Source organism: Gouania willdenowi, chromosome 7 (assembly GCF_900634775.1).
Source record: "Gouania willdenowi chromosome 7, fGouWil2.1, whole genome shotgun sequence".
Classification (NCBI taxonomy): domain Eukaryota; kingdom Metazoa; phylum Chordata; class Actinopteri; order Blenniiformes; family Gobiesocidae; genus Gouania; species Gouania willdenowi.
Genome location: NC_041050.1, coordinates 11,350,204 through 11,421,371, shown reverse-complemented (window position 1 = coordinate 11,421,371; position 71,168 = coordinate 11,350,204). Strand labels below are relative to the sequence as shown.

The following is a 71,168-nucleotide window of genomic DNA, read 5'->3' as shown; positions in this document are numbered from 1 at the left end:
GAAAGTTGAAAAATTAGTCCAAGTCAGGCATTCTTTCTGTCAGACAATGTTTTCCCATCAGAAATAAACTGTACTCCTTCCTGTTTGACAAATACTGACTGCTAAACAGAGCCTCCCATGAATTACCTCGCTGGATGAAAACCTGCCACCCCAGTCACCATAGAAAGGTTCAAATCTATCTGGCTCTTGTGCTACCTTCAAATTACGCAAGGCTGCTCTGACAAATTACCCAGATGTAAATGAAGCGTTCCTTGATGCTTGAAAATATGCCCTCTCCAAAGCATAACACTCCATCAGGCTTCAATTAAAGCATGCACTTCCTTTTCCAGATTAATTGTTTTTCCTTGTTTGGCTCTCCTCCCAGGGGTTTGAAATCATCTTAGTCAAGAATCTAATTACGACGAAAGAGGAGTTTTTCTCTGAATAGCACAAGCTCAATAGCTTTCGCTGGGAGACTTCTGCATTGACTGTCAACACAGGCTATTACCACACTGTCAAAACAGCTATCAGGCAGGAGCGGGGGCACCCAGCTCTGGCAAATACAAGCACGCAGTGACACCCACATGCATGTGAAGGCCCGGTGTCACTGAAAACGTTTATTTTGCTCTAAATGGATGCTTCACTTGGAAAAGTGGTTGAAGAACACACAAGGTTATGTTATGCTCGATATCAGTTTTATAGTGTGTGTGTGGGCGAGGGGGGGGAGATATTAAAAAGGCTAATGGAAATGTCGATTGTAGCGGCATTAGCAGGCTGTTTATCAAATCTTTGCGCTCAATATGAATGCAAAAAAAAAACAACTAAAAGGACTAAATCAAGTCGCTTTGGGTAATATAGCAAAACAAAGTTTTATTAATGGGCCGACTGTGGCTAAGGTGGTAGAGGGGTCGTCTTCTAATTGAGAAGTTGGAAGTTCGATCCCAGTCTAGACCTGTCTATGCAGCAAAGTGTCCTTGGGCAAGACACTGAACCCTAAGTTGCTCCCAGTGGTTGACTGGCACCTTGCATGTCAGCTCAGTCCCATTGGTATGTTAATGAGTGAATGAGTTGATAATGTAAAACTCTGAGACTACTTCGGTGTAGGCATGAAAGCGCTATATCAATCAAGTTCATTCACCATTTAATTCATATTTAATGTTTAACTGTTAGAAAATTGAAACAAATAAAGTGATAACTGTATGTATTGATCCATGCTGACCTGAAACCAGAGGTGAAGTTTTAGAGTTCATGAATTTAGCTATACTTAGAGCCTGATAGAGCCTTATTTTGAAGTGAATTAATGGTGTTATTTTATTTTTAAAAATCTTTTATTTTATACAGATGTCTTAAATTACATTCCAATTGTGCAAGATCGTTTTTATACATTAGATGTTTACTGTATGCAAGGGAACCGTGGCAAGATTTATTACCAAGAATAAAAGTGGGGGGTAAAAGTAATTAGTAACTTTTACTTTGAGTACTATTTAATTGAGCAACTTTTTACTTGTACTTAAGTATTTTATGTATAACTTACTTGTACTTGAGTACAATTTCAATAAAGTAACAGTACTTCTACTTATTTAGGATATATCAGTACTCTTTACACCTCTGCCTGAAACACTCAGCACTTTGTAAAGCGTCTTCTGGCTCTCTGAGGCCGTTATGTGCTTTGGTAATGTGAATTTAGTTGGGTTTTATTGGATATGACAAGCACAATGAGTCCAAGCCTTTTATCCTGTTTTATCAGTTTTATCTTGTGACCCATCACCACTTTTTTTTCTTTACTTACAGAATTTTGTAGTTACTTTATTCTTCCTCTGTGTTCAGTTGTTGTAATTTCGTCTTGTACTTTTTATTGTATGTTTGTTCTAGTGCTCCCTTGCTATTATGTCTCACTTGTCTACTTGATGACAGCCACAAACTTTTAATGGTTTCTCCCTTTATTATTTCAGGAAAACCACTTCCACGACAACAGTGAAAGAAGTTTTCTATCACCAATATCTCACGATGTCAGTGATGGCAGACACTCCATAATGCATTTTACGGTATCATTTTTTATCACGGGCTCTAGGGAGGGTGGCGCTTCACAGCCATTGCATGCTCTGCCACTTTCAGGACAGCTTCATAATGGAATACTGTCCAAATGTAATATTCCTGCTCGCACAACAGGTAGATTGTTTTATTCTCTGGCGTATAGTAAGTTAACCTTTGCAAAATGCTAAATAAATAAATGCAAAATAAATAAATAAATAAATGCAAAACAAATACATTATTATTATTGTAAATGCCAAATCATTAATATATTCATGACAATTGAAATGAATATATATAACAAGAGCACTAAATATCCTCTTTACCAGATGTTCAGATTTTAGAAAAAACGGCGATGAAATGCACGATCCAGATAAAACTCAGTGGGGTAATTGATGAACCAACCTGACGTAACTAATGAAACTCCATAAAGATCGGTCAATTACATACCGAGATCTTAATTTCTGAAATTTCACCAATGAGGAAAGTTATAGGGATTTTTAAATCTTTCAAACTGATATGGAATCAGTATATTAATCCAAATACCCTCCAAGATTTCATGGAATCTTCCATGGCGTAAGATCTATTTTTGGATAAAATCTTGTCAAAATCAAAGTACTTTTGACATAATCCTGCTAACAGGCAAACAAACAAACAAATAAACACCAGTGAAAATATTACCTCCTTGGTGGAGGTAAAATGCTATCATCTTGCAAAATATAAAGTTTTACTTTAATACCTGGTATAATTAGAAAACCAATAATTAGGTTGAAAAACAAGATCTTAGCATTTGATTTGCTTCTTAATTTTTTTCTGGCATTATATTTTGCTTCCATTACTCTTCCTATCCTTACATTTGAAATGTTGTTGAAAAGACTGGGATGTCTTCTCTAAGGCCCATAGGGCATTAATATGGCAGCTCATATGAGTTAAAAGATATAAACCAAAACGAATGTCCACTACAGTGGAAGAAACTGAATCAGCTGGGTCTCAGGAGGATATTACTCAATTTTTATTTATTTTTTTTCAAGAAAAGAAGATGTGATTTTAAAGCACACACGCGTGCACGCACACACACACACTTTGACTAACTTAATATAAACCTTTGGTAATAATCTAATTTTCCCCCCAACTTCCTCCAAACATGTTTTAATCAAAAATGCAGGAGGAAACAAGAGTATTTTAAGGGTAAATGGATGACAGTCCAAAAGGTAAATTCAAACTTGTGATCCTCCATCGGAAAGAAAGCTTTAATCACTTAAGATTTATCAAGCAGCCCTCGAATGAATACCTTTAAACTGTAACCCATTTGCATGAATAATAAAATTAATTCCTTGATTCCCATTGCATAGTATAGTAGAAAGTTAATAGGGTAAAAAATGTAATCTGTCCAACATCAGTACTCATTATAAAGAAATCATGCAGGTAAACCATCTGCTGCGTTTCCTGCATTGTATATACTGTATGAATTACCTTACCAATGTTTGCATAGTTAGATATGTCAGTGATGTATCCACATTAAACATTATAAAGCAAGTTTTTCTGTTCCAATTCAAAAGGTTTTCTGAGACATTTTTTATGTTGTTTTGACATTCAGTCACAAAAGCTTTGTGCCATAAAAGCAGTGTTTAAGCTGCTTTATTTCTCCTCTGTGACGCTTGGTACTGATGTAACAATGCCTCTCAGGCTGCAAACTTTACCCGTTTAAGTTCACAGTGAAAAAAGGAGGATTTTCATGATCTGAAGTGATGGCACACACAAGAAACATGTGACTTGGATGTGGTTTAGCTTTGAAGGCAGCAGAGTTGGCTCACGGCCCTGCATGCCGACTCCCGAGGAAACACTTCAGGCAACACCAAACCAGAGGGAACTCCTCAGAAAGCCAATTCCATCTGAGCAGCCTTACTTCAGCACAGAAACCATTTGCCTTGACCTGGTTCTATTGCTTCTTCATCTCCTTCATACACAGGGGTTTGGGTTAAAATGGTGCTTTATATGCACACTGCACCCGTTTTCTGTAGCCTAAAAAGGAATTCAGTAGCAGTAGTTTCCCATTGTAACTGGATGCTTGAGTCTTTGCAATGATAAATGTGTAAGCTATATTTAGCTTTTTAATCATACGTAGTCTGTGGAGATGACAAATTAGAGTGTTGGGTATTATATGTTATATCCCACCTAGTATTATCTAAAATGTTGGTGAATCAACAATTTGATATTATTTATGATGTAGGTATTATCCAGTATAGAAATATTGGTGGTTTCTGATGAAGACAATTTTACATTACCCTTGCCTTTTTCTCATGGGCCTCATCCATCCTGTCCTCCCAAGGCACAGTAAAATCCAGGAGAACTATCTGCTTGGAGACTGCTGAGGTGAGCGCCATGTCTGGACTTAAAGTTGTCTTAGCGACCACTTTGGGGAACTTTAGCTGCTTCCTCAGGTCATTGTTGAGCTCCCAATCGCACGTCGTTGCCAACAGGCCAAGGGAGGCGTTTCAGGCGGCCGCTTCAGCTTTCTCTCCAACTCTGATGTGATGATGTTTTTCACTGGGTGAAGGCTCTTGCTGTGGCTAATTTCACCGCAGATGGAATTTGTTATGACCTTCAGGACCTAGTCATGTCGCCAGTGGTAGCACCCTTCTCTCAGTGCTTTTGGATGTAGCTGAGGGATGTACTCCAAGGTTCTCCTCCTCTGGCAGAGGGGACAAGCTGGTGTCTACGGCCCAGGTGAAGAAGATAGATGGGCAGCACAGCGATGACAGTCTGGATCAAGAATTTCATCCGGTGGGGCTCAGCTTTCCACAGCTTGGTCCATGTGACCTTGCGCTCCAGCGCTTGCTCCTATCTCATCCAGGCTTCCTGCTGCCGCATTCCCACCATCTGGCTGGCCTGCGTCCCCTCTTCTCCTTCCCACACCTCCTCACCGATCAGCGACCTCTTCTCTCTTCTCTTTGCCTTGTCATAGATGTTCTACCGCTACCTAGGTCAGCTCTTCCCTGTGCCACAAGTACCCTTTGCCGTAGCCTTAACTTTGAGATGTCCACAGCCACCTTCATCCCAGCCAAGGCGAGCTTTGGGTCACTGGACTCCCGGTACTGGAAAAACTCCCTGAACCAAGCAACCATAAACTCCTCACTCAGCCTGCTGATGGGGAGCTTCAGGCCTACTCAAATTTGGTTTACTAGCATTTCTACAGGTTTTTCCATGCAGGCAGACCTGCTAATACTGTATCATGTTTTTCTGCAGTCTGTGCCTTCTCCTCTGCCTTCTCTCTCTTTTCTGTTTCAGGTGTCTTGACGCTGAAGCTGGCAGTTCCTGATCTATGGTTTACGGCTCAACTAGTCTGGGACACTCTGATGTTCCATATCTCTATCCTGTTCTGTTCGTCCTCCAGTCCACTAACCCCAACCAGTCGCAGCAGATGGCTGCCACCTCTGAACCTGGTTCTGCTGGAGATTTCTTCCAGTTAAAAGAAAAACGGTTAGAAAGGGATTTTTTCTTCCCACTGTCGCTTACGCTTGTTCATGTGGATTTATTGTACAACACAACTTGTGTTTACTAGTACTACTAGTATAACTAGTGTTTAGCTGTACAGAAATGAAACAAATTGCCACCAGAGCAGAAGTCAGCATCCAATGTGAACATTTTTAAAGCCAAGTTAAAGGCATTCCCTTTCTCAGTCTACTGCTTATGACTGAGAGGGAGATTTATTGTTGATTTAATAAAGGTTCAAGGTTTTTCTAACGTTTCTATGAAAAACAAGACTTGTTCCTCGGGCCCAGCAGCATATAAGAGAAATAGTAACGGTATATAACATAATATAACAGAAATACTGTAAATAATAGAAATAAATAAGAAGGAAAATACACACAAGTACAGTAAAAAAAAAAAAAAAAGGTACCAAAGAGGACATTTGCAGCAACAGAGCTTAGGCCATTAGTTCCCAACTATTTTTGGGTTGTGACCCCATTTTGATATCAAAAATTTCTGGCAAACCCAAAGAAACTTTTTTCTTCTAAGATTAGTTTTTGATCATCTTTGGTTTTCTGTGTTAGAAAATACAGAGTAGCAAGGATGCATGTATAGTACATGCATATATGTGTTCATTTTGTATTTCACGTATTTCCATAAATGAAAAAAAATGAAATTAGTGACAAGTTGTGCCAGCCCAGTTATGTTTTATAATGCATGTGTTGTTTTCAATTTAAACAATGTATTTTTAATCAGTAATTATTATTTTTTTAATTAAATACCACACATTTCAGATGACCCCATTTAAAATTCCGGCGACCACACATGGGGTCACGACCCCGAGATTGAAAAACCCGTATTACAGCTTTCAAAAAAGAGCCTCGTTGTTGTCTTTTTATTGTTGATTTTAAATCCTGTTTAATGTTTTCGTGTTTTTATTGATTTTTAAACTGTGTGATGTTCTCTTTAGCACTTTTTATTAAAGTCAAGACATTGAACTGACTATCATTGATTGGTAGGGGAAGCACTGAAAATACGATAAGATTTAATTTGATTCAATTATTTCAATATATCAACAGTTATTTATTTATTTTCACATTTCAGTTGCAAAAAAGTGAGAATTTCCTGGATACACTTTGTGTTTTGAGGCTTTACAGGTTCAAATCCTTCTGAATTAAATACAGATTAAGGTTTTGTTTTTTGTTTTTTAATTTATCTCCCAAATAATTGATTAATTTATCACAGCTGTTTATATGAGCAGAGCTTGCTAAATGTTTCTCTGCATTGAGTAGTTTACTAAAACAACAGTGAAATGTAAAATAGTTTATAATAATGTAAAATAATAATTTTCTTCAGAAATATGAGCTACTATGGGGAGAAAAGTGAGCTAGCTTAGAAAGTATGTAGCCTACAAAGCTAGGGAAGAGATAACAGGCTAATGTTCCTGAGAATACATGTCTGTACTAATCAAAGACAAGATATTAAATGAATACTTTGAATATTACATCACAAGATATATTGATTTCAAAAGAAACACTCACCCAGCATGAGCTCAGATGGAAAATGAATGTGGGTCGTTTTTTGACCCATGTTGTGCATTTTGGAGGAGCACGTGTACACGGTGTGTGTTGTGCATTGAAGGGTTAAAACCACAGCACTGGATTCAAGCACACAGGTTACCGCGACCTCTAGTGGAAACTATACGGACTGCAGCGTTATAGAAAAAAATGAAAGCACTGGTACATGAAAATCTCAAGAAGGATGTGTACTGTTACTGTATGATGTTGACAATGAAATGAAAAGGGGAAAAAAAAAAACATGGTTCTCACAATGAAAGAGTCAGCAAATCCTTACCAGGGAAATAAAGATTTGGAGTTTACGAAAGTTTATTGCATTCACAGAAGAAAAAAAAAAGTTTCTGTTTTTTCTGAATTGATGAGATCAAAAATAATTAAATAAAAAAAAAAAAAAATGGCCCTGTTTTTCTGTTTTTATAGGTAATAGTTTTCGGTTTTTCTGAGTTGATGAGAAACATTTTTATAGAAAAAAAAATTGTTTTGTTTTGCCCCTTGTAAAATGATCTCATCGACTATTTCCTATAGAAATGATCTCATCAAATCAGAAAAATCGAATCATGTTTGTTATAAAAAATGATCTCATCAACTCGGGAAAAAAAAACGAAAAATGTTTGCTATAAAAACTAGCTTGTCAACTCAGAAAAAAGGGGTGAATTTTTTTAATATGCTTATTTTTATCTCATCAATTCAGAAAAAACAAAATTTCTTTTTCTTCTCTGAATGCAATAAGCTTCCATGTGTCATGCCTTTACTTTGGTAAGTGCAGCAACAAGAGCAACTAAAGGACTCCCATGTTGCTCAGATGAAGGAAATGGAAAATCAGATGCGTGAAAAGTCTCAAAAAAAAACAGAAAAAAAAATCCTCAAAATGAAATAGTGGAAAAAACCAATCCCTTAATTTCCTCCTGAGAATGACATGGAAGAACCCGAAAATGAGTCTCTGAGTCTTTACCAGAAAATAAATGAGCTTGGGGATGAAAAAACTGAGCTGCTGATTCGCGTGAAACCACGGAAACATATTGAAACATACTGGAGACAGAGTAAATGAGGCCACGTACTGCATGCACAGGCGCTAATATCACCAAGTTTATCATTATACCAGTTGTTAGAGATACTATCTTAACTTGGAGCAAATATTTATGAAAATGTCTGTTTGTACGGTTGATGTACGTTATTGGTACGGTTACCGAAGTAGCGTAGCGTTTTAGAGTTAGGGTTAGGGTTAGGGTTAGGAATACGGTTAGGTTATAACCTAATATCGCAACAATTTTTAGGGTTAGGTTTAGGGTAAGATTAGGTTTTAGTCACGTGACCTAAACTGGACAAATAGGGGCGCTGCGTATGGATAGAATGTCGGTATATTGATATAGCAACTGTACGGATAGCTAGTGACAATATTTATTCCTGGTTATTGTTTTCCATAGTTTTATTGGGTTTTATTTATCGACGATTAGTTCCTACTGCATTCCACCAGATGGCAACACTGCTCGGAAACCCTTGAAAACCAGTTACACAGCTTTGTGCCAGGAATAAATATAACATTTTAATATGAAATATTTCATTGTAAAGATAGTAGCTCTACTGACTAGTACAATGATAAACATGGTGATATTATCGTATGTGCATGCAGTATGTTTCCGGGGTTTAGTCTCAGAGCGGCTCGCTATCGTGTTGGGGCTAAGGCAGGAGGCTTTCGGTCTCGCTGTGCACGAACCATATTTAGACCAAGTTTTGGAATTGAACAACAGTAGCATTCATAGTGGCAAACGATCGGACTCCATCATCCATCCATTTTGTGACCTGCTTGTTCTATTTTTCAAAGTATGGGGGTTTGCTGGTGCCTATCTCCAGCTCTATAGTCAGACTCCTTATGATGATAATAATGTCATGCAGTTACGTGTGAGATACTGTTGTGTAATCCCTGGGTTCCCAAAATGGGGTACAGGTATCCCTAGGGATGCGCAAATTGTTAGTAAAAAAAACAATGACAATATTGGAAACTAGAATATAAATAGAGCAGTTAATGTTAACGTTAGGTTAATGCTAATGCTTGGTGAATGTTAATGCTAGGCTAATGCTAGGTTATTGTGTTTGCTAGGCGAATGCTAGGTTAATGCAAATGCTATTGCTAGGCTAATTCTAGGTCAATGTTAATGTTAATCCTTGTCTAATGCTATTTTTAGGTTAATGCTATTGCTAGGCTAATGATAATGCTATGTTAAAGCTAATGCTATGTCAATATTACTGTTTGGCTAATGTTAATGCTAGGCTAATGATATTGTTATGCTAATGTTAATGTTGATGCTAGGCTAATGCTAATGCCAATGATAAGCTAATGTAGTGCGATGCAGGCCAGCACCTGCATCCTCATATGCATTTTTTTTCAGGAAATGCAAATATTCTAGTTATTATTATTATATATTATTCCTCAACACGATAAGTAAAATTCACTGTCGGGCTACATTGTATATGACATTACATTATTATGTTTTTTAAGTGTGCAGGAGTAGGGGGTACATGGTTTCAGGTTAAATGCCTGAAGGGGTACGGGACCGTGAAAAGTTTCGGAACCACTGGTCTCATCTTTTCTAAATTCCTCTCTCACTGTGCCAGCATTCAATGCACTTTAGTGAAATGTAAATGACTTTAATAATTTTGCCACTTTTTGTGGCAAAAGTGTGCATTATTATCTATTTTAGGTTAGTTAACTTTTGTTTTTGTTTTATTATGTTCATTGTTGATTTGCATAATCAACATCTGCTTTTTTGCTTTCCGACTCTAAAAAAAAAAATGCAATGCATGTCAGGGGCCTGCGCTCCCATCTAAAGAAGCTGCAAGTTACTAAAAAAAATAATGTATTACTTCTGTAAATTCTAGTGGGATTACTTTACTCGTTGCTGCATTTGAAAAGTAACTTCACTATACTTATTACTTTACTTTTGTTTCTTCATTTACCGTGTACAGTAGATACATGAGCAGACATAACATCGCTTAGCCTGTCTGTGGATTGATTATACTTTATCAATCGCATCCATTCATCATCCCTTCATTTTCTAACGCTTATCGTGGCAGTTTTATACCTGTTATTCAAAATAAGGATGCTTTGACAGGAGAAAAAAAATCCATCATTGATTGTGATTTTATTATTGACGATTACGAGTTGATTCCTAAATTTTCAAAGATCAATTGTTTACATTGTAATAGAGGTGAACAGTGGGTGTATGATTGTATTTGTGATGTAAAAATTAAACACTAACTATTCCTTCTTATGACAGTAAATTAGATACTGATTAAAAAGTTAAAAGGCAATTCTATTCTGTTTTGGATTTGAATCTTTTCCCGTTACCTTCATGCCAATTTAAAAAGGGAGAAGTTTTCTGATGTGCGTCTTCCATTACAGTGGACCCATTAAAAGTTATTCTTTAAAACTCACTCCAGGCGAGCAGTAACATTTGATGTTAAGCTATCTTATTAACTCATTTTTCATGTCTAGTTTTGCTATTAAAGATTTAGGTGTGTAGGAGTATTTTTTTACTTCTAAGGGCATCTTAAGTCAGAAGAAACAGCGCCATCTGGTGCCCTGAACATTCAACCTGAACAAATGGTAAAACCAACATGCAAAGGTCAAAGCAAATTTTGGTTCCTTTAAAATACGAGAAAGTAGACGACAACACAAAGTCTCAAAGGGTTCCAAGTGTTGTATGTCCTTCCATAATAACTTGAAGTACAAATATCATGGTGCAAGTACTTGAGCGTTCTTACCTTACTTTCTGTAACCTTACGAAAAGTAAAGCTTGAGTAAAAGGACAGTAAGACAGTTGGGATTGATCACTTTAATGGTCTATGTGACACTGCCATAAAATCCATCACATTGTTTTAATAGAATTCGGGACAAACTGATTTAAATAATAAAAAAAAGAAAACCAACAGCATTGGTGAACCGTCAATTTTTTTCCTATGAAACAAAAACAACCTCAATCCTGTGTTCACATACCATCTAAAAAAACCCAGATGAAACAGAAATGACGTGATCCAATGTGAGAAACTGGAAAACCTTAAACATTTGTTGTCAGATATAAATATAGTGGCTTGAACAGGGTTTCAAACACCTTACATGAAAATAATGTACAGACGGTTTAATATGACAGTAGGACACTCGGCACTGCCTGTATCAATTTTTTATTAATGTAGAAAACCAGCAGTATTATTTATTGAATTGGATCCATTTATTTATGACAAAGAGATATATACATTCAGCCATCGTGAACACTGTATGGGGTTCAGGTTGACCCTCAGGGTTCCTTGATTGTCTATTCCGGGCTGTAATTGTGAGAGTAAGAGTAGTTCGTGTAGTAATTGGGGGGCCCTCCTCTGCCAGGTGGGTAGCCCCATGAGCAGGGCCCCCCTCTACCACCCCGTTCATGTCCTCGTCCAGGGGGCCGAGGCCTATGTCCAACAGGTGGAGCTCCTCTTCCCCTGAAATTACCTAAAGAACCCGGACCCATCCCACCCTGCATGGGCCCACGATGCATCTGTCCATGGGTGGCACCAAAACTATGGAAGCCCGTACCACTCACTGGATGTGGAGGTAACTTGGGTCTGTGTACAGAGCCCCCTCTAGTGGCCATTTTGGGAACTCCCACAGAGGCTTTGTGCGTGTCGACGCTGTTCACCTGAGTTCTATCCCCCGTGTTGCCAGGAGCGCTGCTTAAAAGGGCCTCTCCAGAACTGCTGAGGTTCCCTGTGCCTGTCGTGACAGTCACTGTGGGGGGGGTCCCTTGCCCCCATACACCCTCTCCCGTTCCACCAAGTGTCTGTTCCTGCCGTGTGGGGGTCTCAGCTGTAAAACCTGGCTGAGCTGAGTCACTGGGGTCTGTCTGAGGGTGGGTAGGGGTGCTCATGCTGTTGAACGAAGAGGCCCCTGTAGCCCCGGCCCCTCCGGTATCTGACCCGTATTTGTGGCCTAGAACCATGAGATGAGGGGGAGGGGGAGGTTTGACTTCCAAAGGGAGTGAAGCCAAGTTGGCGAGAGGTCCTGCAGAGGGTAAGATGGGCGTGGCTGGGGCAGCGGACACCGGGCCTGGGGGTCGATACTCAGGTTCCTGCGTGGCGCTGCAGGGTGAGGCAGGGTATGCGGGTGAAACCGTGTAGCTGGAGGAGCCCGTGTAGGACGACCACGTTGCAGACGGGCAAAGAAAACTCTGATGGGGGTTCACGGGGAAACCTCCTGGTGACAAGCTGCCGATGTCTGAGGAGCCCACGTGATTGGCTGCTTTGAACTGTGAGATGGCTGATTTGAGAGCACTGAGGTCAGACAGCGTTGGTGTTCTATCCGGAGTCGTCTGGTGCTCTGGTAGCGGTGGGCGAAACTCCTCCCTTTTAGGTGGCGGCGGCTGCGGATTCTTTTCTTTCTCCAGAGGCTGGTTCTGCTCTGCTGTGTCTGAAATGTTCGCTGGCTCACCATCATCGGAGTCTAATGACATGTCCTCCGCTTCCACACACTCATCATTCACTGCTGAGCGAAAATAAAAAGGGCAGGAAGAGAGAGGAAGGAGAAAAACACATCACCAAACGTGTTACATTCATCTTTATCTGCTGTGAGGCTGTAGAATAGGAAATCACTGAACAAATACATTAGAGCACAATGAAGGTCTAAGTGCTTTCAGGTTAATGTTACACATTAAGGCTACGCACCAGTAGAAGGCGGAGTCGGAAGCTCGTTCTGATTAATGGATCCAATCAGGCTGTGAAAGCCGCTCATCACATCATCAATGCTTGCGATCACTATTCCATTTCTGGAGAATTGCAGAAACATCTCAAAAGGTCTCTCTGTTTAAAATGAGGGGGAAGAAAAAAAGCAACACAGACGATCAACAGAGTTTTCATTGTTGTGACACCAACATTAGCTTTTGATGTAGAGAGCATTAAAAAAAAAAAACAGACTAGAAGGCTGAGGAGGTGATTAGGAAAGATACCTGTGAGGAAGATAAGGTGTCTCTGCTGCGTGTGCTGGGCCTGGAGCTTTATCAGGCACTCCAGATCTGGAGCCTGACGTGACTGTGTGTCACACTCGTGATACGGGAGAAACTCCACTAAGTGCTTCTTCTGATACAGTGTCAAAAGGTTCAGCAGTCCCATGGCGTTTGGGTTTAACCTTTGAGAAAGAAGAGCAGAATAGGTGTGGCTGAAAATGTAGATGTTAAAATGTTAAAAGCGCTCAAATCGGGCCGAATGTGTTATCAACGGAAAGGTCTGGTCGGTGTTTTCCTCTGCCAGGGGTTACCTCGGTCAATGGATGGAATTACGATGCACCTTGAACACGGAGTATTTTATTTTGAAAATAATCAGGATATTTTATTCTGCGTCTAAGCATTACTACCTGTCCCGCACAGGTTGGTTTTTGTTAAACTAATGCAGCACAGCTCCAGCAGTTACGCAGCTGTGCTGGAGCAGATTCAGAAGCGGTGGAAATCGGCACATTGACTTTAATGGAAACTTATCAGCTGCGTTGCAGTTTCGGATTCGGTGGAAATTGGGGGTGAGCTTCTCCTCTGATACTAACCTCCCCAGTTCTTTGAGTTTTTTATGGGACTTGCAGTGGACCTTCCACTGCCAGGGGTGTTCAGGGCTGCTCTGCTCCTCCAGGAACTTGAGAAGGGCCTGCAAACGATCTGAGTAAAGAAACAAAAGCTTTAAAACAACGTCTTCATAAACCTCCACAAGTCCCTGGATGTTGAGTAAAAACTCACCCTGTGTGATGAAATCGGGGTTGAGGACAAACTCGTCGGACACCATGAAGCCACCGGACACAAACAGCTCATTGTAGGTGTGGTTTTTCACATCATCCAGAGTGTCCACACCAGCAAAGCTTACTGCAGGCAACTTCTTCAACGACACCAGAGCTGGAATCTGCAAGAGTTTCACATAAACATTTCCTTGGTAAAACAAGAAATAAAGTTCAACCAAGTTGACCACTTTACATTCAGAGACTATCAGGGCATCATCAACGTGGATTTGTTGGTTTTTTTTCTCAAGAATTTTATATTTTTATCCTATTTTTGTAATTTGTACTATATAAATAAAGTTGAATTGAATTGATTAGAAGCAGTAGGATTCCTATAGCACACTTGTCAAACTCAAGGCCCGGGGGCCAAATCCGGCCCATTGGAGTATCCAATTCGGTCCGCGGGAGAAAGTAAAAATGACAGAGAAAACATGAGTCATTGTGTGAATGAAACTCAACAATATTCTCAAGGTTTTCCTAGTGCACATATCACATTATTGCAGTTCATATCAAACTGTGGAAAAACTCAAAATTCTTACAAAATGCATCAATGTTCCTCAATTTTTTACATAAAATGTCCCTTAATTAAATAGTTTAGGAAATTTAAAGTGAAGATCCTGTTGGGACTGATATCTGTCACTTATTGCTTTAATATTGTGGGTTTTTATACATATTTTGTATTTTATGTATACATGAAAGCATAAACCAGGGCATAAACATGTTGAAATTACTCATTTCCAAATTCAAATCTGTGGCCTACTTGAGATTAACCTGCTCTGTATTTGGCCCCTAAACTACAATGAGTTTGACACCCTTGCTGTAGCAGGTGGTGAAAATCCAGGCAGGAATACATACAAGTAATCCAAAAGCAAAGCTGTAGAAAATGTAGATAAATCAGGGGTTCTGAACTGGTCTCACCCCGGGACCCACATTTTACCACGGTCATTAAATTGTGACCCAGTTTTTTTTTTAGAATTCAACCAAGCAAATTTATTTTTTCTAAAATCGCTGTTGAAAACACACATATATAATATTTTTTTAAAACACAAATCTATATATTTTCCTGTGCATTTCACAGCATGACTGTCAAAAGAAAAGTTTCTTTCAAAATAAAAGACAAGAGAGATATTAAGCATTAATTTATTTTTGACCAACTGTCCGCGACCCACCCAGTACAGGTCCGCGACCCACCAGTTGAGAATCACTGCGATAAAGAGATCCCCCAGAGGAACCTACGCTGCTTTAGAGACAAAAAACGGTCAAAGGTTTTTCTTTGGCTTATTCTTAAAGTTAATACATTTCTTTAAGTTGTAAAATAAAGCTCAACACAAAGCCTCCTAAAATTTTATGGTTTTTTTTCAACTTTTTACACTCAAGAACATGACCTAATAAAATGCACAAGTAAGCACAGAGATTGAGAATCACTAGTGCAGTGGGCTCATCTCGTCAGTACCTGACTCAGCAGTTGCTGAATCATTATCAAACACAAAGGAGGGAGGTGTGTCCATCGTATACCTTGTGCACATGTGCAGCAATGTCCTCGTTCTGAATGATGATCAGAAGCTTATCCAAACTGCCGCTGTTCTCCAGAAATGTGTGCGGGCTGCACTCGCTGTTACCGAGGCTTTTCAAGTATCCCTTTGATTGACAGAAAGCAGAGGCAATTATTAGCAACAAATCACAAAACAGCTGTGTTCAAAATTTGCAATTTGCATCCTGAACATCTTATTTTTTATTAGAGTCATATTGTGTATTTATGCTATTTTGCTTTTTTTGGAGTCATTTTTGTGTATTTCTGTTTTGTTTTGCTTGTTTGTTAGTACTGTGGGTTTGATGTCATTTTCTGTCATTTTGAATATTTTGAGTAATTTAGTGTATTTTGTTGTTATTTGGTGTTGTTTGGAGTAATTTTGTGCATTACTGTTGTCGTTTTTCTTGTCTTTTACTGTATTTTCCTGCAATGTTGTAATTCTTTGTCTTTTCTTTAATGTATTCTTGCTTTTGTTTTGTATATTTTTCTGTCATTTCGTATGTTTACTTTGGGGGTTGCATTAAATTAGACCGAGAGCCACCAGTTGCCCATGTCTGCTTTGGAGTTTTAGATTTTGCTTTTGATAGTTTTCTTGAAGAGATTTCTTTCTTCAGTTACAAAATGTTATTGAAAGTTATGGGTGAAGATAAACAATAATTCACAGTTAAAATGTATAGATTAAGTGCAATTAAGTACAAGTTAACGATAGCACCTACACATTAAAATCAACATTACTGTTTAGGTCCACACTTTGGAAAGTACCTTAATCTCTTTGCAGACAGTGCTCTCCTCTCCTTCATCGCCAGAATAAATGTAGAATTTCACTGTGTTTTTGGTGACGTCTTTGAAAATCTCCACTAAGCTGCTGAAGACTTCGGGCTTTAATTGGCTGATCAGGCTGCCGGCCAGCAGGCTGGGCCCGCCCTCGCTGGATGTTTCTGTGTTTTTTGGGTCTTGCTCTGGAGAATCTGGAGTGACGTGCGAGGGAGAATAAACGTCTCGTGCATCTTCTGCTGACGAGGTTTCTGTTTTACATGGTGGCGTCTCTTTGATGAAGCCGGTTCTGCTGCTGTGTGTGAAGGCGGGGCTCTGTGACTGAGGGGGCTCTGCTTCTGCTTTAAGAGTGTGGACGGTGGTGTGAGGTGGTGATATCAGACAGGATGTTGTCACTGCGGGTTGTGTTTCATTCTTGGAGGGAGCAGGTGGCGCTGGGATTAAACCTTCCATCTTCTCACACAGCACTTGGACGTGGCCCTGGACGGGCACGGTGGAGACGTAGGGTACCACGTAATGTGAGAAGCAGCTGTTGGGTCGCCAGCAGCGGCGTGGTGGCAACCGCGGGGGCAGCTGTGAGCTGTAGCAGATGCGTTGGGTCTGCATCATGTTCCTAATGTCAGAGGTGAGGCTGTGAACTTCCTGGTTGAGAATGGTGTCCAGGCTGATGGCGGACCTGAAGGAAGACTCCTCAGCTGCCGGTAACATGAGCACAGGGGCCTTCTTTCCATCTACCACAGCAGACAGCTCTGGTTCACACTCTGTCACAGTCGCTTCCATCGGCTCAGGTTTAAGATGCAGCTGTGCTTTATCTGAAGGAGAAAAGAATGACAGGCCCATTTGTAAACCACATTTTGATGCCAATCCACCCATGGGTCTCAGACTCAAACTGCCTAAGGCTAATGGCAGAACTGGCAAAACAACTGGGTATTTTTGTTAAAGATGTATGTTTTTGTTCCATTTCTGTTCTTTTTTTGGCAAAAACAAAACAGAAATAGAATAAAATGAGAAGACTGATTGTAGTAGTAGAGATGGGGTAAGTCTAAATAAGCTTATGCTTCATCGTTTTTGGACATATTGGGTTCATATTAGTATTGTTGTTTTGATTATTGTTTTGTCGTTTTGATATTCTCATTAGTTTTCTTTGTTTTTTTCTTTTCAGTTCACTTTCTTGTGTTACTCGCACATGTTTGAAATAAAGCAAAGCAAGGCAAAATGGTCTCTTACAAAACACAATTACAGTAAAAAGTCGAAGTAAAAACATTTCTTTGTTAATATTAAAGGGATCCTCCACTGTTTTTACAAATGTGGCCTAAAGTCTTTGAAACGCCATTATTAGAAGATCTACGCCTCACAAAACACATTATTTTGCACCATATTTGTTTTATTCACTTTTTAAAATGGGACTACTTCACCGTTTTCAAGGCACCGCCATGTTGAAATGACGCCATTGGTGACGTGATTAGCCCCTTCAGTCCATTGAGTTCTATAGGAGGTGAAGCATTAAGGATCATTTAGCAGCTTTTTCAGTCAAAATGACAACTTGTGCTGCTTTGGAGTGTTCTTAAAATCAGTAAAAGTAAAAAAAAAAAAAAAAAAAAAAAAAAAAAGTTGATGTAAACCTCTTGTTTACCGAAACAAAATCTGTGACCCAAAAAAATCTGTGACCGCAGGGGGCGACAGTTCCAACTCGGATGTTTCATAGAAACAGGATCAAACTGTTGCTCAGAGCAGCAGTATAAGTGATCACACCCCAAGAGCTCTGAGCAGCAGTCGATCCTGGTTGCCTGTATATAGAGCTCTTCTTCTTTTCTCCATGCCGTCTACAAAACAGCAGATTATCAAATTTCTGTAAACAAGAGAAGGTTTACGTCGACTTTTTTTTTTTTAAACTTACTAATTTGTAGAGCAACCCAAAGCAGCACAAGTTGTCATTTTGACTGGAAAAGATGCTAAATGATCCTGAATGCCTTCACTCCAATAGAACTCAATGGACTAAAAGGGGCGATTCGTGTCACACAGACTCAAAAATGGTAAACTAATCCCATTTTAAAAAGTTAAAAAGAATATGGTGTAAAATAATGCGTGTTATTAGGCATAAATCTTCTCATAAGGACATTTCAAAGGCTTTAGGCTACATTTAAAAAAACAGTGAAGGATCCTTTTAAATGAATAAAATTGGAATTGATTAATCTAAAATTAATTAATTCAAAAAACATGTTCTACATAACATAATATGGTAAATTAGAAGATTTAATTATTTAAATTTTTAATTAATTCTTCTAATTTTCAAGATGCTTTAAAAGTGAGTGAATATCATTGACTTCCAGCTTAAGACAAACTACACAACAATAACATCTATGTTTTAATGGATACTTTACAAATATTTATTTAAACGCACATTTCTGTTTGTGAACACTGAAGGACTGGAATACCACGGATGGAGGGCGAGAAGTAGTGATGCACCGAAATTCTGGCCACTGAAAATGGCCCCAAAGTCACAGAGCTCTGAGACTTAAATGCACTTTGTGTTTAATGAGAGAACATATTTAATTTGACTCTCTTCTAGCAACTCTATCAGTTATAGGCATGTACAACATTATTTAATGTATGAGTGGAGTCAAGTTAAACATTTTATTTTCTTATTTTATATTTTGCATTGTTGGAACGTCACTGCGAAATCAATATTTTAATATTTTCAATTGATTTATTGTTTGAAGCATTAACAATAATTAATACAATTGCAATGTTTTGATTTTAGTGAGGTTAGTACAAATTCAGAGCCATAAATGCAATGGGACTAATAATTAGAATAATTCATTCCAGCGTTTTGGTTTTCGGCCTTGGTTTTTTCATTTTCAGTTTTGACCACGAATATTAATTTCAGTGCATCTCTAGCCAGAAGTGCATGTAAGTACCTTCACAGACGGAGTTATCCTTTAATAAACTGTCTGAAGGCTGTGGCAGCTCTGTAGTGGACCCCGGGCTGAATGGGCTACCAGGGCTACAGTCCATGTCCTCCTAAAGACACATCAGTTAGTGTCACTAAAGTCACATAACTTTAAAACTCTAAACACTTCAATTCATTGTGTAAATCTCACCTCTACATAGTTTGTGTGTAATGCTTCACTGGCTTTCCTAAGCTCTGGATCAGAAAAGTTCTGGTCGGTGCTCCCTGACCCTGTGGAAGATTCGCCGTAGTTTGTCAACCCTGATAAGGAGCCCTGAGCTACGGCTTTGTTCAGCGTGCTCAGGAGGATCTTGAGGAGGCGCTGGGTGTCGTTGGCTGTTGTAGCATTGGCGTTGCTGCAGGCCCTCAGGTCAGTGTCGTAAAAGCCCATGCTCTCCATCACGGCGGTCAGATTATCATTCTGTGCAGCCTCGTCTCCAAAGTCGTCTCCTAACGCTCCTCCTGAGACAGACACAAGGCATCCAGTTAGCAGGGTTACTCCAGCTTCAGTCAAATTAAATTCAGGACTTTTTAATGCAATTTGAAATTAAATGTAAGACATAACTTCACAGTAAACACAATTGGGGAAAAAATGTCACATCAATTACATCCAGTGTCTAGTGCAGACATGCAACTGGCGGCACCTAAAATAAATGATGGTAAAATACATTAAAAAAAAAAAAAAAAAAAAAAAAAAAACAGACTAAACAGCCAGAAATTTATGTAACAACAAAATATAAACAATAAAAACAATTAAAAAAATCTTCGTTGGACAGACAATTTTCTTTAAATTTACATTTCCCTATGTTGTTAAAAGTTACTACAAGCATGAAGCACATCTGCACAGAGTCCTGCTACGTCACTGTTTAGTTGTTGGTTCCACTGTTGATTGCGCAATGTTATGGTAAATCATCAATATATATTTTAAAAATGAATGTTACCATTTATTTTGAAAAGTGAGACTAATTACGATCATGAAATCATGCTTAAAATGTAAGACTTGAAAGATCGACTTAAGACATTTTAATGACATTTAAGGCCCTATTTTTAGATTCATGAATTTAAAGCCTTTTAAGACTTTTTGAGGATCCGCGGGAACCCTGAGTTGAAGCTAAATAAGAACTATTAATGTATAGAAACTTTTAAATAAAGTTGATGAGGAGTGCCGTCGGATTAATTAAAGTAGTGCTTTTTAACCTTGGGGTTGTGACCCCATGTGGGGTCTCCTGAAATTTAAATGGGGTCTCCTGAAATGTCTAGTAATCGATAAGAAATCATTACTGATTAAAAATATGTTTTATAATGTTTTAATTATTATTCATTTTCAAGTTAAAACACAACACAATCTCAAACAACTATATTCTATACTTTCACTATCTCAAATATAAATCTAGGTCAAATAAAACAAAGACAAAAAAAGAAGACAAAAAAATGCAGTATAAAAAAATATTGTGATTTGTGATTATAAAATTGCGATTTATGATATTGCAATAATATAGCAAATGCAATTAATCATTCAGCCCTAGTCACAAGACAAAAAAAGGTAGGGAACCACTAAATTAAAGGATCTTTTTTCCTTCTCTCTCTGCTAATGTGTACCCAACTAGGCCTAAAATGATTCGTCGATTAAATCCATTAAGAAAATGAGTCGATGCATCATTAAATAAGTGTAACCAGATCTGCTGGGTCTCATTTCTATTGTTCTGGGCTAGATTCACTTGGACTGTTCTCATCTTGACGCACTGCTGCCTTTACTGCTGCTACTGAACTGTTGCCATGGTTACCAAAAAAAGCATAGAGCAGTCAGCAGAGTGTGGCGAAACTATCTGGCGACAATTTCCTGAAAAGGAAGAGAGCGCGAGTCTTCAACGTGTGGGACCAGGACACAATGTAATAAATACAGCAGTGTGAGGTGTGCTCATTGCCATGCAGCGCTAGCTTTTCAAAGCAGCACCTCAACAGGAAGCGTCCATTAAAAGCAGTGGACTGAACCCACACGTCATGTTTATTTCCCTGCAAACTAAGCATGTTAAAGCAGAGATGTGTATACGTGTAACCTGTGTCGAAATTTGTCAATGTCATTCCAGTAAATGGATGTGTTGCGATGATGAGTGCATCTAACCAGAGACAATTCAGCTGATTTTGGCTCAGAGGCACAACATCACATGTCAATTTTAATGTTTCAAAACATAATGTTTAATATGTTGACATATTAAAAACATAAACACTTGTAAAACAATGTTTTGTTATTTTTGCTTAATGTTTCAGAAAAACTGCATTTGCTATTGAATTATTTTGCAGTTGGACACATCCAACAGATATTAGAAACATCATCGCAACAAGCTTTGCAAATTATCACAGCAAAAGAAATGTCAAATTTAAGCTCTTGTGTTTTCCTTTTTAAGCTAAATGTCAAATTAACAATTTTTTAGTGTTGAACTTGGGGACTTGAACTATTTAAAACTTAAAGTTCATGTGAAATTATTGGTTTAAGATTCTTGTATGTTAATTTGTTTTGTGCAATCTGCTTGTTATGAAGTAAAATGAAGAAGCATAAAGTGCGAACAGTGGGTCCGATTTCTCTTATATTATCTAGTCAATTAATCGATTTAAAAAAATTAGATAGATTAATCGATTACTAAAATAATCATTTACTGCAGCTTTAAACCAAACTACACCAAAACATAAAAAAGACATCTCCAAGCCTATTTAAACACAAATATAAGAGATTAAATGTAATTGTAAGATTTACTAACCAGAGCCGACTTAAATGAAAATACAGTTATAGTCATTTATAGGTAAGCCATTGCTTTTGAATGGATTTTATAAGTGACTATTTACCACCTAGTGACTTTAAGTTCATTAATATTATATTATGAATAACATCTCTGATATCGATATGGTATTTTTGATAAATATGGTCAATTTAAAGGCAAACAAAGAAAAGCCATTGAAATATAAAGTATCTAACAACCACTTGGACTGTTGGACTGCTTATGGTTAATAATAATAAAGAAATTCCTAAGGCAAGTTTTGAAAAAAAAAAAAAAAAAAAAAAAAAAAAAAAAGCATTTGTCATGATTTTTAACGGAACAAAAAAGATAAACTATTAAAAATTACTGCAATTTTTTTATTTCCTACTGTGGTATGCCTAAACTGCCCCCCACAGGAACTGTTGTGCATTACTATGTTTAAGCAACATAAATGTTGGTTTAGTTTCTTGGTCATAAAAAACATTATTTTAGCTTTAGCTGCTTCTCTTTCAGGATTGTCGTTATTAGAATTCAGCGCAGAATAAAGGGAGACAAGCGCCCTGGTGATATGCATGCAGGCAGCGTTGTTAGCATCAGGTCTGAAGCGTCTCTCCCAGGTCAGAGGGTTTCTATCAGGAATGTTCAGAGCTCGTCTAACACTAACATTTGCTGTCTGAGGCCAGAGCGGCGTTAAAACATGAGGAACAGAGCTGTTGGTCAAGTTCAGGTCTCTCAATTCAGCGACAAATTCCTCCACAATTGTCTCAAGAATAAGTCACTCTAGTTAAATTGCCATGTCTGAAATCTATGTGGGATTTCTTTTTTTTTTCCAGAAATTCTAATGTGATGACTGAAGTGCTCAAAGGCCCATGCTATCATATCTTTATCATCTAGAACAAGGATGTCATACAGACCAGTTTGATCTCAATTGGGCCACAGATTTAAGGCAGCATTAATGTGCCCTAGTTTGCACTTTCAGGTATAAACTACATGTAAAGTATATGAGACCGGAAATATCCAAGCATTAAATGACGTTAGGCTTAAATTCACTTACATTTCCTTTATTTTGTGAGGATAATTTTTTAATTCAGGGAATTGTTGTTTTATTGATTTGAGGATTTTTTTTACAATTAAAAAATGACTCGTGAAATAAGAAATAAGTAAATTTGCATCCACATGTATTTTGGAGGGGATGAGATATCTACAACTGAATTATTTTGTAATTTACACAATAATACATGTTTTTCTGTCATTTTTACTGTCTCCCGAGTGCCGATTTAGATGGTTAAAATGGCCAAAATTGGCTCCCGGACCTTGAGTTTGACACATATGATCAAGAGCCTACAGTTGGGAGGGATTACATCTTCCGAAAATGTCATTTTGTTTCATTCCTGACTCTCGTCTGTGGTGATTTACAATCACAAAATAAACACCTTTACTGGAATAATGCCAAAAGCAGAACTGATTTGAAACTGCTTATTTTGGTTATTCAAATACAGAAAACTAATCAGTTTAATTCTTCTTATTATAAATGAAGTGCCATAAATCATGTATAGTATAGTGTTTTCACCTCTGCTGGGCTCCCCGTTGCTCTGCTGATCTGCGCATTGCCGTTTGCTCATTCCTCCTTTTTCATAGCCCTCAAACTTCCTCTTCAGACTGTTAAGGTCCCAGGCCCCGTCTTCTCCCTGCTCCTTCCCAGGGTCCTTGACCAGGGCTTTCTTATGAAGCTGGATCAGCTTCAGAAGCTGTTTCATCTTGTCTTTATCGTATTCGTTCTGGGAGAGCTGTGACCTGGAGGGCTCAGCGGGCGACTCAATGTGAGCCTTGTGTTGCAGCTGTGCACCGTTTGAATGTGCTGGACTAGGCCTCAGCCTGCCGTCCTTTGGTAGGTTCTCCAGAACCGACATCGTGGTAGGAGGCCTCTCCTGCAGTGGCTTCTCTGGAGGTTTTTCTACTCGGTCTGAGCCTCTATCGGAGCCCCCCCAGTCAGAGACGGGACTGTACTCCACTGGGGCTGCAGCACTGGCAGCAGGCATTGGTGCAGCCACAGGAACGGGGCTTCGTATCCGCTCTATGATGTCCTTGGCCTTGTTAACAGGCAACAAATAATTGAGAGGGCTGTGAATGTAGGAGCGTAGAACTGCCTCCATGTTAAATTTGTGCCGTGGCACTGGCTGAGGATTCGTCCTTTCATCTACGTTATATTTGTAGTCGGGAAGAATGAACGGTCGCACCATGCCCGAGTCCATGCGAGTTAGGTAATCAGTGGCCTGACGCCCCACGCCTAAGCTTAGGTCCTTGCCTGGGTGGGGGCGGAGCTTGAATAGAGCATAGTGCAATGCGGGAAGGAAGGGCTCCACAGCTGGCTGGATGGCTGTCTGTGGCTCCACCAGCAGCGGCTCAGGCTCAAACAGACGAGATGCTGAAATATGAGTATAGAAAACCAAAATCAGAGTTGATTTATATTTAGAGAAAAATGGCAAACAAGGATTTTTTCAAATGTTTTTGAGGGGATGTATGCTTGCATTGGTAAACACAGAAATCATCATCATTTATGTATGTTACTCTTTGCTACTTAATGAAAGCTGCCGTACCTAATCAAACAACAGAACCAGGGTCAATTAAATTTTTCAATTACATCTTTAATTATCCATGTTCAATTACATCTCAATTATAGTGATTGGCATTTTTTCCAATTACAGATATTATTTTCCTTTTGAAATCTAATTACAATTATGTTCTCAATTACAAAAGTTCAAATTTCATTAATCACAATTACTGAGCCTGAAATAAATAACCACATAAAACATTGTTATGCCTTGTGATAGCTTCATCTCAAAAAACAAAACAAAACAGCAGTCAATAGTAACGCTTAAAACAGCTCACGGGCTGACCCTGTTGGTAGAAAGATCTCTGATTGGCTGAACTTCAGCGTCACGCTACTGGATTTCCAAAGCTCATTTACAGAGCCAGGAGAAGGAGCAGAGATTCTCGCTCTACTCAACACTTTGGATTACACAATATGCTCAAAGATGATTATGGATTTTTGACCAAATAACACCCCAAAAAATGACATATTGCAGCTTTAAGTGTGCTCATCATATTTAACCAGTTTTTAAGTACTTATGATAGCCTTATCTCAGAAAAACATTTTTTTTCCCATTTTCATGCCTTGGCACTGACAGTTTTTGTTTTTTTTCCCCATGACAATTACAAATACAAAGTCATTTAACTCAACTCAATTACAAATTAACTATGATTAAAACAGCAACAGATTTTGTCAAAAACAATTACAATTATAATTACATCATAATGGTAATTAATTATCAATTACAATTATAATTGAACCCAACCCTGAACCCAACTCAGGGTTTTCCAACCTTGGGGTTGTGGAACCACTGACATAACTGCATGTGCTACATACAGTATATGCTGCCTCATAGAGCAGTTCATAGAGCTGTGGACAGTTGATAAGAAAATACTTACCGTATTTGACAACCGTCCGAGATTCCTGAAAGATGAACAATGCCTTCAAACTCTTCTCGGCCCACCCCCGGCGCTCTGGGAGACAAAACAACAACCCTTCTACGTCAAAATCATAACCTTTCATTCAGCAAAGTAGGTTTTCCCACCGACACCCAGGAGAAATATGAGGTTTGTGTAGCGTGTGTGAACTCACCCATTTGAGTGGATGTCAGCAGGAAAAGAAATCCTTTGTCAAACCACGGCTTCACCAACACCTGAATAACAGAGCAAGATTAAATAGTGATGCTAGTGTGTTGTACCAGTGCTGTGTTTCAAGTGTTTGACTAGTATTGAGGAGACAATTTGTCCTTAATTACACCAAGTGATGACAAAATGAAGCCAAACCTGGCCCTTTGGAGCAGTCAATTCTACCAGCAGGAGAAAGTAAAAATAACAAACTCAATATTTGCAGTGGCTCACAGTTTTTCCGGTGCTTATATCGCATGATGGCAGTCATTTTTAAAGATAAACTGTTAAAAAAAAAACTGCAAATTCTTACAATATGCTTTAATTTTCTTCAAATTATTACATAACATTTTCCTTAAACAGAAATGTGTTCACAAATCTAGGAAATTTAAAGTGAAGACGTGTTCCTACATATTTTGTATTTTATGTATACGTACAAGTGAAAACTAGAGCACAATAATGTTGAAATTACTCGTTTTCCAGCATAAAATCTGTGGCCCTCTTCAGATCAAACTGCTCTGTATTTGGCCCCTGAACTAAAATGAGTTTGACATCCCTGATCTAAGAACAAATGATCCATTTCAGAGGCAAAAACACTTCTTCACACAGGACCATGTAGCTTTGGATTTTTTTCTTCCTCATTAATAAAAACCCTTCATTTATAAATTGCATTTTGTGTTTACTTGTGTTATCTTTGACTAATGCTTACATTTGTTTGATGATCTGAAACATTTAAGTATGGAAAACGTAAGAAATCAGGAAGGGGGCAAACACTTTTTACACACCACTGTGTATAGCAGTAACCCTTACATTCTATTACTATGAACTTCAGTACCTGCAGTGTTAGTATAGCCTAATGTCATGTGTTTGCTCTCAGCAGGAACTATGTTATATGGATTCTTCAACAATTGAAAATGGTTTAAAAGGCACACGACTCACCATTCGATCCTTTTCCAGTTTGTTGATCAGTGCTGCTAAGCTGCCACTTGTTGGTTTACCTTTTCCTGCCACCAACTCAAACAGGCTGCAAGACATCTGAAACTTCATCACTGCAGAAAAAAGTAACAAGTGGTATGTTTATCAAGGTGTCAAATTACATGTTTTCAAAAAGTTTAACTTTTGCTTCGACAACAGATTCTGATTCTGTTAAGTTCTTACATTTTTTTAAAGTTAAAACATACGTCTATAAAAGTGCCCCGTATGTTTTATGAAAATAAAGTGCAACTAACTTCCAAGCTAAAATGCATTGAGGAGTGAGGTAGTTCATCAAGGTCTGATGTGGTTCACTGACACCTAGTGACCCGGGATTTAAGTGCTATTATGTTAGCACAATTAAATGTTTTTTTCTTTATTAAAAAAATCAATTTGGACATTTTCTTTGGATTGATACGATAATGGCAAGGTGAAATATTGCAATGTATTGCTGAATTGATTTTTCCTTACACCCTTTGTACAGACCTTCTCGTGATATGCTGTAGGTGTCCCAGGAAAAGACGACAGGGGGAAACTTTCTCTTCACCTGCTCCAATGGCATGGCTTGACTCACCTCCAACTTCTCCGGCCTTTTTAGGAGATTCAGAGAGCAATGAATGTAATCATACTGTACTTAAACGCTAAGTAAAGCTACTGAATTATTTAAAGACATGCTTACAAGCACTGTGAATAATAAGTACAAAAATAAATAATAAAAGACGGACTCACAGTTTCAAAGGAAGGTAAGGACGTGACGAGGATTCTAAACAGATTGGGAACAACTCCTGGCCTTTGTTCACTAGTAGACCACTCCACACTGTGTAGCTGCTTTTCCCTACAACACCATCAGACACTAAAGTTAGAGTTTTTTTGGACGGCAGGGTTGGGGTCAATTACATTTTTCAGTTACAATTACATTTTCAATCATCCATGTTCAAGACCATCATTTTCTACAATAAAATTACAATTATTTTCTCAATTACTAAAGTTCAATTGCAATTTTACTAACTTAATTTAATAGTGCTTATAAACAGTGCACAGGGGATCAAAGTGCTTTACTAATGATCTCATGTCTCTGCAGTAAGTATTTTAGTGTACAGTGTATGTTGTCATTTAAAGGCCTGTTGTGATGAGTGCATGTGCTTTTATTTGTGTGTGGTGTTGTTTTGGCATCTTTACATTTATATTTAAGTGCATTAATTATAATATGCAATTAAAGCAATAGCTATAAACTCTTTGTACAAAACATCAGTTATATTCACAGTATTCTTACTGTATAAAATTGCATTGTCTCTATTTAAATAAAATCCTATTAAATCCTAACTCTAACCCTTAACACCTGTATGGGTGTGAAGATTTACTGACAAGTAGTGGGAAAAGTTGATATGAAACATGTTATAATAATTATTTACTACGTATGTGCAAGTCATAAAACTGTAACATGGTTCACCAGATTTGCATTTGATTATCCTTGTGTAATATGTATGTATACATGTGTATATGTACATGTTTTAAGTTTGTATTTCTTTCTTTTTCAATATTTGAATTTTAACTTTTTATGTACTTTGTTTATATATATATAAATACATGAAAAAGAAATTAATGAAATTGTAACTGACAATTTTATAGATTGTCCATGCCAATTGCAAAGGCAGTTATCTGAACTCAATTACAATTAAATTATGATTACAACAACAACATGATTGTTCAGTTATAATTAGGGATGTCGCGATACAACTTTTTCATTTCCGATATGATACCGATATTGCAGCCTTGCGTATCGGCCAATACCGATATTGATCCGATATCAGCATGAATCATACATAGTTTCACACTTTTTTTTCTTTTTAATAAAAAAATAATTACTTATTTTGTAGTGTGGAATGTTAGAAAAGGTTTGACCAAGTGATGTCACTCAAACAGAGAACAATAGTCAGCAACAGTACGTATGAGAAAAACTGACTAATTTATTATTAACCAATTGGCTACATACATTTTTTCCTACAACATAATAACTACTGTATTCGACAATTGAATAAAATAAATAAATAATTAGTTGCAAAAAAAAATTTATCAAAAATTTGAATCCGATATTCGTTTTTAGGCTGATATCCCATATCGATATTGGATCGGGACACCCCTAATTATAGTTACAAATATGCTATAATTGTAATTAATTATCAATTACAATTAGAATTGACCCCAACCCTGATGGACAGTATGAAAACCATAGCAGAAGTATTACTTTTGCCTAATAAACTGACTCCATACAACACACAGTGTGACCTCTTACCTCTTCTTCCTTCTGGGGAAATAGTGTTAAACCTATTTGGAAGAGAAACAAGTTATTTTTTTTTTTACAATCAAACCGCATGGTGAACAAATGTGGAACATAAACCCAAGTTGTCTTCTGATTCTGTACCTGTGTGCAGTCAAAGGAGTCCCAGCAGTCTCCTTCCCTTTGTAGTGGAAGGAAACCACAGCGTAGGGGCACACGTGCCGAGGCCGGGCCTTAATCTCGTTGAACACAAACTCAAAAAAATATTGCTGCAAGACAGAATAAAACAAAATATTTAAGACCGAAATAAGGGAAGTTGATTGAAAGTGAAAGCACAGGAAAGCAGGCGGTTTACCTGCGTGAGCTCAAAAGCTCTGTATGAGAGCAAAGACGAGACCCGCGTGGCACTTCTGGACAAGTGACAGTCGAACTTCGGGGTCGCCTCCATTGCATTCTTAGGCATGTTTTCATTAATGTGCTTTATTCGACCCTATGAAATAAACCATGATGGTTGGTTTAATGTCCATTAAAAAAAAGACAGGGAGGGGCTTCAGAGTCAAAACAGAAGCAGAAATTGCCAAACATACCCTCATAACTTTAAAAATGATGATGTCTCCTGATGAGCCAACTTCAAAAGGGTTGATTTGTAACAAATCAGAATGTTTGGAAAGATAAACACCTGTGATGAAAAGAAAAGCAACACCACATTAGACAAAGACAAGTACAGTACATCTGATAGTGAAACTCTTTAATAATGTCACTGCCACGACCCCGATACATTTTTATTAGAAAAAATCATATTATATACCTCATAGATCAATGAATTTAAAATCAATAATGACAAAGAGAAAGAGAAAAAGGTTTAAATTTATGCTTCAACATTTGCTTTCATCTTTACCCTGAACACAGTTTGTTGACATATTTGCACATTGCATTGTGGGATGTTTTTCCTTGATTATTAACGTGATTTCTTCTTTTTCTTCACCAAACAAGGATGACAGTGATTCACTTGACACCATTTTGATCCCAGTATTCGTCACTAGGCCTGGGCAATATATCGAGATTCAAGATACACTGAGTTTTCCAAATCGGCGATGTATAAAACTAAATTTATTTTATATCTTATTTTGGATTAAAACACTCTTTTTAGTAGTCACAGCTTTTGCTACTCCTCAGAACAGCATGTAAAGCGCAGTTAGATAGATCACTGAGTGCGTCCTAACCCAGACCACACTACAGAAATCACTCACACGTGCTGTCCCTTAAAAAGCCTAAAGTGGCACATATTGTAATGGGCAATTGTTAATAAATGTGTTTTTCATTAGCAAATGACCTAGAACTGTATTTCTGGTCAAACTTTTTTGAGGTTAAAACATCAAGATTTATATCGTATATCGTTATTTTGATAGAAAAATATTGCGAAATGATTTTTTGTCCAAATCGCCCAGCCCTATTCCTCTCCATACCAGACTGAAATAAAAACACTTCTCTGCACCCGTCTCTCTCTCCACAACCCACAATGCAATGCGCAACTATTTCAAAAAATAGGGTGCTTATGGTAGAGATAAAAACATACTTTCAAGCAGAAATCTCAACCTATTTCTTTCTTTTCTGAGAATTCAATTTTGGATTAATTGATGTATGAGGCATAAAATATAATAAAGATTTTATCTACTAAAAATATCGTGGTAGCAGCTTTATTAAGCACAGTTCTCTAATAACACAGCCCTAACTGTCACTATATTCCTAGTAACTCACCCTGTGATGGATTTCCTAATGTGGTAATTTTACACTGCCCGACCGACAGACCCTTCTCACAGATCCACTGGAGCTAGAAAAAAAAACATTTTAAGAATGAATGCCAATAAAGTCAAACGTGAGAACGTCGTTTGCAAAGGCACCAACCTTGGATTTATCTGGAAAAAGGAAACAGTACGACTCAATCAGCTCTTGATCTGTTCGTCCCTCCTGCTTCATTGCCCTCCTCTTCTCAATAAACTGGTACAGGTTTAAAAAAAAAAAAAAAAAATCAATGAGACACTGTGCTGCATCAGCTATTCTCCTTGTGTTAGCCGGTACAAACCTCCTTCTCCAGCAGCTCGTTGTGAATGAGCCGAGCTTTGCAGTAGGTGAAGGTTCCTCGTGATGACTGGTCCAAAAAAAAGGACGAGATGATCTTCACAAGGTCCTCAAACTCCCGACTGTCAGGGGGCAGAAACTGGAACAGGCCTGGTGGACACACAGGAGGAGCAGCAGCCAATTACAATCCAGCCTCTGCACAGGAAAGTTATTCATATTTCAGCATGTCTGTTTTTAGTAGCATAAAAGAAAACATGTATTTACTGATCCCTTACAGCACTTGTAAAACTCAAGGCCCGGGGGCCAAATCCAGTCCACTTGAGAAAGTAAAAACAATACTAGAAACATGAAACATTTTGTAAATTACAAACTAATTCAGTTGTAGATATCTCACCCCTCCAAAATAAAAAAAATCAATTAAAAGCCACAATATTTGAAGTCATTTTGAATCACAAATTGTTGAAAAAACTAAAAAAGAAATCGCAAAATCTGGCAAATTTTCATCAAAGTATTCCACAAAAAGTCCCCAAAATCAGGAAAATTGAAGTGAAGATCCTGCAGGGATTGATATACTTTATCTTTCATACATGGAAGTGCAAACCAGGGTAATCATTTCAAATTGTTGAAAAACTAATCCTGCAATTTTCCTCAAATTGTTCCACAAAATGAAATACAAATTGGTCAGAAAATCAAGGACATTTAAAGTGAAGATCCTGCAGGGACTGAAATCTTTCACTCATTGCTAAATCGTGTTGGTGTCGTACATACTTTACTCACAGCTTAAGTGTGGAAGTGCAAACCAGAGCACATTAATGTTGAATTTGCTCTTTCTCCACCTAAAATCTGCAGGCTACTTGAGCTCAAAACTGGTCTGTATTTGGCCACTGAACTACAATGAGTTTGACACCCCTGCCTTTTAGAATGAATAATAACTACTGCTGTTTGTTGAGGGATGAATGTCATCATGTAGAACGAGCAGAGTTCACAAGCCTCTAGTTACATGGACTTCATCTTGGTCACTGAATCAGACTATATGACCACAATAAAGTGTAATCAGTCTCAGAATAAAAGTAACAGTCAGTCAATTAAGTCATGGGTGTTTGCACTAAACAGTGCATTTAATGCAGTAATGCTTGATTGTGGGACTGTGTTGATCATTACATTTGGAAACAATGTTTGACACAAATGCTAACACCTACCTCACGTGGTGTAGGGGGATGTGGGGGGGCTGTATGGAGTAGTGAGTTAATGAGTGCTAGGGGCTATGAGGTGACCTCAGAAAGCGCGCTTGTGCTGTGTAAACAGTAAGGATGGACAGATAAATGCCCTTCACTGAGGTCAAAGGACACCAATATCTATCATGCATCATTTAAGTACATTTTACAGGGAGAGGAAACCCAAAACATGAGGGGATTCGGGGCTTCGAAGTGGGATAGCATAGTTAGCATTAAGGCTGCTAACCAGGCTGCTAACAAGTGCACGTTTAGCTGGCAACACGGAGCCAGCTATCGTAGGCTACCATAACTTATTCAGCTGGCAACACAGGAAGCTAGAAGGCTAACATGCTAACAACATGCAGTAGCTGAATGGTGAACGACAGGGACGGGCTGAGTGTAACAGTAGCAACATGGCACCACCACCTTTCCGCTCTCGCATCTTCTTCTTCGGGATTTGAAACTTCCCCCGTGACAGCTCCTCGCTCGACCTCTTGGAAGCCCCGGGAGCACTGCTGGAGCTCCGGGGGACAGCCTGGGCACTCCTGCGCCGCTCAGAGGCTTCATGTTCGGGCATTACACCGTCTCCACGTACAGGCTGGTCGCCATTTTGGTTGGCTATGGCCGAGGAGTTCTTCTGAGGCTCGCCGTCCTCCGAGAAGGGATCGTCCGTCCCGGTGCATCCTTGGTCCCTTTTTCCCACCGCACCGGGGTTAAGGGCCATCTTCGGGCACCGTGCACGCACTAAGGCCGATGTAGCTCTGACGATTAAGGTGCCGCTTCACATAGACCCTCTTCTTACCCAGCCTCCGCCATTGTGAAAATGACGTACACGTTCTTCCCGATCACTGCAAAACGCTGCCGTCACTGTTTACATCCGCGCCCCCTAACGGCTGAGAAAGTTACCGCAGTGCCCAAACTAGCAGCCCGTTTCCCCGCCCACCGCACCGTCAACATCGGACTGCAATTATTTGACTTCCGTTAAACCAGTGTTTTTCACCCCAGGGGTCGTGACCCCATGTGGGGTCACCTGAAATTTAGCTGGGGTCACCTGAAATGTCCAGTGAGTTATTAAAAATGAAATTACTGATTAAAAATGTGTTGTTTTTTTTTTTTTTTTTAAATTATTATTTCTTTTCAAGTTAAAACACAGCACACAATCTTAAACAAACTTTGTTACATTGTAGACCAAACATGATGAAAACTAATTATAGAAGGAAAAAAAAAAGTTACAAATTTGTGATATCAAAATGGGGTCATGATCCAAAAAAGGTTGGGAACCACTGTGCAAAACTGAAAATAGTTGACCGAGAACGATTTATGAAAATAAAATTGTTTTCTTTTATTTGGGAATATTGCCACTTTAAAAGATTAATTTTTTTTTTTTGGTTTTGGTTGGCTCTTGGATTTTTTTATAAAAGAAAATAAGTCTATTTAAAACACGTTTTCAGTCCTTTCAGATATGTGTGTTCATGGCTCATGGGTGTCCAAGCTTAGATGTCGCCCTCCTATTATACACCCAAATCCCATTACATGGACCCCTCGTTTTTATTGTGTATAATCAAATTTATCTTTCAGCGGATTCTTCTAAATTTCTCAAGGGCATACATTCGAGGGCTAATAAAATGAGAGAGGAATTATCCAGTTATTTTTTATATTTTGGTAGTTAGGTGAAGTGAACAAAAATAAATGAATTTTTCCTTCTGCCGCCTGCAATTACCTTATTTACCACTAGGAGCGCGCATTACTTTGGTTGGGTCAGTGTCAGCCAGTTGTTTTTAGTTTCCAAGAAGTGGGTGTGTCCTGGGGGGTATTTCCATCAAACCCAGCTCAGGTTTATTTCCAGGTTTCACCTGAAAGTCCAGCTCAGTTAATCCAGGATCAAAAACACTTTAGTGCAAAACCTGGTCCTGACCAGGTTTAAAGCTGCAGTATGTAAAATTGTGGACTGTAATGGAAACAACCATGCAGCAGCAGATACCCTGATATGATGAAACTGCGTCATCATTTTTGAAAGATGTCATTTTGTGAAGCTTTAAAACACTCAACAAAGATCTAGAAAAGGAAAAAGGAGTCAAAAAGACTTGTTGTACATTTTCTCACCATCTACGCTTTAATACGGTCTTTTAAAAGGAAATTAAACAGCAAATCATGGTAAATGTTTAATTGTGATTTTAAATCAATACATATGACAACAAAATCATTGTCTTCTTACGTGTTTAATGTGTACCATATTTTTTAATAACATAATCAAGGTCTCCTATGTGTTATAAACCATCAGTATTATGCCTTTATAATATGTGCGTATTCATCGCTTCCCATTTACCACGGCGTGTCCATACATTGAAGATCCAGAGATTCATAATGATAAAACTCTGAATATACAGAGGGAAAGGGTGTTCAGGAGCAGGGCAGACCTGTCTGATCAAACATGCTGCAGTTGTTCACTATGATAAATTAACTAAATAACCTTTTGCTACTTTTAAAATGTTGAAATCACAAGAAACTTCTTTTTTTCTTCTCTTTTTCCTCTTTTCGATCACTGCACAGTAACATTATGTCACTTCCTGTTCGTCTCAGCGTTGATTTCTATTGGCTGTTTACTCAGAGTAAAAGCTGCGGCGCATGCGTCATCCGTCAGTGTATGTTTTGGTTATTGGATTTTCCGTTCAGAAAAGGAAAACAAAAAATGTGTGGTTATTTGACTTTCGTTTTTAAATGTCAAAGTTTCAATTGAAACTCAATGCATTTTGTCTTCATCATAACCAAAACATACACTGACCGAAGTTGCCGTTTTCAAAGTAAGGCAAGACAAGGCAAGGCAAATGTATTTGTATAGTGCATTTCATACACAAGGCAACTCAATGTGCTTTACATGATCAAAAAGTGCAACAGAAAACATTCAATAGTTTAAAATCTATAAGAACATTAAAGTCAGCAAAAAAAAACATTGAAAATCATTTAAAGTCATCAACAAACACATTACATCAACAACGTGACCAAAAATCTCCCTCTCAATCTTACTCAGTAGTAAGTAAGAGCTCATAGGAAGATGTTGCTGTGTTTCTGGCAAGAGTGCCAAAATATGACTTGTACCTGTAGTTTCTCTAGCCCAGGCTAAAATATATTTGGAACTTTACTCTGACGGGAATTTTGACATGACAAAACAAGGCTTGTCATCTGCAGAAATCTCTGCACGCATACTAGCCAAAGAGGAGGGTGAAGAGGTTTTTCTGTAATCATGTCCTGAAAGCAGCTGAAAGTCCTACACAGCTCTTAATGTGAACGGCAATCTCCAATCATACAACATGAAAAAAAATAAACAGGCACTTTTTTTGTCTTCTAACATTTCTTCTTCTTCTTCTTTTTTTTTTTTTAATCATTTTTTAAAAAGTTTTTATCATCCATTTTTTACCTTTGTAAAGAAAAGTGCCTTGAATTTCAATCTTAATTTTTTAATTTAAAATTAAAATTTAAAAAATTCCTTTTTTTTTTTCAAAATCCAATGACCTAAACATGCACTGACCCCATGACCGCTCAGGAGAGGACCACTGATAATCAGTGTTGGGTAAGTTACTCTAAACTTGTAATATATTACTACTTACTGGGATAAAAATGTAACATATTTGTATTACTGTTTTTAAAATGTAACTGAGTTACATTACTTTGAGTTACTTTGAGTTAGTTTTGGTCCAGAACACTAATTATATCACATTGATAGTGTTCGAATAACATCGGTCTAAGTTTTGTTTCAAATACTTCTGCTGTTTCAGAGCAGAAAGCTCTTTTTTTTGTTCCCCATAAGCTATATTTAACTATAATGATCATCTTTTTTTCCTCAAATAATTGCAAACAGTGAGAAAACAAAGCAAATATGCACTTAAATTAAATATAATATATGTAACTTGAGTTACTTTAATTGTAACTTAGTAATATATTACCACTTTTCCCATTTGTAATGAGTTACACTACTGAGTTACTTCAAAAAGGACTATATTACTGTAATATATTACTAAAATAATTTGTTACTCCCAACACTGTTGATAATGCTTTGCAGCAAGCTTAAGAAAAAGTAAACAATGAAAAACCAATCATCTACTTTTGCTGCTATTCTTCAATCTCCATCCCATTGACAGAAAGTGTTTGGATGAGGCAACATTGGTCAAGTTGTCCAAAAATGACATCTAAAAAAACTATTTACTTTAAATCTACTATATTTTTTGGTTAAATGTTTTATTGAAATTTTTTTTTTTTTTTTTTTTACGAGATTGCATAAGCTCCACCAAGGAACAGCTTCATGAGGACAATCCTGAACTTGAAATCGACTGTAGGAATGCTTGAACGTATTGTGACACCTTTTTACAGTGGCTGAAAACTGCAAAACTCATTTACAAATTCCACAACAAATTTACAATTTTGAAAAAAAAAAAAAAAAAAAAAAATATATATATATATATATATATATATATATATATATATATATATATATATATATATATATTTTTTTTTACATATTTAAAAATAAATACAAATAGCAAAACACTTTTACAAATGTTGAAACAGATTTACAAACGCACATTGTAATTGTAAAAGTGTTTCCATTTTTGCTCATTTGTTTTGACCTTTTGTAAAAGTGTTGCGGTCATTTGTTAATGTGTTGTGGTTGTTAATGTGTGAAAGTGTCTATTTGTACGGTTGCCGTACGGACAACCCCCTGTGCTATTGGTACGGTTACCGAAGTACATGTACGTAGCATCTTAGGGTTAGGGTTAGGATTAGGGCTGGTTATAAACCTATATCGCAACAATATTTAGGGTTTGGTTTAGTCTTTGTCACGTGACCTAAACTGGCTAATGACTGACCTATCGCGTGACCAAAACTGGCCAATAAGGAGCGCTGCATACGGACAGAATGTCGGTATATTGATACAGCAACCGTACGGATAGCCACTGCCAAATGTGTAAATGTGTTGTGGTATTTGTAAATGTGTTTTGGACTTCTCAGCCATCGTATTACGGTCTAATAGTTGAGGATGTCTTGGTATTCCACATCCTCCACAAATGTTTTCAAAAATAAATATGCAGAATATATGTTCATGAGTCAAGCGTGCTGCCTCTGCTGTACACATCATATTCTTTATAACGGATGTAATCTTTCAGCCTGGGAGGAAGAGGAAGATAATTAATGAAAACTGGAGCTCTCAATCGCAGGCGACGGAGATGCTCTCTTATTTGCAGCCGACAAAGGTGTTTCAGGTTTCGTGGATTCCCTGAGATGTAAGTAAAAAAAGAAACAGTCAAGTTAATTGTTCCAGATTAAGCGTATGACTATTTCTTACTGACCGAGGGAAAGAAACAGACTCTTACTTTGAATGTCACAGATTTCTGGCCATTGCTTCTGCTCCTGCAAAGTGTCTTTGAGTTTTGTGCAGAAGGAAATGTGATCGGTGTAGTCAAGCATGATCCGAACAACCTGGGCAGATAAGTGCTTCAGCCAAGCCACAGTTATCACCTCGCAGAACTGCACAGAGTGAAAGAAAGAAAGAAAGAAAGAAAGAAAGAAAGAAAGAAAGAAAGAAAGAAAGAAAGAAAGAAAGAAAGAAAGAAAGAATGAAAGAAAAAGCAAACAAACAAAAAGGGATTTGACACAAATGGACTTAACTTGAGTTCATGATTCCAAGCAGTGTTCATTTTGACAGGAAATTTAGATTTTAGTCGACTAAATCTGTTACAGAAATAGTCGACTAAAATATACAGTGTATGAATTCCAGCAAGTTCATTTTATCTTCTTTTTTGACAACTTTTGTTAGGAAAATTACATTGAAATTTACTTTAGTCTCCTGATATAGTTCTACTGCCAACTGTCAGTCTTCCTCAGGGGCGTCTGCTGATCGCTTTGATCTGTCTTTATGAGTTCTTTCTGGGCGTGGCCATGCATTTTAGATATAGTTTTCATTCACATTTATTTTCTGTAATTAGTTATAGGTCGTGTTCAAAATGGCATACGAACGTACTACTCCTACAAGATTAGTGTGTAGAGCGTTAATATTAGATGCCACATGGGTGTCTGGCTTTGATGCTATTGACCAATGCCTGATTTTCAATGCTTTTGACAGCTCTAATGTATGTATGGAATGTATGTGGGTATGTAGGTATAGATACTGTAGGTAGATGTCTTTATAAGTATGTGAACCGGTAGATGTGTATGTGGGCATTTATGTATGCATGTAGGTATATTATGCTCACATGTCATATACCTTTTGCTGTTGCAGCAGTAAATAAACTGAACTGAATGAGCAATAAAATTATTAAATAAAATAAAAGCTAGAATTCTGAAAAAAAAACAAAAAAAAAACAAGATTAAGTATGCGAGAAACAACCAGATGCTATACTATATCGGGACATTTTTTGAGCACGGTGGACACACGAGCCATACTCAACCGCCCCATGATGCATTGTGAGCGGAACGTAAAATCATCCTGGGACCGGCTTCAAGCTAAAAATTAAACATCTCCTTTTCAAAACAAAAGCTTCTCTTCTTGTCTTCCATTAGTTTTTTAACGCTTTTATAAATACCTGTAGGGCTTTTGTTTTGAAGTTAACCGTAAGTTTTGTCTGTAGCACAATGGCGAGTGTCCGAAAACTATCTGAAATGGAATGAAATGAGCACAAGTTGATATTCTACTTGGTCACTTTCTTGGTTAACATGCTTTCGGAACTTTCAAAGGTGGTGAATCAATGGAGATATTTAGCCTAAGTGTGCTCAAGGTTTTTGTCATTGTAGGTTTGAAATGCATCTTGGGAAACTTGGAAGTATACTTCAGTGGGAACGGTCATCATCCTAATCCTACTTATAGTATATATAGACAGTATATACAGTATATACAGTATAGTACTTTAGTATGCCATTTCGAACACGGTCATAGTCTCCTAATTGTCACTTAAAAAAACATAGTAAACGAAAACTACGACGAATATTTTTAGTCAGCAAAAATAACACTGACTCCAGGAAGGGCTGGGTCTCACCACCATGTCTTTGATGACAGAGGTCGTCCAGGGAGCGTAGTCATGGGAACTATCACCATAGGGACAATCAAAGCAGCGCTTAACATCATACCCATGGTTCAGAATCATTCTCATCATAACCTCGTCTTTCAGGGCGTACTGCAGCGCTGATGGGAAGTGTGTGGTGTTGACACGAGAGTAGTAGTTCACGTTTGCCCCAAATCTCAATAGGCTGTTGATCATCTCATAGTTGCCTTGTCTAAGAGCCACCTGCAGGCAGTTGATAGGGTCCTGGTTCACCATCGCCCCTCCTTCTAAAAGCAAGCGTGTGCATTGTAGATCATTGTTGGACACTGCGAAAAAGAGGGCCGACCTGCGCTCATCGTCGTAGTTGCGGCGCACCCTTGGGTGCAACATGAAGTTTGGATCATAGCCAGCTTGGAGCAAAATTTCTAAACAACTAGGATGTCCACCCGCTGCTGCAGAGTGAAGAGGACTCATCCCACTTTCCTTAACGGCCTCCAGCTTTGTCACGGGGATGAGTCGCTCCAGTGCCCTGCCAAAGAGTGGAACGGACAACAATTAAGAACACATTAGCTGAAGCCACATGAGAAAGTAGAGATGTTTCTCACAGTCTGTGTCCATGATAAGCCACTCGATGAATCGGCAGGTGTCCGCTGTGAAGAGGTATGTTGGGATCTGCTCCGTAGTCCAGCAGCAAGGAGATGATATCAGGGTTACCTGATGCAGCTGCATCAAATAAAACAGTGCCTGACCCTGATTCACTCCACACATGGGCCCCTAATGAGAACACAAGGCACTCTTTAATGCCTGATTTTGAATTTCATTTTGCTGTTTTTGTGCTTTTTCATTTTGCATACAACCCTCCCTTATGTATATTTGTGTACCTTTCTCCAACAGGACCTCCACCACATTGAGATGTCCATTCTGGGCTGCCAAAGACAATGGCGTTTTCCTTTTGATGTCACATGCATTTACGTTGGCACCTGATGCAATCAGCAGGTAGACAAAGTTCTCCAAACCTAAAAAGGCCGACTCATGTAGCGCTGTCCTGTTCAACGCTCCTGTTTGGTTTATGTCGGCATTGTAGCGAAGCAAAAGTGTAGCCAAGTCATACTGATCATTCAGGATAGCTAGGAATACAAAAAGAGTAGAAAGCACACTCAGAAACACTCCATTGTTGTTCTTTTTCCAAGATAGATCAGATGGGATACCCGCCACCAATGGAGAATCCTGCTCATCATTCTGGAGATCTGCGCTGCAACCGTTCTGTAACAGAAATGTTGCGTTTTCCCTGAGGCCGTGAAGCACAGCCAGGAACAAAGATGTCTCCCCTTTCAGAGTACGACAGTGGACTGCACCAGGCGGTGAAGCTGCAAATCCAAACGCCCAAATGCATCAAGGTCACGTCATAGAAAAGTGAACCACTTTAGCTCACATCTACCTGAGAAAGTCATCTCGAGGATTTTTCTGCTCCCCTGCACTGCAGCTTCGTGCAGGGGAATCCATCCTCGTTCATCCACACGGGACAAGGTCTCAGGTTGTATTACCAGTCGGTTCAAAGCTTCCTCATCACCTACACTCATAGAATAGTGACACAACAAAAAAAAGCAACATTCAGCACCTTTCTAGATCTGATCTGGAAGGTTAAACTTTATTCACCCACCTTCTTTTATCGCTTTGAATATCTCATCTGGGTCTTCACTTCGTTTCAAGTCACTGAATCAAATCATTTGACAATTAAAGATTTTAAAAGCCAGAGTAAAGCAAATGATATATGGTGCTACACAGGGTTGGGGTCAATTACATTTTTTTAATTAAAATGACGTCTTCAATTATCCATGTTAAATTACAACTAAATTATGATTAAGGTGACTGACGTTTTTTCCAAATTACAATTACAATTATTATTTTTTTCCCCCTGAAAGTCAATTACAATTACATTCACAGTTACAAAAGTTAAATTACAATTGGTCATAATCACTGAACTGAAATAAATAACTCCATAAAACCAAACCTTCCTCTTGTGTTAGCTTTCTGTTAGCATCTCTATAACAGTTCAGTTTTGACCCATGTCTTAAATCAGCTGTAAAATACACCAAAACATATTTTTTATCATCCAATTCGTTTTTTATCGCTTGGTACCTTGGTAGGCTTCTGATCCATGAAAATATAGGTTTTAATATTATTGGTATGGGCGTCTGAGCCTGTTTTTTTTGTCAGAATACCCCTGGATTTAAACATTTTTAAATGGTAAAATGAACTGTAAGGTCGGTAGTGATATTAAACATATTTTAATAATCATAAATTACATATGTGTAAGTAAACCATAGAACTTTAACGTGCATGGTTCCCCAGGTTTGTGTTTAATTCAATTGTAATCAACAGTTTTTTTTATTGAATTTACATGCCAGTTACACTTACAAAATCAATTATCTGAACTCAATTACAATTCAATTACGATTTCAACAGCAACATATATTTGCCAATTACAATTTTAGTGACAACTACGTCAAAATTGTAACTAATGATCAATTATGCGATTACAATTACAATTGACGCCAACCCTGGTGCTCCACCGGTGGATATACTCACCTTAGGTTTAATCCCTTGAGTTTCCTATATTGAATAAGACTCTGTTCTATAATAAATTGAGTTGCTTCGTCCTCATCCAGATCGTCTTCTGAATGATAAAAGTCATCCTCTATTTCCTCACTCATCTGTCAGCCCCAAAACACGACAACAATATAAAGAGGATTTGCTCTGGGAGCACACACACAGCCACACACACAGTAAACAAAACTCCAGAACACCCAAGCCTGAACCTCTGTCATTGCAGGGTGATTAGTAGAGGCAGTAACAGCCAAAAAATACATGAAGCATATTGAGTGAAAAGATATCAGCATGTCAAAACAAAAGCATTATGGATTTAAACTGCAAAGCAGCATCAGTAAGCAAGACCTTTGAGTTGTGGGATATTTTAAAATCTAATCAAATGACTGTAAATCCTGTTTTTACAGTGTAGAGTTTACCTTCAGTCAAATGAATATGCTGCTCCTGTCATGTAGCTGGGGGTCTCGTTTCTACCAGAACGCTCTGCAGCTATTTATATTACTCCAGCTATATATACATCAGATCACGAGGTCTAAACTTAATAGGCCTACCTGCCTGTCAAACGTAAGAGTGTGTTTTACATTGTAAAGTAGAAATCTCATTACTGTATGAGGTAAACGTAATAAATCATTGAAGAAATATCCTTTTGAATCTGTGAAATGCTGGTGATCAGCAAAGACGGGAAGCATAACTGTTACAAACTGCACCATGCACTATTACAAGCCTGCAAAGTAAATGTATTAAGTACTGTACTTGTGAAGTAATTTCAGGTATCTGTATTTTACTGGAGTATTATTTTTGAGGAATACGTACTTTCACGCCACTCCATTTGAAAGCAGTGTTACAGGTAAATATTTCGACTAAAAGTCTTTGTCACAGTTTTTGTCATCTGCATTTTATTACTAGACTATGAATATTTCTTTAAAAAAAAAATGTTTTAAACTAAATCGTGAATGTGGTTGAATTGGCAAAAAATAAGCATGATATATGATTACAAGAGGTTAAAAGTGACAATAATTGGTCAACATCTGTGATATTTGGTGGGAAAAGTGGTGGAAAGGGTTAATAAGTTTAAAAAATGTCTTGAAAGTAGAAAAAATGTGCAGAGAAGGCTTTGAAATTTGATGGAAAACTCCTAGAAATGGCATTAATGTAGCAAAAATGCACTAAGAAGAGCAAAAATATGTAAAAAGACGAGATGAAAATATGGCAAGTTTGGTGTAGTTGAAGAAAAATAGTAAAAATAAGAAAAAATGGGTTGAAAATGTAAATATATATTTATATTTTTAGTTTCTTAAAAAAATTAGGTCCTGACCCAAAGGTTGAACACCTGATTTATTATGCAATTCCCTTATTATTATTATATCACAACAATTGTAAATTTAGTATGAAACAATTTGCAGGAAAATGGGGTATAAAACCCCTTAAAAAATAAACATGTCTTGTACATCTTTTGTCTAGTGCTGCAACTCTGGTATTAAAATGATATATTTCACTAATAATAATAATAATAATAATAATTCATTTTAAATAGAAATCGCCTTTCGGGCCACCCAAGGACACTTTACAATAAAAAACAGAATAATAAAAACAGTGCACTACATTAAAAACAGTTTAATCCAAAGAAGAAGAGAAAATCAAATCAATGTAGCTAGGTCTGCTAGCTGCTAGCAGAGCAACCCTATTCCTCCATTCTGTATTTATTTTAAACTACAACCTGCTCACTCCACATTATTCCTCACTTTACCTGTGAAAGGTGATTCCACAGGATCTACTTTGTGAGGAACGATGTCATGCTATGCTTTCAATGTGCGATAGGGGGCAGCACAGTATATGGTAAGTATTGTTTCCGGAAGTGGAATGTGAGCGAAGAAGAAGAAGATCCCCCCCTCTGTTAGCTACCTAGCTATCGCTGGGAAGCAACGACATAAATCTTTAGGTATTGTAAACAAAAGCATATTAGGCTGGTGAGTGTTTGTCGTATTGTTGCAATAAGGTGTAGAATTACAAACAGTTTGTTGTTTAGGGTGTGAATGCTTGTACAAAACGAACGTAAGGATGGCAGATGTTATTGTTTTGGATCGTGTGAACGACATTGTCGTTCTGGCTTCACTGTTGTGGTTTTATCAGGAGGCCCAAAATGCATTCACCGACATTTTAATGTGTTTTAGTGAAACAACTGGATCGCTTTATGTGGAATTGGCGGGTTTATACTTATTTTGTCTGCATATTACGTGTTTTGTAAACAGCGCTACCTTTCCGTTTTCCGAGGTTAGTATCACAATGAGTTATGCTGAGAAGCCTGAGGACATAACGAAAGAAGAGTGGATGGATAAACTCAACAACGTTCACATTCAGAGAGCTGATATGAATAGACTCATTATGAACTACCTGGTGACAGGTAATGTATTTTTATCAGTGAAATGTGACCATTGCTGCTATAGCTAAATGTGTAGAATTTGAACTTGTTGTCTTCCCAACAGAGGGTTTCAAGGAGGCAGCAGAGAAGTTCAGGATGGAGTCTGGAATTGAGCCTAGTGTGGATCTGGACTCACTAGATGAAAGAATTAAGATCCGGGAGATGATCCTGAAGGGACAGATTCAGGATGCCATTGCACTGATCAACAGTCTGCATCCTGAGCTGCTGGACACGAACCGTTATCTCTACTTTCACTTACAGGTGAAGTCTCACACTGTGCACACATTTCAGCTTTGTTTAAATTAGAATATCACCAATTTTTTCTATCACCGAGGAATTAACAGTGATTACTAGCCCAGCCAATCCATCAGTCGGGCTCTAATTAGGGCTCGGCGATATCGACCAAGATTCACATCTCAATATTTTTTCCCAAATTGGAGATATACCATATAAATCTCAATTTCTTTTTTTTAACTCAATAAAGTTTTATCAGAAAGACAATCCTGGTTTAAATTTGCTGATGCAAAATGCCACACAGGCACATTTATTAACAAAGAGCTGTGCAATATGTTATTTTTGTTCCGATACGATACCGATATTGCAGCCTTGAGTATTGGTCGATACCAATATTGATTTAATAAGATATCAACACAAATCATACATACTTTTATTACTTATTTTGTAGTGTGGAATGTTAGAAAAGACTTGATCAAGTGATGTTACTCAAACAGTGAACAATAGTCAGCAACAGTAGGTATGAGAAAAACTGACCCATTTATCATTAACCAATTGGTTACATACATTTTAACCTTCAACATAATATCTACAGTAATCTACAATTGAATAAATATAATATATATCGGAGATTTTAGATGCAGTCTGATCAAATCCGATATTTGTTTTCTGGCTGATATCGGACCGATATTGATATCGAACCTGGACATCCCTAATATGTGTCACTTTTGGCTTTTTCTTTTATAAGGGACAGCATATGTGAGTGAGTTCTGCAATGTGGCTTGTTTAGGGGAAGGTCTGGGTTAGGACGCACTCAGAAATTCATCTAACTGTGTTTTATGCTGTTCTGAAAAGTAGACAAAGCAGCAACTCCTAAAATTAGTATTTTAATATAAAATAAGCTCTAAAATACATGTATATATCAATGTAGGCAATATTGTAATTTTCTATATCGCCATAATAGAAAACTTGACATTAATTGAATATCGATGTATTACCCAGGCCTAGCTTTAATACACATGTGTCGAACTCAAGGCCCGGGTCCAAATTGGACCCTTCTGAGCATCTGATTTGGCCCACAGGAGAAAGTGAAATAGAGAGAGAAAACATGAATCATTGTGTAAATTACCAAATCATTCAGTTGTAAATTGTTGTTGAAAGAACTTAATTTTTTTTTCAAATATCCTGCAATTTTTTTCAAATTACTCTATAAAATATACCTGAATTAAATAAGAATTGGTCACTTATTACTTAAATATTGTTGATGTCTTCCATACTTTGTCTAATTAATAACTGTAAGTGCAAACTTGGACACATTAATGTGCTGCTTTAATATGTAACAGATGTGTTCACTTTTTGCTGCAAGGAGATTCTGTGCTTTCTGCATTAAAAGCTGCCATATTTGAATCAGCAGTAATGATTCTAAACTAAGTTAGAACACTGGGAGAAGTGCACTAGTTCATTGTTTACATTTAGCCTTTTTTTAATTTATCCATACATTCTCTTTCAGCTGTTTTTAAAAAATTGTATTTAATTTTATTGAAAACAACAACAAAAAACCTTCAATATCAAAAGTGGCACTGGCCCCAAAAATCCCATATTGGTCGTTCTGTGGTGTAAATGTTCCCGTCATGTCGGCACGAACTGACTGTTATGGCTTTTTGCAGCAACAACATCTGATCGAGCTGATACGTTTAAGGGAAACGGAGGCTGCCCTTGAGTTTGCCCAGTCCCAGTTAGCAGAGCAGGGCGAGGAGAGCCGAGAATGCCTGACTGAGATGGAGAGGACCCTGGCTCTGCTCGCCTTTGACAACCCGGAGGAGTCGCCCTTTGGAGATCTGCTCAATATGATGCAGCGGCAAAAGGTAGTGCTCTGAATGAGTGAAATTGAATAGTTTATTGTGCTGCATTTTTTTGTTTTCCTCAGTGTGTGTTGTACAATTGTTTTGTCCATTTTTCATTGACCACAGGTCCACACAGAATCACATGACTGCTGCCAGCCAAAGAGTTATTCAGAAATTAGTACGATGCATTTGTTTTTACCATTTTCAGAGGAATTCGTCAAGATATTATACTAAGACAGGGTTTTTCAACCTTGAGTTTGGGGTTATGTGGGGTTGCTTGGAATTCAAATTGTGGTCGCCTCAAATATTTAGTAATTTAATTTTTTTATACTGATTATATTCTAAATGTTATCATTCTTTGTCAAATTAAAACACCACACTAATTTAAACGACTGTATTCTACACAAATAAAATAAAACATAATAGAACAGACCTTTATTGATCCCCAGAGGGGATATTTGCTTTTGCAGCAACACAAAACCAAGAGCAGTAAGAAACGAAAAAAAATACCAAGATAAGATGATAGTGCAAAATGTAAGAACTGTAGGGCAGACATAAATTAGAACAAAACAAAATGTAAAAATATATACTGTATATAGAGAAATATAAATCTAGTAATTTGTGCACTAATTCTGGCTACTTTGTATTTGTAACATAGTATAACAAACATGATCTAAAACTAATTCTAGAGAGAAAATGTCTCTGGGGTCACCAGAAATGTGATCAGAATGGGGTCACGTCAAGAAAAAGGTTGAGAACCACTGCACTAAGACATGAGGAAAAAAGCTTTTAGTTTGTTCTTTTTTTCTGATTTGTTTGTTTTCTTTGCTTTAAATTTGCTTTTGTGTTTTATGGATTGCAGAGTGATGTTTGGTTATGTTGGCTTGAAAGTATTGAGGCTATCTATCTTTATTTTTGCAACAATGAAAAATGAAAGTGTGAAAAAGTGAACGTAGAACATGCTAGCACATGTAAAATAGTGTTTACTCAAATGATGGTAACCAACCAGTTTAACATGTTACAGTTTCATTTATTCAGACAAACTTTTTTCATGAAATTTACATAGATCTCTTGACATGTTTTGACTGCCAACTGTCAGTCTTCTTCAGAGGCATCTACTGATGGCATTGATGTATCCTTACAAGTTATTTAATAAGGAAAGCATCAAAGCATCTACCGATTGCTTTGATGTACCCTTACAAGTTCTTCAATAAGAAAAAGCATTAAAGCATCTACTGATTGATTTGATGTATCCTTACAAGTTCTTTCAATAAGGAAAAACATCAAAGTATCTACTGATTGCTTTGATGTACCCTTACAAGTTATTTCAATAAGAAAAAGCATTAAAGCATCTTCTGATTGCTTTGATGTGAACAAGACAAAAAAATGCAAAATAATATATGAAATCATAATTTACTAATATTTATAAAGGAGATTATTTTTACTGGCCAACCAAGATTATTTCAAGAAAAGATCAAATACTCTCATCATATCCATTTGTGCAATAGTCGACTTGCTTCAAACTCCAATTTAGTCACCAATTGTCCTAATACCAACTATTTACAAATGTCTGTCTTTTTTTTAGCGCTTTTCACTTATGTAATAAATTGCCAAGGGACCTGAAAGACATGTCAACTTTATGTATATTTAAAAACTCTTTAAAATAATATTTTTACCAATCTTAATGTGTATATTATGTATTTTTAATGTATTTGTTGGTGTAATGAAAATGTGTCTTGATGTACATTTTTATGTAAAGTTTCTGTATATTTTAAGTGTCTTTAATTTTTTTTTTCTGGGGGGATCTAATGAACAAATGGAACCTTAACATTTTTTTTCAAAGAAGAAAATGTGCTGTCCAACTGTTGTCAGTCTTGATGCCCGTCTTTGTCAATCTGAGAGAACATCTAATAGATTAGAGTAAACAAGCATCTGCTTTGTGAGTCAACACTGACTTGATTGTGGGTTTGTCTTGCAGGTGTGGAGTGAAGTGAATCAGTGTGTGTTAGATTATGAAAACCGAGAGTCGACCCCTAAGCTGGCCAAACTCCTGAAGCTTCTGCTGTGGGCTCAGAATGAACTGGACCAGAAGAAAGTGAAGTATCCTAAAATGACTGACCTCAGCAAGGGAACCATTGAGGACCCCAAATAAAATAGAAAAAGCACCACATTATTGAAAAAAAAAAATGGACACAATTTCCTTTTATCTATTTATACCCTCTACAGAATGACTCGTATAGATTACAACCTTTTCTTTTTGTAAGGGTTGCTTTTTGATACTTAAATTATCCTGAATGTGCATAAAACTGGATTGATGGCATTCATTTTACAATCACTTTTCACACTAAAAAGTACATGCTGAGCTTAAATTGCCTTTTTGTTCATGTGATATTAGTTTTTATTTTTCTCAGTCTATTTTTTCTGTCTGTTGGCAGGGAAAGTTGTGGGCTTTAGGAGGTGTGAATAAAGCCTAAATTAGGCTGTGTGAGAGCGAGGGATTCCACTTCAAGGGGACATTGTTTGAATGAGAAAGGTTAGCACAGTGTGCGCTGCTTTGGATAAACATAAATGGCTTTCTGACTAAAAAAATGTACACATTTCATCTTGTTGTATTGTAGCTGGCGCTGTTTTGTAATTCCAAACAAACATGAAGCTTTGAGTGTTTCACAAGCAACTGTGACTTCCTTTATTCTGTGTTTCTGTAAAGCTACCCGTGAAGATTGTTGGTAAAACGGTAGGAAAGCTCTTCAAAATGCTTTTTGACTGCAACATACTGTGACTATACAAGTTACTGACCTGTGTTTCAAAGTGTCAAAACGATGTCACCGAATTAATAGCTTGTGTTTGCGGACATTTAAATGCTTTCAGAGACTATGACTTTGCATTCAAGCAACAATTTGATGTTTTGCAATAATTGTTCTGCTTTTTCTTTTTTTTTTCTTTTGCAATAAAAGTTGACATTTTAAAGTGGCTATTCAATGGAGTATTATAAATTATATACAATGACTGCATGCGTATGGTTTCTAGCATTTTGTTTGATGTACATCAACCTAAGCAAACATACAACATACAGGCTTGCCTGGGGATGGAAATACCCAGCTTTTTAAAAAAGAAATAAAACTTTGTTTGGGAACAAAATCTACAAAAAATGACATTTTATCTTTATTTTTCTCAGAGAGAAAACTTATTCCGATAACTGTTCAATCCTGGCGAGGATATCAGCTCATTAAATAGAACCTGGTACTTCCACTTTAGAAATATACATTCATAATAGAATCCATTTTTTATTTTTCATATAGACCTAGGGTCCCCACGGCCATGAGATTCTTGGAAAAGTTGTAAAATTTGAAAAAACTATTTTTGTCTTGAAAAGTCATTGGATAATTTAACTGTTTTGGAAATATAGCATATTTTATTTTAATGTATAAAAAATATATTGCAAAGTACTTGTCAAAGGTGCTCTGATGGTCTTAAATAGATCTTAGTGGTTCATAACTAAGTCAATTTGGTAAAATATTTTGTAAAAGTTTCCAAAGACGTGTGGGAGCCCTGGAGACTTATTAGATTATAGTAAATCTATTCATACGCTAGTAAAGGTGAGCTGGATATTAAAAATGTTTTAAATGTGTTTCGAAAAAGGTTTTAAAATTCAGACTAAAAATAGACAAGAATTCCCTGCAAAATGTAGCACTTTGATGGATTTCAATGTGGTCTTTCCATTTTTCCCTCCAACCGTCAAAGTTTGGCTATTGTCATTTACTCATAGCTTCATCCTCGTGGTCATATAAAGAAGTTTGATCAAACTTGTGCATTAATCTCAGTGTGTTACATTTTAATCCATTAAACTGCACTGGACAGTTTCCAGTCCTCGACACAATGCTTTTCTGAATAGAATGATCAAACGTTCTGCTTTAAATCATGGGTATTATTTTTTTTTATCTGTTGAAGTGAATCAGGTCAATGGTTGATACAAGTTTTAATTTGTGAAATCAAAAGTATACTTTAATAAATGGATATTTGCACAAATGGAACAGTCCCTTTTATATTTGGTTGTTAAACCCTTGCAGCTAATGACAGCCTTTGCTTCTTTTTCTTTAAAACAGGTTTTGTCTCTAGAAAGTTCAATAAATGCTCCTTTGGATTCAAGTGATATGACCGACTCGGCTGTTTAGGACAATTTCCGTTCTTCGCCTTATTAATCTTTTTGATTGCTTTTGCAGTATGCTTCCTTTCATTGTACATCTACACTGTTCATTTTTTAATGCATTTCACTGAGTATAAGCAGATCATTGTTTACGTCAGTACTCATGTCATCATTTGTTAATTTTGGAAAACCAGGTTCACTGGTAATCAATGCTGCCTTCAGCATACTGCTACCACCACCATGCTTTACCATTAGGAAGCAGTGTACAAAGCATCAAGTGACAAATGTGACAAATTGCCACTGTTCAAATATTTAAGGACCTGAGTGTGCACACAGTAGTACATATATACTCTAACAGATGCACACAGAGACAAACATCCTGAGTAAATGTTGTTAAAGGAAGTTTTTACTACTACCTATGAATGAGGATTAGTACACAACAGTACCAATTTTTGGTACTTGTGTGGTACTAAATGGGAAATAACAAAATCAAAAAATGTTCCAATTTAGCATATTTATTTCTCACAATATTAACAATAAACCATAGCAAATATATCAAACAAGCGCATCTAGCGTCCAAAGGATAAAACTAATGTGGCTGAAGTAACACAGTTTAGTTAAACAGCAAACTGAGACTTCTGGTCAGAGGGATGCACCAAAAATGTTGGTTGAACAGAACATTTTAAATGTAAATTTGCAAAGAAACATACAAAAATGTGACAGAATCATTTTGCAATAGTAAGCATAAGAAAGAAGAGCAACCATTTCACTTAGGACAGCGATAATATATATTATACATATAATGGTGTAAAATATATTAATAGGTAATAAACATAATAAAAGGTTTCTATATATTATATATTGTCACTTTTCGACCTGAAACTTTGTCAACAGCTTGCGCATACCCCGAGTGTGTGCATCCGTACATTTGCCCTAATTTAAATGACCAAATTAAAATGACCAATCCACACTGTGGAACTCTTGTCAAACATTGTTTTAGAACACTGATGATGTCATCAACAGTGATGTCATCAGAGTTCCAATCAGAATGTTCTAACTGATGATGACATCAACAGTGACTTCCTCATCAGTGTTCTATTCTATGCTAATGCTAATGCTAAGCTAATGCAGTGCGACGCTGTCTGTCTGAACACAATAACTTGAAAAGTTATGAACGGATTTTGATGAAATTTTCAGGAAATGTTGATAATTGGTCAAGGAACAGCTGATTACATTTTGGTGGTATTCTGGCTACCAAAAGAAAATGTGTAAATATATCCCATTCATTTTCCCATCCACACTGTGGAACTCCTGTTAATGTCAATATGAATACATAACTCCGACAGGCACTGTACTAGTAATATATAATATTAATATTGTGTACGTGTCATATGATTGAATGTATAAACTGTATATATAAAACTTGTGCAGAATAAACAGTATATTGAATGTATATGAAAATAGTAATATAGGTTAAATCATTTTTTTGTGTGTGTGATATTATGTAGAGAACCTTGTTTAACCCTTTAGGCTGAATAATTACACAATTGAGTGTTGTTTGTTCTGTATTGTTTTTGTGAAGACTGTCAAAATAAATATAATTCAAATAAAATGAATACATAAATTGAATTTGAATTTTTTAACTCTGCAGTCTTCAAAAAAAAAGAAAAGAAAAACAGAACTCACAACACTCAGTTATCTAAATAATTCGCCAAAAGTGTGTATGTTAAAGCAAAAGCTTATACACACTAACCTACCCCATTACAAAAGCACAAACAAGGATAATATCACAAAATATTAATTATGAAACTAATATTACTGTTTTTACAATACACATTCAATATATATTCTACACAAAGTGTTATATATAATTCATACATGCACATCAAACATATATACATATACATACACACACATACTGTACATGCACATACATACACATACATGCACGTGCACATGACATGTACATAATATTAATATTTTACTATTTAATATTTACGACACAAATTTCATTAATTAAATTTTAAATACAAAATATAGTGTGGCAATATTTTAATGATACCTTTTTATGTTAACTGAATAAGTATTAATATATTGTATACCATTATATACATATCATATATTATTGCTGTTCTAGGTAAAATTGTTCCTCTTCTTTTTATACCTACCAACTAAAAATGATTTAAGGTAGTTCTACATTTTTTTACACTATGTACCATGAGTTGAATTCTGAGAAATGAATAAACAGCCACAATATGTGTTTGGAATGAATTATTATTCAAAGTGTATTTAAGAATGGAAACAGTCATTGTCAGTAGACTGCTGCAAATGCTCAGTTTGTTTCTATCGCATAATTATAACTTTCTGTCTAATAATTATGACGTTGTATCTCATAATTATGACTTTCCATCTCAAAATCATGACTTTCTTTTTTCGTAATTATGAATTTCTATCTCATAATTATGACTTTATCTCATAATGATGACTTTCTGTCTCATAACTACGACATTCGATCTCATAATAATGACTTTACTGACTCATAATTATGACTTTCCATCTCAAAATCATGACTTTCTTTTTCGTAATTATGAATTTCTATCTCATAATTATGACTTTATCTCATAATGATGACTTTCTGTCTCATAATTATGACTTTCAATCTCATAATTTGACTTTCTCATAATTATGACTTTTAACCTCATAATTATTTCATAATTTTGACTTTCTATTCATAATTATGAATTTTTCACAATTATGACTTTCGATTCATAATTATGACTTTTTCATAATTATGTCTTTTGATCTCATAATGACTTTACTAACTCATAATTATGACTTTCAATCTCATAATTTGACTTTCTCATAATTATGACTTTTAACCTCATAATTATTTCATAATTTTGACTTTCTATTCATAATTATGAATTTTTCATAATTATGACTTTCGATTCATAATTATGACTTTCGATTCATAATTATGACTTTTTCATAATTATAACTTTTGATCTCATAATGACTTTACTAACTCATAATTATGACTTTACTAGTTCATAATTATGATTTGTGTTCTTCATAGGGGCGGAAACGGGCTTCCATACTGTACTGATGATGGTGCACTGCTCTGCTCTTACTGCGGTGGGAGGGGCTCGATCACTTCCTGACTAAAGAAGCCGCGTGGCTGGTTGGCTGGAGGAAGAGGAGGAGGCAGGGGATGAAGAAGTGACACGTGGATCACTCCTCCCGGGCGGGCATCAGATACCTCAGGCAGGACCTGCTTCCTGTCCCTCTCTCACGGGTTATGGGACATTAATTCGACCGGCTGTGAACTGTCCTGGTTTTCTCTCCATATTTTTATTTTATTTTTTTTTTTTACTTTTGTGACTGTTCGACCCGGAAAGACATTGAAAATAGTGACGAAACTGCCGTCCGCTCGCGTTGAATGGCAGTTCTTCAAAAATATGGCAATAATTACTGTCCAGAATTGGTGGGTCAGAAGGAAAACCATCCGGCTGACAAGGTCGGAGTGCCTGGATGTCAGAAGAAGTGGCCTGAGCGTAACAACAACAACTACTGGTCCAGGTAACTGCATACCCCACACAGATGTGATGATCAGGGATAAAATGTACCCTATTAATGCTCTCATGCTACCACAACAAATGTGTCTTTAAAGAACTCACTTTAACCCCCTGACATTGTCCAAAAGTCTCCTGAGCTTGTAGTTGTAGTTGAATAAAAAGGGAGTTATAGTCTCTATTTTGCCAAAAGTTTAGGGACTTTAGCTGGAGTAAAAAGCGAGTCATTAAGGACAATAGTTTGTGACAGGATGAAATCTGCTATTTTAGTTCTAGAAGTACTTCTTTAAAAGTAATAAATTCCACCAAGCTGAACTGGACATTCTATATATATGTCTACTAAGGTTGTAGCGATCCATTAATCCTTGAACCGTATATCAATTGTTAGTAACGATCCAGTCAAATGGTTAAAAACTCAAACCATCGGTCAATATCATCATTATCATCACAGCACAGTCTTTGGTTTGTTAAAAATAATTAATTTAATTTAAAATGTCTTAAACCAGTGTTTTTCAACCTTGGGGTCGCCCGAATTGTCTAGTAATTGATAAAAAATAAATAAAAGTACATTAAACATACCCATAGCCCCCGGGACTATGGGTACGATCGATGACGTTGCGGACCTTTCCTTTTTCTGCATAAGCGACGCTTAATGTGCCTGTGTTTTCATTGTGTCAAGATGACCAAGCGCCTGCCTTCAGGATTCTTCCTTCCGCTGCCATGTGTTCAAATCCCACTTCTGACATATATATTGTTTCATTTTAACATATTTACCACGGCAACTTCTACCATTAAAAATACATTCACCACAAAAATAAACATTTTAGGGTATTTCCTGAGTTAGGGCTGAAATAAAAGGGTTAGCGGGGGTAGCTAAAAATAAATATGAGCTAAAATACAACTGACGGAACTTTAAGTCACGTGGTGCACCTATCACGTGATCTAAACTGTCCAATGAGGGGCGCTGTGTATGCATAAAGTGGTCAGTGGTCAGTCTATGGATACGTTTAACGCATCCATAGCCACGGCTTAAAAAAACCAAAAAAAAAAAACCAAACTGATTCTTAAATTACTCTTTTTTAAATGAAGACAATCTTAAACAACTTTGTTTCATACTTTCACTTTGACAAACATAAATCTAAATCTAAAATAAAATGCATGTAATGTCACTAATCCTGGCTACTCTGTATTTGTAATACAGTATAACAAATGTGATCAAAAACTAATTCTAGAAGAAAAATGTTTCTAGAATTCCCAGAAATTTTTGACATCAAAATGGGGTCACGATCCAAAAAAAGGTTGGGAACCGCTGTCTTAAACACTTCAGCAACAAAATAAAACGTCAACATTCTGTGGTATTTTTTTTCTTGCTGTAGTAAAGTGTAACTGATGTGTTAAATTGGTACATAATGTCTTAAATGTATCGAAGGCCCCTGAAACAAATTGCATAAATAATGGAATCATGACGAGAATCAGATCTTTTAATATTTGCAAATATTGTTGAATCAATATCGTATCATCATGAAACTGATGATTTTAACCCCTAATAGCTACTATAGGTTTAAAAAATACAACAATAAAACATGTCTTTCAGAGATCAAAGTCAATGCAGTGAAACTCAGAACTTTTACTTTGAAGTCAGTGTTGAAATGAAGACCGTTGGTAGTATCCAGTCAAAATGACATGATGACCCACAGTAGAAACAACCATCCTCATGTATTCATCCAGAAAGAGAAACATTTTTCCTTAAAGCATTTTCATTTATTAATTTTCACATTTTGTGGGAATGTCACTTGAAACGAAACTGATCAAAGAAAGAATGAAACCATGTGACGCTGCTCTGTCCTTGGAGTAGTTCCAGCTTTTATTAAGGAGCGTCCTCGGGCACCTTTTTAGTGTAATGGATACTTCATTATTCTCCCTAAAAAGTCTCTGCCCTGAATTATGTAGATATTTCTGAGAAATCACCTCATTTAAAATTGTGGTAATGGTATAAAATGTGTTTGTTCACATACTTAACATTGACAAAACCACCAAGAGCTAACGAGTTATCATTCTTATCTCTTCTCATTTTCTAAAATGTTGGATAAGTTGGGATGCTAACACCGCTCTTAATGGGTCTTTCAAAGTACTAATCATTGACTTTTTAGTTAAGTATTTTTTTTTTTTTTTTTAAGGACAATCCATTCCTAGAACTTGCTTTGTGTGTTAGTTTGCTGTAATGCTGAGGTCATAATTAATGTCAGGGATTTCCCTAACCCTAAACCAGACATGGGCCACTGGCAGCCTGGCACCCAAAGTGAATAAACAAATGACTCAAAAACAGCAAAAATACACAAAATTTGTCAAAAAAACATGCAAATCTACCAAACAGTGCACAAAAGGACTAGAAAATTGGATTAATTTACTCCAAAAACACATAAAAAGACAACAGATATACACTTAAACAAACAGGAAAAATTGACAAAACAAGAACTCATTAAGGGCCTGTTCTATGAAGCTTAATATCCTCTTATTGCGCGAACTTCCGAGTTCAGTGTGTCCTGAACAATGACACTGGTTAACTTCTTATTGGAGTAAATCACCATGGTAACTTATGCTGAACGTCAAACCTGGTCGGGACCAGGTTAAGTGCTAGAATAAGATTTGAGCCCTTCCTGAACAATCAGTACTCTAGATAAATCACCTGCCCAATAACAGGCGTGTCATTCTCTGTACACGTGGCTGCACGATTAGATCTGCCAGCTCACAGCAGAGAGAATATTTATGGCCTGATGCAATCGTTTCATTTACCCAATGAATCCCAATAGGAAAGATAGAGGTTTTTGTCTGACTGACTTACCGGCTTTGTAGTACAGCTGCTCTGTGATGGCGAATTTTTGGTTAAGCAAAGCGTATGGAGAGATAACCCGGATATACAACAAAAACACACAATGTCAAAAAATAATAACTACTGTACAATAGTCACATAAAGCCACGTAAAATACTATAGGGTCAAATTCTGTACAATAAAAACTCCATACAAAATTAAAGTGCCTTGTTTTGAGTCATCACAGCTTGTGGGAAGAAACTGTTCGAATGGCGAGCAGTAGAACATTTGATAAAACGATACCTTTTCACCAAAAGAAGCATTTCAAAAATGGCCCTGGCAGGGTGGCCTGAGGCGTCATTCACAATGTGTAAAGCTCGATTTAAGAGTCGGTCTTTATGTGTGGCCTCCAGGAGCGGCAGAGTACAGCCAATGGTCCGGCTGGCTGAGCCAAGCACTTTGTTCAAAGCGTTTATTTTCTTTCAAAGTGAGATTATCAGACCACACAGTAATACACATGGTTAAGATACTCTCAATTACACAATAGCAGAAGTTTAAAAGAATCTTAGCAATGACGTCACAAAGCTTGGGTAAAAAAAAAGGTGCTGTCTGGCTTTCTGAACACTTAGAATGCTGACGCAAAGTTTAAGGAGCATCTTTATGTAGTGCTTTTTAGAGGAATTCGATTTTATATTTAATTATGTATCATCTATACCTGCGTTAATAATTAATGCTAATAACTTTAACTGCTGTTTACCATACAACATAATGACAACGTTGTTTTAGAATCCTTGTTTAACCAATGAGAATGATTGATATTTTGGAAGGAAGAAAATTATTGATAAGCTTTTCTCTATTTCACACAAAAAGCTTTGTGCATATTAGAGTTGGGCGGTATCCAAATTTTGATACCATCAAACCTCCTCCCTATTTTACTGTGGTATACCGTATTACCGTGAATAATTAACAATTATGACGTAAGGCTCACGGTGCGTTCACACCTAACGCGACTGTAGCGACTGCAGTCGCTTCAATCGCCCGTGATGAGTCGCTTGAACATAGTGGTGCTTTTCACTCCGTCACATCGCTCCAGTGACGTCATATCCAGGGAACTGTGTGTGTGTCTGTCTACGGAGCCGGGTGACAGGGGAGAGAGAGGTCTGATCACTTCTTCTTCTTCTCCAGCACTTATCATAAACAGCGCCACTTTTATGGTTTAAATGATCAACTTACGGAGTTACTAAAGGATAAGTTCACTCAGAATGTACAGTAGGTTTATTCAAGGAGTAATCCGCTTTAATTTTGCTCCGGTATGTTGAGGAAGTGTCTAGCGGCAGCCGTCTCACTGTAGCGGGAGGGAGGAGCTGCAGCCTCGGCTCTACAGACAGTGAAGGACGGGGGAGTTGTTGCTTGAAAAGTTCAAATTTTTCCACTTTGAGCAACGAGGCCACGCTTGACCTAGTCACTTGAGGTTGCATCATTTACATTGATTTGAATGTAATCTAGTCACTTCAGCCTCTCGCGTCCGCGCTGTCACGTAACGACAACCCATTCAACACATAAGTGCTCCTGGACATAGAATCATGTTTAGACATTAAAGAAATTATATTTAATATTTAATCCGTATCTCCTATATAAGTGCATTACATTTTTAAATGGCTGTATTGAAACTGATACCGTTGCTATTTTTATGACTGTGGTATAAGGTATTACCGCCCAAGCCTTGTGTATATCCATATCTACAGCAGAATATGCAGGGTTGAGGACGGAGGCTTATGTGAATGTGTTTGACAGCCTCATTGTCTTTGTTTAAACCTTGTCTGTATTCTCTTTGTGACAGATGGGATGATATATGGTGGAATAATAACAGAATGGATCCCGTAGAAGTGTTTCTGATTCTAAATTGGTGTAGCTTTTGATGATGTTTCCCAACACTCAGCCCTGTCTCGTTGCTCTGCAGGCCAGTGGCCAGAGTATGGACCGCGGTGCTGCTGCTGGGGACGTGCCTTCTCTACTGCGCCCGTGTGGCCATGCCCATCTGTGCCGTCAGCATGGCAGAGCAGTTCAGCTGGTCTAAGAGGGAGACTGGCATGGTGCTGGGCAGCTTCTTCTGGGGCTACTGCTTCACACAAGTGTTCGGAGGTTATGTCAGTGACCGGTAAGCAACTGACTCAAACGTCTTCCGTCTGCACAGATGCCTGACAATGAATTCTAGTAATGGTGTTTTTTTGTTTTTTTTTTTATTTGAGTATGTATCAACTTCCTGTTTGACTTCTTGTTTCTCTTGTGTAGGTTAATTGCTGTCGAGAGCTAAAGTAGTATATATAGCTGATTGCCTCTGTATCTGTAAATGTGTGTAAATGCATGTTAAGTTGTTGTTATTTGAGCAACATAAACCTTTTTTTTGTGTTCATTTGATTCCTATTAAATATACTTTGATAATGATGACTGTATATTGTTAATAAATGCTACAAAGTTAAATTCTTTTCACATTTTCAGTTGATGGTGTGATTTTTTTTTTTTTTTTTCTCCAATGAAAAGATGCACCTTGGCTCAAAAAAGGTTGAAAAACACTGCTCTAAATATAACCCTAATATATGTTGTCGTGACATGGAAGTAACCTGTCTCAATAATAAACTGAAAAGAAACTAAAACAAAGTGGAGGAAAATGGAACCCTGACTCTAGAACCTTTTTCATTGCCCCACATGAGTTGTTTTTCAGTCCTTGTTGTATAGTCTTTCCTCAGTCCTGCAGATAGTTAAGATATTAGCTTTTTGAGTTTGAGAACTTTGTGAAAAACTGATCCAAAATGAAGGTAAACTAAATGTCACACCAATGTTGTAACAGGAAATCCTTCAGCTTTTGGGTTTGCTTTGGCAGAGTTGTCTCATAATAACTGTCTTCTATGTGTTGTCCTCCTTTAGAAGAACACACCAAACTCTAAAGCCCCAATCCAAAGTGAAAGCTGATGTGTGTGTTGTGCATCCACAGGGTGGGAGGTGAAAAGGTCCTCCTGTTGTCTGCAGCAGCCTGGGGATCAATGACAGCCTTCACCCCCATCCTGGCACATTTCTGCTCTCAGCCAATCATCTCCATGACCCTGGCACGCTTCCTCATGGGCCTACTGCAAGGTAAGATTACCTGGAAACATTCAGTGAGTGCTGCACACTGATAATGTGTGATACCATTGCTAAAGTCAGTACAAGCTTCCACGCTTTGTATGAAATTTATCTAAAGACACACAAAGTGAGTCTTTTTTTGTCACTGAATGGCACACACTACAGCCTTTGTGACAGTGTTTCTCTACATGTCTCTATTTTCTGACTCATCCCACCATAAACAAAGCTCCTATTCTTGAACCCTGAGTCTCATCACAAAATCATGTGATCAACCACAGCTGTGTGACTTGTAAACATTTCCTGGGATTTAAACCTTGCTTTGTTTAGAATAATTTGCTTAGCAAGTCATAGCATGACTGAATTTACCTTAACCTCCTACATTCTAAGTTTCTCCCAGTGGCTGCTTTGTTTTCAAACCCCTCTCTGAACCTCCATGGAGGTTTTATCATCCAGGAGATTCTTACTGCTGATATTTTTTAATTAAATCCACCAGTATTTCTCTACGTTCTCTTTCAATCCATTTTGGACTTAAGTCTCTTCTCTTTTCATCATGTGTGATGATTTTTGTCTAAACGAAGCGGCAGCTTTAATGACTCCCGTACGTGTGAGTAAAATTACTGTAATGACATGATGCTGGCTGTGAAAAGCAACTCCTTAGCTTTCAGAAACAGCTGGAATTTCCCTGATCGAGCAAACATGAGCAGAGTTACGGCCATTTAAATTAAATTGTTCCTCGAGATGCGTTTAGGGTCCCTGGGAAACCCGGACATTTTGATGAGTTTGTAAAATTCGGCCGGATGGTCCGGATAAGACGTGAGAAAAGGACATGTCCGGGTAAAACCGGACGTATGGTCACCCTAGACTGACTGGCGTTGAGGCAGCATGCTAACAACAGTTCCACCTTGCCGCTGCCATTAACATTTGAATTATTATTATTTGAACAGCCACTGCTGATTTCCTGGTTGTTTTTTTTTTTTTTTTAGTTTATTTGTCACATTATGCAACAAAAGCCTCGTTTAACTCTTCTTGTCTGTTTTCTATGTGTGTTTAAGGGGTGCACTATCCTTCTTTGGCCAGTCTTTGCTCTCAGAAGGTGGTGGAGAGTGAGAGAGGCTTCCTCATGAGCACTGTGGGCAGTGGCTCCTACCTCGGGTGAGTTGCTTGTTATTCCATCTCAAGGAACTGGTTAGTTTTTCCTAGTGCTTATAATGTGACTCTGTACTTACCTTATGTATGATAAATATAGGACACCTAATTATCCCAGTTTTACTGTGTTTGAACAACCTTACTGTGATTTTATCTCCTCTAGCACTCTAGTGATTGGAGGGGCTGGCTCTCTAATGTTGGACCTGTACGGCTGGGAGAGCGTTTTCTACATCTCTGGTCTGCTGTCGCTGCTGTGGGCTTATAGCATGTGGAAATATCTTCTTAAAGGAGAAGGCAAGAAAACCATCACCTTTTCACCTGTTTATTTATTTGTTTGTCTGTCAGCAGGATTACATCAAAAGTCCAAAACAAATTTTGACAAAATTTTAACCAAATATAGACAATACACCATGGAAGTTTCCATTAGAGGAAATCCAGATCAATATACTGAATCTGAATCAGTAGGTGAAATTTAAAAAATTTATATGAATTGATTTTTATGAAATTTTGACTCGATTAAATTGGGTTTGTTCTTCAATTACGATAAATCCAATCTTCAGGGTTTGTGTGTCTTCAACTGTCCTTGATTTACTAACTAACTTCTGCCATCAGAGCATCAGCCGTGCACTGTTTAAGGGAGAGTAAAGGCCCCTTCGGAGAACTCTTCTTCTCCACTTCATTGTCTGCTACGAAACCGCAGAGTTGGAACCGTAGCCTCCTGCGGTCAGATTTGTTTTTATTCTCTTTCGGCAAACTAAAGAGGTCTACATCAGCATCTTTAACTTTTCCTGATTATTGTTTAAATCAAAGTTGAGATTTTGACTGAAAAAACTGCTAAATGATCTAAAAAGCAGGCTGAATGCTTCACTTCAATAGAAAACAATGGGATGTTTACAGGCAGTGGGTTTGTGTGACATCATCAGTCATGTTATTTCAAGATGGCGAACATGGGCTCTAAAACTGTAAAGTCATTTTTAAGAGCCAATTAAATAAATATGGTGCACAATAATGTGTTTGTTAGGCAGATCATCTGATAAGTACATTTCAGAGATTTAAGGCCAAACCTGCAAAAACCGTGGAGGATCCCTTTAATGCTAACTACAGTCGTCTTGTGCTTTATATTCATGTGTCTGTACAGGACCGATAATCACCCTGGAGTCCCTGGGTAGTGGTGGGGTCCAGCCCAAACTGTCTAAAAGACATTGGCTACGGCTCCTGAGACAACCTGCTGTATGGTAAGATAATGAATGAATACATTCATTTCTGTGATGACCATACAATATGTAATAATATGTAATATGGGATCATCCTGTGTCTGATTTAAAGCATTCTCAAAAACTCACACAAACACACTCACAATCCACCAAGTCGGTTAAATCTCACGTCTTTATGATTATGTAGTTACATTTTACTGTGTTACGTTTAGCATAAATGATAAAATGTGTTTTATAATGATTTGATAGACATTGGTTTTTGAGTGGGGACACACTTTTTTTTAGATAAGTGTGACAGTCAAAAAACAGAGATATAAACTTTGCATGAAAGTCATTTGTAAGTGTACAAACTCTTATTGTGGCGGTCTCTCTGTGTGCGTGTTCCTGGGTTAGCGCTGTGATCGTCACACACCTTTGCACAGCGAGCACCTTCTTCACTCTGTTGTCGTGGCTGCCAACATTCTTCAAAGACTCTTTTCCCGACGCAAAGGTGAACATGCCTCCTTTTCTGTTCTTTATAAAGAAAGAAGTTACTTCCACTTTGTCTCACTGACACTGATTGTTTGTTTTTATTTCCCTCAGGGTTGGGTGTTCAATGTCATTCCCTGGTTGGTGGCCATACCCTCGTCTCTTTTTAGCGGCTGCCTGTCGGACCATCTCATCTGTCAAGGTACATTGCCTGATAACTAACTCAAAATTAATCAGAATCCAAATCAGATCTTATTTACTTTAATGTTTCCAGGGGGAAATTAATTAGTTACAGAGGGTCAAGAAAATATTACAAGTGAAAAGAAGAAAATGTAAAAAAGAAAACATACTGTATGTAATTAAGTAAGAAGTTTGTTAATTAAATAATGATTAAATACAAATGCAAACAGTAAAATATCATACAAATATATCGTGCGCGTGCGTGCATACCCTTTAAAATAACGCTTGATTAAAAACTGTTTCAAACTGGTTGTCTTTTAAAGATGATTTTTTTTCCCATCCTTTCAGGCTTTGATACAGCCTTTGTGAGGAAACTAATGCAGGTAATTCCACAAATACTTCTTTTCCGTTTCATCATGGACCATAGTTCCTTTAACATCGAATACGTGAATGTCTACTCACCGTGCACATTATATTTGGATCCCTTGGATTCCTGTTAGATTTTCTCCATGGGGGTGTCCAGTGTGTTCACCGTACTCCTCTGTGGAACCACCACCTTCACCTGGGCTGTAGCGTTTGTTTCTGCCACCATGGGCTTCACCACCTTCAGCCACAGGTACTCACACTTTACATCTCTGGCTCCAAAACAAAAGCATATTCTCATTTACATGAAAAATCACATGGTTGTGACCAGTAAAAACACATCCATGCATCCGTTTACAGGACTCCACATCCCACAATGCAATGTGTGAGATGAAAATAAACATTTAAGTGGCAATTTTGACCTTTTTCCTTTCCTTTTGGAGTAAATGATGTTTGATTCATTGATATCTGAGCCCTACGTTGTTTTAATCTAATAAAAGAAAATGTATATATTGAAAAAGTGATGACAATAGGTTAAAATATGACAAGTTTGGTGTAGTTGCAGAAAAAGTGTAAAAATAAGCAAAAATGGGCTCAAATTGTTCAGATAATATTCTTTGTTTCTTGAAGGCATCTGGTGTCTCGCGACCCAAAATGGGGGCCTGACCCCAAGGTTGAGAACCCCTGAACTATAATATTGTGGATTTGTAAACATTAACACTCCAACATCCCTTATATTTACTATATATTTGAATCTGCACAAAGCGTCGTTGTAGGTTAATAACACCTTGTCTGTCCTGTTCAGTGGTGTCTCTGTGAACGTGCAGGATCTCGCACCTTCTTGTGCCGGGGCTTTATTTGGTACGTAGGTTAAAAAAAAAAAAAAAGATTGAAACAAATAATTTATCCAAACCACAGAAGGCTGAGGAAACACTTTGTGTGTGTTTTTCCAGGTGTCATGAATACATGCGGTGCTTTCTCAGGTGAGTCTTTCTTAATTAAAATGTATCTGTGATGAATGTTTGAGCAGCAGCAGTTTCCAACACATGAAATAAAAATGTCTTAACTTTGGGCTGATGGCCTGTCAGCCCTTGCCTCATATTATGTGCCATGCATATTTCATCAAGGGGGGGGGGTGGGTGGGTGGGTGGGGCATAATAAAGTTTGTGTCATGAATAAAACACGGGAGCAGAGCAGCACAGGCAGAGGATCCTGTCAGGGATGGATGAAGAAATGAATGTGACATTGTCTCCCAAACTGAACTATCACACTAGTGCTGATCCTTTGCAGGGTTGGGGTCAATTATAGGTGTAATTGGTAATTAATTGCAATGATGGTGTAAATATAATTTTTTTAAATGTGTTGCTGACGTAATCAAGATTAAATTGTAATTGAGTTCAGGTAATTGATTTTAACAATTGTTTATTATTATTTAACAATTATTAAAATATGTTTCATATCAAGTTTTCCCACATTTTACCATTTTAGAAAATGAAATCGAGGAGTATACTGACATTCCTATCAAACACTGTTTAGGGCTGAACGATTAATTGCATTTGCGATATTATCGCGATATCATAAATTGCTATTTTTTTTAAATTTTATTTTATTTTATTTATTTATTTTTTTCTTGTCCTGTTAAGTTCAGAGTGTCTAAGAAGTGCAGTCCACATGTTTGATGAAACGTATAGTTAGATATGTTGAAGAGGTAAAGTTTGTTATATTTATTTAAAGTTTAAATAAAAAATGTTTATTATGAAACGGATTGATTTATTGCTCGCGTTCATTGAAAAATACACGACAAGAGGCCCTTGAAAAAATAATTGCATATTAAATCGCAATATTGAGGGGGAAAAAAATCGCAATTAGATTATTTTTCAAAATTGTTCAGTCCTATTACTGTTCATATTTCTTTTTTTATAATATGTAAATGGCAGTGTGATATGTTATTATGTAGCTACATCTTTTTTTAATTTTCTTCAATGTATATTATTTTAGGGTGACATTTGCACATTCTGTCACAGATGAAAAATAGCCTTCTGGCTAAATCTGGTACATTTTCTATATAGATATTAATGTACACTGTCCCTGTTAAACAAACCAATAAAGAAAAAAAGACAAAAATATTAAAACCTATTGTTTCATTGACTATGAAGCCTAACACGGTAACCAATAGATAGGAAAGAAATTATATATATTTACATTATATGATACATATTTGTTTTTAGTGTATTTTACAGCTGATTTAGTAGCTGTTACCATTGTTTTGAGGTTATTTATTTTAGGCTCAGCAATTGTGATTAGTTATTTGAATTAAATTAACTTTAGTAGCCTAATTGAGAATGTAGGTGTAAATGACTTACAAATGATAAAAAATAATTAGAATAATAAAGCTGGTTACTGTAATTGTAATTGACCCCAACCCTGATCCTCTGTGATAAGTCTAATAATGGCTCGTGTGTGTGTGTATCTGCAGGGGTGCTCATGGTGTATTTCTCGGGGTATCTCATTGAGACCACTGGCTCGTGGGCGTCGGTGTTTGCCCTCATTACCACCGTTAACCTGCTGGGGCTCAGCACCTTCCTGGTCTTCGCTGAGGCCCGCAGGGTCGATATCGACTCCACCAAGGTTCGTCATCACAACATCCACATTTGAAACATCACAGATCCCACCAGCGCTTCCCTTGGGAGGAGGGGAGTGGGGGGGCGGGGGTCTTTAACCCTTCAAAAGCCAGCATCTCATTACATCTGATAGACAAAAACTCCAAAACTGCGTATCACCTCTGGGGGAGAACAACTGAAAAGCACACAGTAGTTACTGCACAATGTTACTAAAGATGGAATCCTGGGAGAAGGCGACTGAATCTGCGAAAAAGGAAGTTCACGATACTGTCATTCTTTTTTTTTTCCTCATGCACGTCACCTGAAAAGCCATAGGTCTCTCTTTGGTTCGTTGGTGTGAAAGTGATGGACGGCTCAGGAGTTGTGTGACAGCTGTGTGTTCCTACCCTGCGGGGATGGGGGTGTAGGGGGGTGCAGTGAGACAGGAAGAGTCCTGCTTTTTGTACCTGACGGCTCTTTATCAGAACGCCCACCCTCACCCATCACTTCTGAGTGACACCTCATTACACACACACTAATTACCTGGCAGGCGCTCTAATGTCCTGCACAATTTACCTTCTGTGTTCGTCTTATCACTTCAGAAAAGGGTCACGGACGGTAAAGCTTTACGGCCACGGGGCTTCGACCCAGCACGTTTCCTGCTGCTGGTTATATGGTTGTCTTAACAAATATGCTTGAAGTTGGAAGACCAAAGGTTGATATTGCTCACAAATTTTCCACGAGGGTGGCATTTTACAAATTCTTCCCCTTTACTGTGCGATTAATTATTTAATATTTATATGTATTTATACAATGAAAGCATTTGGTGGAAGAGCATCAATGTGTTGGTGAAGAAGATGACCAGTGAATATATGTTTGGTAAGGAGATTCTGAGCTCAGTGTCTTATACCCAAACAGAACATTTATTTTAGTAACATGTTTTGTTTGTATACATTAGTGAATGGATGTTTCAAACAGACAATCTGATGTTTAATTAGCTAAAGCCAGTATCTGGGTTTATTGCAGGAAGCTTTAAAGCCCACGTTCTGATGTCGTAGTTAAGATGGACCAAACAAGTCATTGGTTTGAGTTACTGGTTAAAGAGTTACTGATTCCAGCACTTTCCATAGGCGTCCTGAGCACAAGGTCTGTAAAGCATTTGTTTTTTTATTGTCTTCATTTCTGTATCTTGAATTGATGCATTTTGTGTTTATTGCCTAATTTAGGGAACACAAATATTCAGTTACTGATCACCTTTGGAATCATTTCTCATTGCTTGTATTTGTATCTTTATTATAGGATTAATTGTTTCACTTGTTTTTTTTTTTTTGTATTTGTTGTCATAGTTGCTTGTGTGGTTTTTTTTTTTTTTTTTTTTTTGTTTTTTTTTTTAACATGAGTTTCTATTACATTGCTGGTATTGTAGTTGTTCAAATTATTTAATTTTTGTCAACATTTTGTTGTGTTTATAAAGGAAAATGTTCTGTTTGTGTACATTAGACATGTTCAAAAGTCGATTCACATGAACAAATAGCCATTACATACTTTGAGATCAGCTACTGGTGTCCTATTATCCTCTTTGTTCTGAACCTTAGTCTGTCATCAGATTATTTATTTTTAAGGTTTTTATTCTTCATCAAGGAGTAGATATTATTTAAATGGCTGTTTGTTTTTCCCTTATGTATGTTCATCATCATCCTGTGCACACGATCGAATGAGAAACACAAAGACAGTCGTATTTACAGATGTGTTACTGAAAGGCTCCCAACAAATAATGTCAATCATGTAAATTATGTAACATAATAAATTTGTAAATCAAAGAATTATTTCTGATTATTATGTATGCATTAAAATGTCTGTTGCCTTTAAAATAAATCTATATTTTGAGAGTGATTTGGTCAATTCTGACTAACTCGGGATCGTGATCCCATGTGTGGTTACCTGGAATGTCTAGTAATTCATTTTTAAAAATGTACTCAGTAAAATTGTATTTATTTTTTTGCTTTATTATTTTTGAAATACACCACCCAATTTTAAACAACTGTATTCTATACTCTCAAGTATAAATCCAGTTCAAATAAAATGCAGAAAAAAGTTCTCTGAGCATCTGTATTCGTAACACACTATAACATGATCAAAAACGAATCTGTGATATCAAAATCAGGTCACGACCTGAAAATAGTTGTCAACCTCTGAGTTCAGGGTTAAGGGACCCAGACTGGTTATACTGATTACACAACACAATATGTACAAAACGGTCAACTCTTCCACTGTCCTACCCTGACTCCCTCTTTCCTGTTCCTTTCCCCCTCACCTAGGTGTAACATTTATATCCTCCCTATAATAAAGTGTTTCTTGCCCTTCCTTAGGGAGGGCTGGTGATGGTCACAATTATGCAATAAAATACATTCATTTATTTAATTGCAATAACAAAACATGCATTGCTGTCTTTAAAAGATGGCGCTTTATGTAGCGTTAACCTTTGGCAGTCTGTGCAGACAAGGCCAAAGGGGGAAAAAAGGTTTTTAAAAATGTCTTATTTTTTTAAACACATTTTTGCTTTTATTTGTCGCACACCAGGGTTCCACTGGGAATTCTACTATTTTTTTTTTTTTTTTTTTTTTTTTTTAATTGTAGGAAATCAATTTCCTTTTTCTTTTTTTTTTTTTTTTCAATTTTTACTAATTCACTGTGATTGTGTGACCCTCTGTGTGTATTTTCTCTGAAGGGCCACAGAGAGGCAGTGCAGCATCAGAAATGAGGAGAGCAACAGACATGATGTGATGTCTTAATCCACAGTAATTATTTTAAGTTTGGTCTGAAATGACTTTTAGCTGAATATCCAAATTCTATAATAAAGCAATGTTTCGGAAGAAAACGGATTAGTCCTTTGATGAAAAACTAAAAACCAAACTAATATTGGCAAATGGAGCAGATGTACCCCATTTGTATTGGACTGTATGTGGATCAGCTGCTGAACAGGTTCTGGTGCAGGTCTGTCCTGTTCACACTATGGTTCTAAAATCCTGATTGGGAGCCAGCAGGACGTATGTGGCGGCACCATATGGCAGGATGCTGTGTGCCATGCTGGCTAAGCTGGCACTGCCCACGTGTGAATGGCCAGACGCGAGTCAAGCCATCCCACTCCTCCTCATGGGACCCAACAGCTCGGGTTGTCATGGCGACGGGTGGCTTTGTGGATGCCAACATAGCAGTGAGAGGAAGACGGAGAAGGTTCACGAGTGAGCGAAAGTACCAAGTGGGATAGAAAGTCAACGCAGTAGAAGCAGGTTGGCGGTGACTTTGGCTCTTTGAGGCACCGTAAAAATGCAGGCGTGGTGTTAAAGAGGTGGTCTGGTGCTTAGTGCACTGATCCACTGATGTAAAAGCAGACATAATCATGAAGAGTGGCCCACTATTTAATTAGCAAAGATGAAACATGGAGGGTGGGGGGGACGATAAACCCTCCCCCAACTTGTTGGCTGGTGAGCGTAACCCAGTAAATGTGAGGCCCATCAGAGAGCTAGAGATACATGTAAATGAAATAGCCCCATTAATTAGTAATTAACATCAAGTTAATGACATTTCACTGTGTTGCCATCTCATCCTATGTCCTTCCTCCCTGGTGGAGGGCCCCTCCGAGGGCCCCCTGATCTGAATGCTAATTAGTACAAAGCTAAATCGCCATATATATGCCTACCTAATAATGTTGAGTCTCGCTTTAAAACTGGTCATTGTGCGGGGAGGATTAATCACTTTGTAGTAATAGATCAAGAGTCTCTTAAAGACCTTTGCTCTTGAGAGGGCAGCGATATTGAGAGCCATTGACAGGTTTTATGTGCTAATTGCGTTTTGCCTGTTAGCGGAACGTTTTCTTATCTAAAAGTACTTATATGGCCATTCTTTGGGGTTTTCAAACTGTATCTGAAGTGTGGAGAAGGTGCTTTACTCTTTCAAATCTTGTAATTACACAGTCTTTTATGCTTTTTACAGAGTTGAACTCACGCGGAGGATCCACTCGTTTGTTGCGGGTCCCCTCCTGAGCCTGAATCCGCTCTGTGACAGAGGTAATTTTGCATGATTTGACCGCGGCCTGGTGCATTATCTGTGTAAAGCCAGATGAAACATGAGGGTAACGCTCTGTACACAGCGGCGTTCCCGCAACTGACAAAAGTATCAGATACGGAATGAAGGAAAACGAATCGAGCGTCGATGCCTGCGATGTCATACTTAGTTCATGGCCTATGGCAGGGGTCACCAACATTTCTGAAACTGTGAGCTACTTTAATGGTGCTGAATAGAAGGCCTACCAGTTTAAAATGAGCTTCTTAAATACTATATGTTCACGGTTTCACTTGAATTAGAGGGTAAGATAATAAGGAAGGCTTGCTGTAAATTCTAAAAATGTAGGAAATGTTTAATTTTCGACATGCAACACAATTGTTTCATTTTTATTATATTTCATTGAAAATCCTCATCAAACTACTTTTAGCTAATCGTAAAACATGTAGCATTTGTAAAATGTAAGAATTATGCCATATTTTACAAAAATATCTTGCTTATATTAAAATTTACAGTGACCATAAAAACATTTGTCACAATGTTTCAATGAAAATAAACTTTTAAAGATGGTTCGTTTAATAATAAAACTTCATTATGTGCAGCAGAATTTAACTTTACTAAGTACTAACTACATACGAAAATCAGATTTTAGACGGCGCTCATTGGTGACGAGAGCTCCCGGGGGCCCCTCACATGGTCTATGAGGGCTACCTGGTGCCCACAGGCACCATATTGGTGACCCCTGGTCTATGGCTACTGCTAATCATTTAGTTGTTTGTCTCTCAAGCAAATGTCTTATTTGTTTCTATTTCCCCTCTTTCTTGATTCTTTTCTTTTATTTCCAAATTCTGTTCCTCTTCATAATTGGGCCTTGAAAGCGATCCCCTGAGTCCGAGCACATTAGCACACCATCACACGCAGACACACACAACCAAATATGTTGATTTCTGTCAATTAAACCCCATCAGCTGTTTGCCTCCTGCTAGACATATGGCCTGTGTTAAATCTAAAGAGCAAATGGAGCTTCCATCGAGAGGGGCATCAATTTAATGGAACCCTGAGGGACGAGGCCCACACCTGCGCAATAATAACACTAAACCAGGCTCAACCCACTGGCCAGATGAGGACAGTGTGTGTCCTGTTTGTGTTTGTGTGCACGTGTGTGTGTGTGTGTGTGTACACATCCACATGGTGCTCTAATGCAGCCAAACAAGCAGTGGGAACGTTAAAGCGGATCATTTTAACCTC

At 37.4% G+C, this 71,168-nt stretch overlaps 4 protein-coding genes across 11 annotated transcripts; 2 read left to right on the top strand and 2 right to left on the bottom strand.

Moving 5' to 3' along the window:
• Positions 1-11,193: 11,193 nt before the first annotated feature.
• Positions 11,194-34,149, bottom strand: tasorb (transcription activation suppressor b). 3 transcript variants are annotated; one of them, XM_028452246.1, is made up of 23 exons: positions 33,828-34,149; positions 30,898-31,043; positions 30,720-30,812; positions 30,573-30,645; positions 29,402-29,493; positions 29,170-29,304; positions 28,959-29,083; positions 28,830-28,861; positions 27,266-27,371; positions 27,023-27,126; positions 26,504-26,613; positions 25,533-25,593; positions 25,340-25,414; positions 23,421-24,275; positions 19,249-19,559; positions 19,066-19,168; positions 16,136-16,959; positions 15,358-15,480; positions 13,808-13,967; positions 13,621-13,729; positions 13,034-13,212; positions 12,753-12,887; positions 11,194-12,570 (listed from the first exon to the last, which is right to left on the bottom strand). In XM_028452246.1, the coding sequence occupies exons 3-23, from the start codon at positions 30,789-30,791 to the stop codon at positions 11,369-11,371; spliced, it is 4,986 nt and encodes a 1,661-aa protein (XP_028308047.1). In that variant the 5' UTR covers positions 30,792-30,812; positions 30,898-31,043; positions 33,828-34,149; the 3' UTR covers positions 11,194-11,368. The 3 variants fall into 3 exon arrangements, with proteins under 3 accessions (XP_028308047.1, XP_028308044.1, XP_028308046.1); XM_028452243.1 differs by lacking the exon at positions 33,828-34,149 and adding an exon at positions 32,534-32,982; XM_028452245.1 differs by lacking the exon at positions 33,828-34,149 and adding an exon at positions 32,093-32,676.
• Positions 34,150-36,690: 2,541 nt separating this feature from the next.
• On the bottom strand, positions 36,691-42,229 carry asb14b (ankyrin repeat and SOCS box containing 14b). Of its 4 annotated transcripts, none has more exons than XM_028452267.1 (10): positions 42,165-42,229; positions 41,728-41,852; positions 40,799-40,851; positions 40,577-40,708; positions 40,020-40,505; positions 39,744-39,912; positions 39,272-39,667; positions 39,133-39,181; positions 37,474-37,627; positions 36,691-37,376 (listed from the first exon to the last, which is right to left on the bottom strand). In XM_028452267.1, the coding sequence occupies exons 2-10, from the start codon at positions 41,850-41,852 to the stop codon at positions 37,201-37,203; spliced, it is 1,740 nt and encodes a 579-aa protein (XP_028308068.1). In that variant the 5' UTR covers positions 42,165-42,229; the 3' UTR covers positions 36,691-37,200. The 4 variants fall into 4 exon arrangements, with proteins under 4 accessions (XP_028308068.1, XP_028308066.1, XP_028308069.1 ...); XM_028452266.1 differs by having other exon boundaries at positions 36,692-37,376; positions 39,133-39,667; positions 40,020-40,265; positions 40,347-40,505; XM_028452265.1 differs by having other exon boundaries at positions 39,133-39,667.
• Positions 42,230-43,569: 1,340 nt separating this feature from the next.
• Positions 43,570-49,209, top strand: LOC114466657 (glucose-induced degradation protein 8-A homolog). Of its 3 annotated transcripts, none has more exons than XM_028452275.1 (5): positions 43,570-43,684; positions 44,022-44,146; positions 44,229-44,425; positions 46,066-46,263; positions 48,221-49,209. In XM_028452275.1, the coding sequence occupies exons 2-5, from the start codon at positions 44,029-44,031 to the stop codon at positions 48,392-48,394; spliced, it is 687 nt and encodes a 228-aa protein (XP_028308076.1). In that variant the 5' UTR covers positions 43,570-43,684; positions 44,022-44,028; the 3' UTR covers positions 48,395-49,209. The 3 variants fall into 3 exon arrangements, with proteins under 3 accessions (XP_028308076.1, XP_028308075.1, XP_028308078.1); XM_028452274.1 differs by having other exon boundaries at positions 43,601-43,712; XM_028452277.1 differs by having other exon boundaries at positions 43,615-43,712; positions 44,017-44,146.
• A 4,387-nt stretch (positions 49,210-53,596) lies between these two features.
• On the top strand, positions 53,597-67,193 carry slc17a9b (solute carrier family 17 member 9b). Its single transcript, XM_028452269.1, has 13 exons — positions 53,597-53,965; positions 58,728-58,925; positions 59,760-59,899; positions 60,940-61,039; positions 61,197-61,327; positions 62,172-62,268; positions 62,641-62,737; positions 62,830-62,917; positions 63,244-63,278; positions 63,396-63,511; positions 64,064-64,119; positions 64,212-64,241; positions 65,735-67,193. Exons 1-13 carry the CDS (start codon positions 53,826-53,828, stop codon positions 65,911-65,913), a joined length of 1,407 nt encoding a protein of 468 aa, XP_028308070.1. The 5' UTR covers positions 53,597-53,825; the 3' UTR covers positions 65,914-67,193.
• The last annotated feature ends 3,975 nt before the right edge of the window (positions 67,194-71,168 follow it).

Excerpts from the sequence above, each read along its gene's own strand:
- tasorb (XM_028452243.1), bottom strand. The coding sequence starts at position 32,831 with ATGGCCCTTAACCCCGGTGCGGTGGGAAAAAGGGACCAAGGATGCACC. Across the intron at positions 27,372-28,829 it reads TTCCCCAGAAGGAAGAAGAG|GGAAAAGCAGCTACACAGTG; the intron begins GTAAGAGGTCAC and ends ATGGTGTTGTAG. Across the intron at positions 15,481-16,135 it reads CTGTCTGCAAAGAGATTAAG|GGATACTTGAAAAGCCTCGG; the intron begins GTACTTTCCAAA and ends TGTCAATCAAAG.
- asb14b (XM_028452265.1), bottom strand. The coding sequence starts at position 41,852 with ATGAGTGAGGAAATAGAGGATGACTTTTATCATTCAGAAGACGATCTG. Across the intron at positions 39,913-40,019 it reads GGAGGTCCTGTTGGAGAAAG|GGGCCCATGTGTGGAGTGAA; the intron begins GTACACAAATAT and ends TGTTCTCATTAG. Across the intron at positions 37,628-39,132 it reads CTGTCATCAAAGACATGGTG|TTCTGCGAGGTGATAACTGT; the intron begins GTGAGACCCAGC and ends CACTCTGTGCAG.
- LOC114466657 (XM_028452275.1), top strand. The coding sequence starts at position 44,029 with ATGAGTTATGCTGAGAAGCCTGAGGACATAACGAAAGAAGAGTGGATG. Across the intron at positions 44,426-46,065 it reads ATCTCTACTTTCACTTACAG|CAACAACATCTGATCGAGCT; the intron begins GTGAAGTCTCAC and ends GGCTTTTTGCAG. Across the intron at positions 46,264-48,220 it reads ATATGATGCAGCGGCAAAAG|GTGTGGAGTGAAGTGAATCA; the intron begins GTAGTGCTCTGA and ends TTTGTCTTGCAG.
- slc17a9b (XM_028452269.1), top strand. The coding sequence starts at position 53,826 with ATGGCAGTTCTTCAAAAATATGGCAATAATTACTGTCCAGAATTGGTG. Across the intron at positions 61,328-62,171 it reads ATATCTTCTTAAAGGAGAAG|GACCGATAATCACCCTGGAG; the intron begins GCAAGAAAACCA and ends GTGTCTGTACAG. Across the intron at positions 64,242-65,734 it reads TACATGCGGTGCTTTCTCAG|GGGTGCTCATGGTGTATTTC; the intron begins GTGAGTCTTTCT and ends GTGTATCTGCAG.